We start from the raw sequence: 70,848 nt of genomic DNA, 5'->3' as shown, positions 1-70,848 counted from the left end.
GGGTCGTTTGAGAGAGACCATCTTCATCCTACACCTCTCATGGATTGATAAACCTTAGGTCATCCACTTGAGGGAAAATTGCTACTGTCCTACAGAACTCTGCGCTTGGAGGCCCAACACGTGTCTACAAGAATAAAGTTGTATAGTAGACATGAAGCTCTTTTCTGGCGCTGTTGCCGGGGAGGTGAGTGCTTGAAGGTATATCTTTAGATCTTGCAATTGAATCTTTTAGTTTCTTGTTTTATCACTAGTTTGGTTCATAAAAGAAAACTACAAAAAATGGAATTGAGGTTGCATCATATTATTGATCATTTTTATGATGTCTTTCTTGAAAATGATGGTTCGGAAAATTGTGCTCAATTGTTAGAAGAAGAACTCAATAAAATGTTTGGCACAAATTATTTGAATGATGAGCATGATTGCAATATTGTTAGTATGAATTCTTTGAATATCCAAAATGCTAATGATGTTTGCACTAGCCATGATAATGATGTCTCCTATAAGAATGTCAATTCTTGCGGAGTAAACTGGGAGTGCACACACACACCAAAAAGGGAAGATAGATTTTGTAAGAAGCATAAATATTTAGAAACAAAAAGGTTGCAAGAGAGGCTAGATGATTGTGCTGAAAGATTTAATATTTTTCGCCATCCTTGTGAACTTTGTAATGAACGTGGTCATTTAAATCTCCAATGCTATTTGTTTCATGATCAAATCATGTCCAAAAATTGTGATAACTTGATTAGCCTTGAGCATCATAAAGATCTTAGTCTTATTTTAGGGTATGAAGAAATGAAACGTATAACTAAGGGTATTCCAAAATTTAATCTCAATAGAATTCTTGATTTTGATCTAGAGGAAATTTATATGTTTTGTGCGGAAAATTGCATTGAGAATCCTTATATTGCCAACTATCTAAAGACAAGAAAACAAATAGAGTATGAAGAGAGTACTAATGAAAGGGAAAATATTTCCCAATACCCTCCTCGTGTTTATTATGATAAATCGGGTAATGAGGAGGAGCTTCCTATCCAATCAATCTCTTCAACAACAAGCTCGAAAAAATTGATTAAACCCACACGTGAGGTGGTCAAGAAGAAAAATAAAAGAAGAAAAGGTAGAGGTAAAAAGGTAACTCTCTCAAGTAATATTGCTCCTATCACCATTGTGCCTCATGAAAGTAAATCAAATATGTTGATGGAGGATGATGATATTGAGTATGATTTCGTGATGCCTACTACTTGTTGTGATGATTATGATTGGGAAGACAATGATGTCTCTTATGACCATGAAGATCTTTTTGGAACTTGCTTGGAAGAATATGATAATAATGTTTGTTATACCATTGGTGCCATTCATGTTATTTATAAGAATGACTATGATGATATGCAAAACCACAAGCTTGAGGATGCTATGTTTGATCAGTATGAAATGTTTGAAGATTTATTTGCTGAAAATAATGCTTGTCCCAAGCTTGGGGATGCTTTGCATAATGAATATGATACTTTGATTCCTTCTACTTTCGATAAGAAAATTTATTATGATGATAGCATGCCTCCTATTTATGATGATTACAATGATGATGTGGGTTTGGAAGAGTGTCAACTCTAGGTAGTAGTGATCCCACTATTTTGGAGGGTGTCGAATCTTATTACAATATTGATGAAAGTGGATTTGGAGAGGTCATGACTTTATTTAGTGATACATCCACTATTTTGGAAGAGGTTTCAAGACTATGATGAGAACAAAGTTGCTACTTATGATGACATGTATGCCATAAAGAGTGATAAATCTTCTATGCTTTTGGATCATGAAAAGAATGATTTATGTGATGGTTATATGGATGATATATTCATGATGCTACTGGAAATTATTATGAGAGAGGAACTTATGATTTATGATGCTCTTGTTATGTTTCAACTTTTATCTTTTACGCGAGCATCATTGAAATCATCATGCCTAGCTAAAAGGCATTAAAGAAAAGCGCTTGTTGGGAGACAACCCAACACTTTTACCTACTGTTTTTGTGTGTTCACATGATTAGGCTACTGTAGTAATCATGTTTTATTGTCTTTGTTTCAATAAAGTGCCAAGTAAATCCTTTGGGACCATGTTGGGTGATGGTTGATTTGATCTTGCTGAAAAACAGAAACTTTTGCGCTCATGAAAGTAACTCTCATTTTTAAAAGAAGAGTGTTTTTGAGTTGATTCTTTTTGAAGAAGATTAATATACAAATTGCTCACGTGGTCCAATTATTTTCATAATTTTGGGGGTTAGGGAAGTATGATGAATCTTGTATTCTTTACAGATTGTACTATTTTGGCAGATTGCTGTTATGGTTGCCTTGTTTGCATATGTTTGCTTGTTTGATGATTCTATTTGAGGATAGGACTATTAAATATGCAGAGGCATTTAGTATGCAATGTTGAATAATAATTTTAGTGATTTGCTACGGTAGAGAATGATAAGGTTATTGCATTGGTTTATACAAACTTACCTCACGAGTTCTTGTTGAGCTTTGTGTGGATGAAGTTTTGAGATTTAGGGAAACCGTGATATGAGAGGAATTAAGGAGACACAAAAGCTCAAGCTTGGGATGCCCAAGGCTTCCCAAGCTAATATTCCAATAAGTCTCAAGCATCTAATCTTGGGGATGCCCCGGTAGGCATCCCACCTTTCTTCTTCAACAATTATCGGTTAGTATCGGTTGAGCCTAAGTTCTTGCTTCTTCACATGAGTTGTGCTATTCTTGGAATGTCATTTTGTTTTGTTTTTCTTGCTATTTTAATAAAATACTTAGATATAAAAGTTTTAAATAAAAGAGAGTCCTCAAATAGCTACCCATTTACATAACTACTCACTTGATCTTCACTTATATCTTTTTGGAGTAGTTTGTCATTTACTCTCGTGCTTCACTTATATCCTATGAGTAAATTGTTGAATGAATTGAATATCTGATACGTCTCCAACGTATCTATAATTTTTGATTGTTCCATGCTATTATATTACCCATTTTGGATGTTTATGGGCTTTACTTTACATTTTTATATCATTTTTGGGACTAACCTACTAACCGGAGGCCCAGCCCGAATTGCTTTTTTTGCCTATTTCGGTGTTTCAAAGAAAAGGAATATCAAACGGAGTCCAAACGGAATGAAACCTTCAGGAGCGATCTTTTTGGAACAAACGCAACCCAGGAGACTTGGAGTGGACGTCAAGAAGCGAACGAGGCGGCCACGAGGGTGCCCGGCGCGCCCCAGGGGGGTGGGCGCGCGCCCCACCCTCGTGGGCCCCTCGTGGCTCCACCGACCTACTTCTTCCTCCTATATATATCCACGTATCCCGAGAACATCCAGGAGCACCACGAAAACCTAATTCCACCGCCGCAACCTTCTGTATCCGTGAGATCCCATCTTGGAGCCTTCGTCGGTGCTTCGCCGGAGGGGAATCGACCATGGAGGGCCTTTACATCATCTTCAAGGCCTCTCCGATGAGTTGTGAGTAGTTTACCACAGACCTTCGGGTCCATAGTTATTAGCTAGATGGCTTCTTCTCTCTCTTTGATTCTCAATACAAAGTTCTCCTCAATCTTCTTGGAGATCTATTCGATGTAACTCTTTTTGCGGTGTGTTTTTTGAGATCCGATGAATTATGGATTTATGATCAAGTTTATCTATGAGAAATATTTGAATCTTCTCTGAATTCTTTTATGTATGATTGGTTATCTTTGCAAGTCTCTTCGAATTATCAGTTTGGTTTGGCCTACTAGATTGATCTTTCTTGCAATGGGAGAAGTGGTTAGCTTTGGGTCCAATCGTGCGGTGTCCTTTCCCAGTGATAGCAGGGGCAGCAAGGCACATATTGTATTGTTACCATCGAGCATAAAAAGATGGGGTTTATATCATATTGCATGAGTTTATCCCTCTACATCATGTCATCTTTCTTAATGCGTTACTCTGTTCTTATGAATTTAATACTCTAGATGCAGGCAGGAGTCGGTCGATGTGTGGAGTAATAGTAGTAGATGCAGAATCATTTCGATCTACTTGTTATGGACGTGATGCCTATATACATGATCATGCCTAGATATTCTCATAACTATGCACTTTTCTATCAACTAGGTAATTGCCTGTGCGTTGCTACGGGTGTAAAAATATTTTGATTGTTACACACTAATTGTGCAAGCGTGTATCTTCAGAATCCGCACGCATAAATCATGCTTCGATTTTGCAGGAAAACATTGTAGACTTATTTTTTCCTCAAAAGTTCATGTTTTCCTCCATTCGTCTCCACAACCCAAACTTGCCACCGTTAAAAGCGCATCAGGCACCCCACGGGTACGGGTTTGGGCGAAAAATATTGAGATGGGTACGGGTTTGATCATGCATTACCCATACCCTGCAGGCGCCATGTTGGAGCAAAGTGTTTCCTGTTGGTGGGTCTGCTCGACTAAGGTGTACTATGTCAATTAAAAAATATTTAATTATCCATGGCAATCATCAACGGTAAACTGATTTACTAATATAAGTTAATCTAAATATTATGTCGCGTTCTCAACTTCTCCCTTGTGGCTTCTTTCTCTTTCTTCCCTTTGCTCCGTTGAGTACCTTCTGAAATTCACAATGAGTAGCAAGAAAAATATTAGTACATTGGAGAAGCTTATCTTAAGAGAAATTTTATACAAGTCAAAATTTAGTATCTTGAGAAAAACTTGCAATCGATATAAAAGACTGTGATTTCTGCATAAAAATAATACAAATTATATTTTTTCTTAAAAAGCTGACAAAAAACACCTTTATTGTATCTCAATGCCCGATGTAAGTCTAAACAAGTGGCAACGAATAGAAAAGAGGTTAATCACTTCATGAACTGAAAGCTCTTAAGGCAATATATCCTTTCTCAATATATCATAATAATTCCAGCGCTTATCTCCTAAATTCTCAAGCAAGCATTTTCTCCTAAAGAAAAATTGGTGAAGAATTTCATACTACAAGTAAATTAGAGAATAGATTAAAGTATCATACGAGAATTAAATGTGTGTTTTTAATCGACAAAACAAACTCTAGATGGTTTATGCCTACAGCTGCTCCTTCGATGCCAGCAGCAGGCTAAATCATTTACCTTCTTTTGGTTTCTATTATTCCTGTGATATATATATATATATATCTATATAGGACAAATGTTTCCTACAAGCAGTGGTAGTTACCACCACTTGCGTTTTGTATGTTGTATGTAGTATTTATCGAAATCAAGAGTATGTACGTGTAGTATGTAGTATATAACAATGATTAGGTAGTATATATACAAATTTTTAGGTAGTATGTACCTTTTTTGAGTATGCTCTTTTTTACGTACAAATATGTACGTATTTCACAAATATAACAAAAACTATGGGCTCATATGCAATTTTTTCATGTAACTTGCTTTGAAATATCTTAGATATATTATATGAACATATTTAAAATAATAAAATAGTATATATAGTACCACATGGTAGTATATGAGATATGTGGGGTAACTACCACCGGGTGGTAGGATGGATTTTCCCTATATATATATATATATATATATATATATATATATACGGTCTATTCTGCTAATATTAGCAGAATAACTATTATGCACACCACTTCAGCACTGCACGCTCAACAGAAGCGCACTGCATCATTTTGACGACGAGCACTGCAATAAAGACTAGTGAACTTCTCGTCGGAAAAAACTGCACGCGTTATTTTTTGGTACTGTTTTCGCTCTAATTTTTTAACTGTTTATCGGAATGAGGCGTGTAATATACCGTTGAAAAGTTATGGATTAGGCGCAATTTCGATATGTTGAACACTTTTCGAGATTCCACACGGTTTAAGAGCAGTTTTGAAAATGGTGCGTCGGATGACGAGTGGCAGCGAGCGTTTTTTTGTGTTTTTTTCTAAACCGCTTGTCGGAATGAAGCAAATGATACGCCGTTGGATAGATATCATCGAGGCGCATCTTTTACATATATAAATCTTTCTATAATTCGTTACGGTTTAAGAGCAGTTTTAAATTTACTAAATCACGGAACTCTGTTTTTCAAGTTTTTTAAAATTTTCGGTACTGTTTTTGCTCTAATTTTCTAACCGTTTGCCGAAACGAGACGCATGATATGCCGTTGGAAAGCTACGGACAAGGCGCAACTTTCATATGTTGAAATGGTTTTAAGATTCCTTACGATTTTTAGTTAATTTTGAAAATCGTGCGGCGGACGACGAGTGGCAGCGGACGTTTTTCGTAAAAATTTTGCAAACCGCTGGTCGGAATGATTCAAACGATACGCCGTTGGAAAGGTATCGACGAGGCGCAACTTTTTCATGTAGAACACTCTCTCTAATTCTTTACGGTTTAAGAGAAATTTTGAATTTACCGAAAAGCGGACACTCTGTTTTTCCGCGACCCAAAATCGTCGTATGTACTGCATCAGACAGAAAACCGCACTACTTTCCGACCAAAAACCGCACTTCATCAGACCGACAAGTGCACTGCATGATTTTCTTTTTTTGTGAGATGTAAATTTTTCCAAATGAGGTAGCAAATCGCACTTATTTAGTCTAAAACCCGCACTTCATCAGACGAACAAATGCACTGCATGATTTCTTTTTTTGTGGGACGTAAATTTCCCAAACGAGGTAGCAAACCACATTTCTTTGGACTAAAACCCGCACTTCATCAGAGGGACAAGTGCACTGCATCATTTCTTTTTTGTGGGACATAAAGTTTCCTAAATGAGGTAGCAAACCGCACTTCTTTAGACTAAAATCCGGTCAAATGCACTGCATGATTTCTTTTTTATGGGATGTAATTTTTCTCAAATGAGGTGGAATGCACTTCATGTCAAGCATTGGTGAACCGTAATCCTATGAAAAGTGAACCTCGAGCCTACCGTAAACGGGACGCAACACTACCGAAAGTGAGCTTCTTTGAGATGTTAACTGCACTGCATAATGCACTCATCAACTAGAAAAGTGACATTTGAGTACCCCACTAGTTAACTGCTCAGCATGATGCATAACCATTTTTCCAAAATGTAAATCAAAATGAATTGCACCAAAACAACACACCCATTTTTTATACTGTACAATACACACTTCACTGCAAAAATGAAGATTCTATGGTGCTAATGGTTCTAAACTTCTCATCTTTTTGCATTTGTTTTACTGCTAATAATGTCATCGATGCAGACCGTTGAGGGTAAACCCATCGCCCTCTCACGTGCCTCCATACTTCATCGACGACCCAACCGAGCTGCAACCGAGAGAACCTGCACTTGTGGCCATCAGGTGGAAACAAAACTCAACAAACAGTAGGTGGAGGTGCAAGGTGAGGCATCTCAAAACCGAGGTAGATGTAGCTAGGAGGAGAGGTGTCCTGAGGACTGCATGCAATCCTACTGCCCTGCAGACTCGGGGACCAACACACATAAGAAAACTGAAGGGAGACAGTGAAGGGGGATTCATGCAGTATAGCACCTGCACGAGGGAGGAGACGGCGGTGCTGTCCCCGTAGCACACCCCGGTGATGAGCAGCACACCCTCAACCGCATAACTGCACACAGACAAAATAAAAATCAATGTATGGCCGCAAGTGAACATACAACAATGCAGCAAGTGAACCTCTACAACACGTGTGCGACACTGCACAGAGGAACAGCGTGGCGTGCAGCCCTGAGCGACGCAGCCATCCCGGCTTTTTTCATTGTTGTCGCGCGTACCCCTGCTCAAATCCTCTACATGGTCAAACTTCAGAGAACTGCATGCCATTGGGGTACAGAGAGCGGGAGGGACAACCTATGGTGGAGCTGGCTATGATTAGGCAAACAAATACTCATACAAATACGGGATGATGGCCATGGCCGCACTAGCCTCGGGATCCCCTCGCATGTCCACGGCCATGGTGGTGGTGCTGCTCCACTGCGCCGGTGGAGATTGTGGGGCTGGCGATGGGGATGCAGCCGGATCCGTTGGTGCCTGGGCTGGGCGGCAGCGGCGGGATGGGGCGGGGCTCCAGAACTGCCAGCGCGAGGTGGAGGTTGTGGGGCGTCGGACCGACGCTGATCCAGTGGCGTTTGAGCTCGGGATGGGGATCAGAGGTAGGGGGAAGTGAGGCAGCGGGGTGGCACCATCGTCGGAGCGGCGGTGGAAGGCCAGGGCAGGCATGGGGTGGGTCGGCGGCTGCCAGTGAAGGGCGAGCCTACCGGCATGGAGGTGGGAGGCGGCGGGGCGGCGCAAGACCCGACCGGCGGCCCACGGGATGGCGCGCATCCAGATGATAGCTGCCCCCTGGAGGTCGCCGGGGGAAGCGCTGCGCGGATCAAGGCGGCGGTGGATCTCACGAGGTCGCTGGGGGCAGGGCGGCGTGGATCTCATGTGGTAGCCGAGGAGGAAGACGGCAGCTGTTAAGGAGGAAGGGGAAGCTAGAGGAATCGGTGGCGCGGTGCCGTCCGCGAGTCGCGGCGGCGCGGTGGAAGCTCGGGGTGGGAGGCGCCGATGGGGAATGTGGTGGGATCGGGGCAGTGGGGGTAGGTGGGCGCGGGAAGGGGGAGGTGGGGGCTAAGTAGTTTTTTCGTTCCTGGGCAGCCTAGTTTCGAGTCTTATCAGAATAAGAGGTGGGTGTGCAGAATAAGGGTCTTAAGGGGTGTTATCATAATAGACCCACCCTATAAAATTTGTACAGACATAAGCAAAAAAACACATGTCAGAGCAAAGAGAGGACAGAAAAATGATCAGTACAAAATTCGTGCATAGGCTTGGCATACAATAGGAAAATTGAATGCAAAGGACTGTTTGCAGGGGCATGAAAAGGCTAATAATTCTGCTGTGGCATATCTCAAATAGCTTTGTTGGTACATCCGTACAAGCCCTAAATAAAGCAGACCGCTTCCAATTTTGAGCATCCAACCAAATTACAATGATTCAGTATGATTATCAGAATATAGTTGTGGTTGATTCAATCAGCAATTCAGTATCTCTACTCCTAATGGAGCAGTTGGTAGTCTCGCTTCCAGGTTTTTTTTCTTCCCACCACTTTTAGTCCGGTTTTTTTCGTAGGTTAACCGTCGTAGATTTTTTTTCGATGCTGGTTTCTTATTCACCGGTTTATTTACCCCTCAGCTCTTTCCTTGCAAATCAGCACTTTCCAAACGTGCACGTAATCACGGATCTAAATTTACTAACTTATTCAAATCAACCGATACCTTCCATTATTGCAAATTTCTTTAGGAAACAAATAATAGATTTTAAGGAAACAAATAAAAGATTTTAAAGATGCATCATACTTTACTAACAATCACTAAAAATCAAATCTAAATTAATTAACCTTACCTTAAATCACTCAATCTCTACTCCTAATGGATCAGTTGGTAGTCTCGCTTCCAGTTTTTTTTCGTCCCACCTTTCATGGTTTTTTTTGGTACCTGCTCCCACCTCACACTGAGCCGCCACGAACCGAAAAAACCTCGTACCGAGGCCCCCACCCGCCCCCACGCACTCCAGGTCCTAACCTCGTACTGAGGCTCCCAGTTTCGTCGGTTTTTTCGTTTGGTTTATTTTCGTCTCATCTCTCACCACCCCTCCCACCTTAACTTTTTCTTATTCCCACTTAAAACCGAATCACGTCCGATTCTCCTTCCATTTATTCGTGCTTGTTTTGGCAGGTGTCGATTCAATTCAATCATGTAAATATTTTGGCAAGTTCTAATTCAGTAAATCGAGAGCAATCAGCGTAGCCGGATTCGATAATTGGTAATTGAAATCGTAGGCAAGAGATCTCCTCGTCCATCAGTGCGAACTTCCTTTTTTTACAATATGAGTCCCACCTTCCTAGCGCCAAAGTGTAATATATGGAAACAAACTCAATGAATTATAACAGTAATTAACCCGATTATTACATACCAACCATCAGGTACGTCATTAATTCGCTTCCTTTCCTTCCCTTCGTCCCTCAATCCCACGCTCATGGCGCTATAGTGGCGGAGTCACCGATGGCGACGAGGATAGCCCGTGGCAGCCCCCGAAGAACTAACACGACCCAAGATATGGGTGAGTTCTCGTGATCTCCATCCTACTCCCTCACTTCCTCCAAATTCCTCGATCCCGTTCATGCTCTGATCCGAAGGCCGATGCAGCTCTGTCCGATTGACAATGCAGGTTCCGGATCATTCCTTTCAGCGCCCACTCTTGGAAGAATCGGCAGCATGCCATGCAGATCGATCCCGACCGAGATCACGGGATGCTTGCACGGGGCTCGCCAAGATTGCTATTCTGAACTTTTTTGTGAACAAATGAAGAGTGGGACAGGATCCACACTTGTGCTAATATACTTGTGTAGTTGCGGGTTTTGTTTTAAAAATTCAATTGTTGTTTATCTTTTGTCGCTGAAAAATGATTACTAATTATGACATTGATTTTATTTCTTCTGGATGTTGTATATTCTTGGATTGAAGGGACTCCCTAACAAGGTGAAAGGTCAGGTTACATCTGCATGCCGTTCTATACTTGTTTACCTGATTACTTGATGCATAATTTCACATGGGTAAAGTAAAAATATTTAGCCTGGTTTAGATGATGCAATCAGACGAAGAATGACGAGGGGCTTGTACAAATTTCTTGGGAGAAGACAACCCAAATTTTGACATTGGTCGTAATCTGGTAGTTCTTTAGGTGAGTGACACATTCATTTGGAGAAGCACGAGCTGGAATCAGACACCTATTCTTTTAATGTTTGCTGCTTATTATAACTTTTTTCTAATTGAACAAGAGTTTTATGTAATAACCTTACAGAATAGAGAGCCATGCAAACATATATATGACCTTTTTAACTTGTCAAGGAGAATACGCAGATTAACTTTTCATGAGTAGTAGTCTTCTTTTGTTAACTAAAATTATTTAGTTCTCATGTACGTGGGTAATTTTAGAACTTGGAACTTGGAAGTTATCCAAACAAAGGAAACAATTAACCTCTACATCCCGTACCTAATAAGATGGATATGTATGAGAATATTAAATATACTATTAACATGATTAATATTGAACTCTTAAAGTTAATGTGGCCCCGTTGCAACGCATGGGCGTTCTTCTAGTCATTATGTATTATTGAAGGTGGTAGTACATACAAATTTCCATTGTAAAATTCTGAATATCCGCACTAATTCAGTAGCACTATTTGACATCCGTTGGTTCTGCAAACAGGGTAGTATTTCTTGCATGCAACAGCAGCTGATTCCCATGAACTCCTGGACTGTTCTAAAAGCCTCATTGTGCTTCGTCTGCAGAATTCAACGGGACAACAACAATTAAAATAAAAAGGCACAGAAAAAAAAGGAAAAGCATGTCTGCTGACCATGGAAGAAAGTGCACAGCGCTAGGAGAGCTCCGGCAGAAGATTAAGATTTTCGCTAACCCGTGGAGAAAAACGGAGATGTGATGGGGCTGCTGGCGGAGGTCGTTGTTGGAGTGATGGGGTTAGGTTTGAGGGAGGTGGCGTGGCCTGATGCAGTGCTCACACGCACGCTGCTTAAGGACTCGCAGGTTGCAGCGCACACTGGCTTGGACCCTGGCAGCCATGGTCTGGCCTCTGTCAAGAGGAAGTCACAAAGTTGCTGCTGGTTGTGGATCTCTTCAGATCGGGGTCTCCGTCGTCGATCTAGGAAGGATCGCAGGTTGGGGCTGGATGGGTGCGCCCCTTGCCGGCAGCTGGTAGTGGTGGTGTTTGGCGGAGGCCGCCACAGCGAGGCGATAGGAATGGCGTAGGGGCGAGGCCGCGGATGGGAACCCTACCCGGATAGGGAGGAGTCCGATCTACCCTGTACCTCATGAGATCGGAAGAGGAGGGGAAGGGTGATGCCAGATTCGGTGGCGGCGACCATGGGACGTAAGAGTGGAGAGGGAACCTTACGTTTCTTTTAGATAGTAGAGATTGCTCGACAGTAATTTGTTTACCCACCATAATACTTATGCTATCTCGAGAGAAGCCACTAGTGAAACCTATGGCTCCGGGTCTATCTTTTATCATATAAGTCACTTCTAGGAAAAGGGCTATAGATGGACTTGACACTAACGACGCACCAGACATGTGGTGCGTCATTACTATATACTAATGGCGCGCTATGTGTTGGTACGTCATTAGTGTCCAAATACTAATGGCGCACCACATCCACGGTGCGCCATTAGTAAAAATATTTTTTTAAAAATTTTGTTCAAAACTACTAATGGCGCACCGTGGGAGTGATGCGCCATTACTAGTTAGTAATGGCGCATCACTCCCACGGTGCGCCATTAGTAAAAAAAAATATAAAACTTTTTTTTGAATTTTTTTCAAAACTACTAATGGCGCACCGTGGGGGTGGTGCGCCATTACTAGTTGAACTAGTAATGGCGCACCATGCCACGGTGCGTCATTAGTAACTTGGCCACCACTTCCACCGAATGCACCCCACCCTGTGGATCGCCTTTTCAGTTTTAAAAAAAATAAAAGAAAATGATAAAAATGTCAAAAAAATAAAAGAAAATAAGTTTCCCATGTGATATGTGGCCTAGTTGTTGGGAAAATTTGCAAATATGAATTTTGACTTCATTTGCAAAATCTCGCGAGAATTTGTAAAAATGGGCATAACTTTTGCATACTAACTCGGATGAAAAAGATTTTTATATGAAAAATCATCTACTCGAAAAGTTACATCTAAATTTAACGAGGGGAACCCCGTTAAACATTTTCAAAATCCTCAAAAACCTAACAGAAAAAAGATATGGGGCTTTTAAGATCTGGAGAGGCAAAACAAATCAAAAAAATTCAAACTTACTAATGGCGCACCTACCCATGGTGCGCCATTACTATCTTCCCGCCTTCAAAATTAAAAATAAGTCAAAAAATAAAAAAAGTTACTAATGGCGCACCTGCCCATGGTGCGCCATTAGTATCTTCCCTCCTTCAAAATTCAAAATAAGTCAAAAAAATAAAAAAAAATACTAATGACGCACCTGCCCATGGTGCACCATTAGTATCTTCCCGCCTTCAAAATTCAAAATAAATCAAAAAAATAAAAAAATTACTAATGGCGCACCTGCCCGCGGTGCGCCATTAGTATGCCGTATATATGGCTGGTCGTGGTCCTCTCCTCCTTATCTCTTCATTCCACCTCTCCTACACTCCATCTCCTCCTCTCCTCCACTCCATCTTCCCTTCTCTCCTCCACCATACTTCTCCTCTCCGGTGACCTCCTCCTCTCTGGCGACCTCCTCCTCCCTCCTCCCCTCCCCTCCCCTCCCCTCATGGTTTCTTCTCCCTCCTCTCCGGTGAGCTCCTTCTCCCTCCTCTCCAGTGAGCTCCTCCTCCCTCCTCTCCGGTGAGCTCCTCCTCCCTCCTCTCCGGTGAGCTCCTCCTCCCTCCTCTCCTCCCATCCCCTCATGGTTTCTCCTTCCTCCTCTCTGATGCTCCGGTGAACTCCTCTCCAGCGACCTCCTCCTCCTCCTCTCCGGCGAACTCCTCTCCGGCAAAAGACCATGGCAAAAGAACGTACAAGATCCAAAAACAGGAACAAAATTTGAAATAATGTCGTGCCAAAAAAACAAGCAAAAAAACGAGCAAAAAATGGGCAAAAAATCACGATCCAGATCTAGATTCAAAATGGCGCATCACTAATGGCGCATCACTAAACAGTGCGCCATTAGTATGCCGAAGTTACTAATGGCGCATCCCGTTGTCGTGCGCCATTAGTATGCCAAAGCACCTGGGTATACATGGCCCCTGGGAGGCATACTAATGGCGCACCGTGGCCTATACTAATGGCGCACCAGTGGTGCGCCATTAGTATACCAGATACTAATGGCGCACCACTGGTGCGCCATTAGTAAAAATTACTAATGGCGTGCTAGTAATGGCGCACCAGTGATGCGCCATTAATGGCCAAATTAGGTGCGCCATTAGTAGCGGTTTTTCTAGTAGTGAGTTTTCCATCTACTTTTATTTGCATCTTTTACTTTCCAATCTATATCATAAAAATACCAAAAATATTTATCTTATCTTATTATCTCTATTATATCTCACTTTCGCAAGTTTTCGTGAAGGGATTGACAACCCCTTTATCGCGTTGCTTGCGAGGTTCTTGTTTGTTTGTGTAGGTGCGTGGGACTTTTGAGGAGCCTCCTACTGGATTGATACCTTGGTTCTCAAAAACTGAGGGAAATACTTACGCTACTTTGCTGCAACACCCTTTCCTCTTCAAGGGAAAACCAACACAGTGCTCAAGAGGTAGCAATATCATGAAGTTGAAATTATAAAATCATATCATGCATAGTGGTAGCTTCACATTGGGTTTAGAAAGTGAAATCTTTTGAGGTTTGACAATCACAATATTGGTCATACAAGCGATTCACGAATGATTAGTGGAAGGAAGAGAACTTTCGCATGCGAATATACTATCTTGGAAATCTTTTGTGATTGTGAGCCCCCATCAAAATATTATATGCCAAAATTGTTGACGTTGGACAAGGAAGACAGTGTAATGATTTATGTTTGTTCATATTCACATAGAAGTTATATTGTCATAGATCCTTCAACATGTGGTGCTTGCCCCCTATCTTTGCTAGCCAAAAATTCCGCACCAAGTAGAGATACTACTTGTGCATCCAAAAACCCTTAAACCCAAATCTTATCTTCAAGAGTCCACCATACCTACCTATGTATTGAGCAAGATCCCTCAAGTAAGTTGTCATCGGTGCAATAAGGCAATAAAAATTGCTTCTAAAAATGTTAGATCATTTAGTGTAAGAGAAAATTGAGCGTTGTACGAACTTGTGATGGCAAAGAATGAAAGCGACAGACTGCATAATAAAGGTTGTTATCATAAGGCGTAATATAACATGATGTTCTTTTGCACTAAGGGTTTGAGCATACAAACAAATAAGTGCATGGCAACCTCTGCTTCCCTCTGCGAAGGGCCTATCTTTTAATTTTCAGTATTTACTTTTATGCAAAGAGTCAAAGTTTTTCTCTCTATTCCTTTTTATTTTTCTCCTTTGGCAAGCATCATGTGGTGAGGAAAGATCTAGCCACATATATCCAGTTGAATATGGGTAGCATGAGTTATTATTGTTGACATCACCCAAAGGTGAATACGTTGGGAGGCGAAATTATAAGCCCCTATGTTTCTATGTGTCCAGTTGAAATGTTTTGCTCATGTGTATGCGGTGAGTGTTAGCAATCATAGAAGACTATATGATGGTTGAGTATGTGGAGCTCTTACTTAGACTCTGTTGAATAAGTTGAATTGCAATTGCTTGGTGACTTAGAACATAGGTTGTTGAGTTTCAAGAGAATCCATTGTTTGAACCTTAACATGTGAATTGGTTGCTACTTTAACATGAGAAAGAGTTGTTGTTATGATGCTAGGAAAGTGATTGAAATTATCATTGATCAACCTTATGCACTTTGCTAGCATTCACACTTCATAAATTATTTATTTTATCATTAAGCTTGGGGATGCTGATACGTCTCCAACGTATCTATAATTTATGAAGTATTCATGCTAATATATTATCATTCTTGGATGTTTTACAATCATTTTATAGCAAATTTATATCATTTTTTGGGACTAACCTATTGACCCAGTGCCCAGTGCCAGTTGCTGTTTTTTGCTTGTTTTTTACATCGCATGAAATCAATATCAAACGGAATCCAAACACTGCGTAACTTTTTGGAGATTTTTTTGGGCCAAAAGAAAGCCAGTGGGCCAAGGAAGCACCTGTGGGGGCTGCTCGAGGGGAGCAGCATCCACCAGTGCGCGCTAGGGGGCCCAGGCGCGCCCTGGTGGGTGTTGCCCACCTTGGATGCCCCCGGACCGCCTCTTTACCCTATAAAATCCCAAATATTCCAAAACCCTTGGGGTAGCCCTAGATGAGAAGTTCCGCTGCCGCAAGGCCTCTATATCCATGAGATCCAATCTAGACCCCGTTCCGGCACCCTGCCGGAGGGGGGAATCATTATCGGAGGCCATCTTCATCATCCCGGCGGCCACCACGATGAGGAGGGAGTAGTCCACCCTCAGGACTGTGGGTTTGTACCAGTAGCTATGTGTTTAATCTCGCTCTCTCTCGTGTTCTTGAGATGTCACGATCTTGATGTATCGCGGACTTTGTTAATATAGTCGGATCATATGGTGTTTTCCCTCTCTATCTTGTTGTGATGAATTGAGTTTTTCCCTTTGAGATTTTGTTGTTATCGGATTGAATACTTTCATGGAATTGAGAACACTTGATATATGTCTTGCAATTGAATACTCGTGGTGACAATGGGGTATCGTATTGATTCACTTGATATATGTTTTGGCACTCAACTCGCGGATTCCCGCGGTGACATTGGGGTAATCTATGCATAGGGGTTGATGCACGTTCTCGTCTTTTGTTTCTCTGGTAGAAATCTTGGGGCACTGTTTGAAGTTCTTTTTGTTGGATTGAGTATTATGAATATGAATTTGCTTTGGTGTTATTTTAGTACGAACTCTATGATAGGTCGAACGGAAAGAATAGCTTTGTGTTATTTTAGTATAAACTCTTGAATAGATCGAACGGAAAGAATAGATTCGAGGTGGTCTCGTACCCTACAAACAATTTATTCTTATGTTCTCCGCTAGATAGGAACTGTGGAGTGATTCTTCATCGCAGTATGAGGGATAATCATATGATCCAATGTTAGAATTGTTGAGAGATTGCACTAGTGAAAGTATGCACCCTAGGCCTCATTTTCCATCATTGCAATACCATTTTTGTGCTTGTTTACTACTCCCTCTGTCCCATAATGTAAGATGTTTTTTGATACTAGTGTAGTGTTAAAAAACGTCTTACATTATGGGACGGCGGGAGTATTTGCTACCTTGCTATTTTTATTTATTCAGATTATAAAAATATATTTGTACCATCCATATTACACTTTTATCACCATCTCTTAGCCGAACTAGTGCACCTATACAATTTTCCATTGTATTGGGTGTGTTGGGGACACAAGAGATTTCTTGTATTTGGTTGCAGGGTCGTTTGAGAGAGACCATCTTCATCATACACCTCTCACGGATTGATAAACCTTAGGTCATCCACTTGAGGGAAAATTGCTACTGTCCTACAAAACTCTGAGCTTAGAGGCCCAACACGTGTCCACTAGAATAAAGTTGAATAGTAGACATCATCAAGTGATTCCAAAAGTTCATCTGCATGGAGTTTATTCATGCGCTTTACACCAATATGACCTAAATGGCAGTGCCACATGTATGTTGCACTATCATTATTAACTTTGCATCTTTTGGCATCAATATTATGAATATGTGTATCACTACGATCGAGATTCAATAAACCATTTGCATTGAGTGCATGACCATAGAAGGTTTTATTCATTTAAACAGTACAACACTTATTCTCTGACTTAAATGAATAATCGTATTGCAATAAACATGATCTAATCATATTCATGCTCAACGCAAACACCAAATAACATTTATTTAGGTTCAACACTAATACCGAAGGTAGAGGGTGTGTGCTATGGTGGTCGTATCAACCTTGGAATCACTTCCAACACACATCGTCACGTCGCCCTTAACTAGTATTTGTTTATTCTGCAACTCATGTTTTGAGTTACTAATCTTAGCAACTAAACCGGTATCAAATACCCAGGGGTTACTATGAACACTAGTAAAGTACACATCAGTAACATGTATATCAAATATACCTTTGTTCACTTTGCCATCCTTCTTATCTGCCAAGTATTTGGGGTAGTTCCGCTTCTAGTGACCATTCCCTTTGTAGTAGAAGCACTCAGTTTTAGGCTTAGGTCCAACTGTGGGCTTCTTCACGGGAGTGGCAACTTGCTTGCCATTCTTCTTGAAGTTCCCTTTCTTTTCCTTTGCCCTTTTTATTGAAACTAGTGGTCTTGTTAACCATCAACACTTGATGCTCTTTCTTGATTTCTACCTTCGTTGATTTCAGCATCGTGAAGAGCTCGGGAATCTTTTTCGTTATCCCTTGCACATTATAGTTCATCACAAAGTTCTAGTAGCTTGGTAATAGTGACTAGAGAACTCTATCAATCACTATCTTATCTGGAAGATTAACTCCCACTTGATTCAAGCGATTGTAGTGCCCAAACATTCTAAGCACATGCTCACTAGCTGAGCTATTCTCCTCCATCTTGTAGGCAAAGTACTTGTCAGAGGTCTCATACCTCTCGACATGGGCATGAGTCTGAAATACCAATTTCGGCTCTTGGAACATCTCATAAGCTCTGTGGCGTTCAAAATATTTTTGAAGTCCCGGTTCTAAGCCGTAAAGCATGGTGCTAAACTATTAAGTAGTCATCATATCGAGCTTGCCAAACATTCATAACTCCCTGCAATAGGTCTGTCACCTAGCGGTGCATCAAGGACATAATTCTTCTATGCAGCAATGAGGATAATCCTCAGATCACGGACCCAGTCCGCATCATTGCTACTATCATCTTTCAACTTAGTTTTCTCTAGGAACATATCAAAAACATAGGGGAGCTACAACGTGAGCTATTGATCTACAACATAATATGCAAATACTATCAGTACTAAGTTCATGATAAATTAAAGTTCAATTAATCAAATACTAATGAACTCCCACTTAAATAAACATCCCTCAAGTTATCTAAGTGATACATGACCCAAATCAACTAACCCATGTCTGATCATCACGTGAGATGGGGTAGTCGTCAATGGTGAACATCTCTATGCTGATCATATCTACTATATGACTCACGTTCGACCTTTCGGTCTCCAGTGTTCCAAGACCTTGTCTGTACATGCTAGGCTCGTCAAGTTTAACCCAAGTATTCTGCATGTGCAAAACTATCTTACACCCGTTGTATGTGAATGTAGAGTATATCACACCCGATCATCACTTGGTGTCTCGAAACAACGAACTTTCGCAACGGTGCATACTCGGGAGGAACACTTATATCTTGAAATTTAGTGAAGGGATCATCTTATAATGGTACCGTCATTCTAAGCAAAATAATATGCATAAAAGATAAACATCACATGCAATCAAAATATGTGACATGATATGGCCATCGTCATCTTATGCTTTTGATCTCAATCTCCAAAGCATCGTCATGATCTCCATCGTCACCGGCTATACACCTTGATCTCCATCGTTGCGTCGTGGTCGTCTCGCCAACTATTGCTTCTACAACTATTGCTAACGCATAGCGATAAAGTAAAGCAATTACATGGTGTTTGCATTTCATACTCCCTCCGTTTTTATTTACTCCGCGTATTAGCTTTGGTCAAAGTCAAACTTTGTAAACTTTGACAAAGTTTGTAGACAAAAATACTAACATATACAATAACAAACCAACACCATTGGATTCATTATCAAATGTACTTCCACATCATATAGATTTGTTATGGTAAATATTTATACTATTTTCTATAAACTTGGTCAAACGTTAGGAAATTTGACTTCAGTCAACTCTAATATACGGAGTAAATAAAAACGGAGGGAGTACAATAAAGAGACAACCATAAGGCTCCTACCGGTTGCCAATAAATTACAAAACATGGTCATCTCATACAATAATGTATATCACATCATGTATTGACCATATCACATCACAACATACCCTACAAAAACAAGTTAGACGGCCTCTACTTTGTTGTTGCAAGTTTTACATGGCTGCTACGGGTTTCTATCAAGAACCGTTCTTACCTACGGCAAAAACCACAACGGTGATTTATCAAGTTTTCTGTTTTAACCTTCTTCAAGGACCACCCGCAGTCAAATTCAATTCAACTAAAGTAGGAGAAACAGACACCCGCCAGCCACCTTTATGCAAAACTAGTTGCATGTCAGTCGGTGGAACCGGTCTCATGCGCGTGGACATGTAAGGTTGGTCCGGGCCGCTTCATCCCACAATGCTGCCGAATCAAAATAAGAGGTTAGTGGTAAGCATTATGAACATCACCGCCCACAGCTTCTTTGTGTTCTACTTGTGCATATCATCTACGCATAGACCTGGCTCATGATGCCACTGTTGGGAATCGTTGCATGGAAAACAAAAAAATTCTACGCGCACGCAATGATCTATCCATGGAGATGCATAGCAACGAGGGGGAGAGTGTGTTTACGTACCCTCATAGACCGTAAGTGGAAGCATTTATTCAACGCAGTTGATGTAGTCGTACAGCTTCGCGATCTGCTCGATCAAGTACCGAACGCATGACACTTCCGCGTTTTGCACACGTTCAGCTCGGTGTCGTCCTCGCCATCTTGATCCAGCAAGCGGGGCGAGGTAGTAGACAGTTCCATCGGCATAATGGCGTGGTGACGGTGGTGGTGAAGCAATTCCGCAAAGCTTCGCCTAAGCACTCCCATGATCTAGAGCGGAGGAGTAAACTAGAGGCGGAGGGGTGCCGACACACGGCGTGGGATAAGTTGTGTATTGTGTGGCTCCCCTCCCCACATATGTATAGGTGTGGGAGGGGAGGAGGCAGCCCCTAGGGCGCCCCAATAGGGCCGGTGGCCACCCTAGGGTTTTCCTAGTGGTACCCCCCTTCCATATAATGCACTTGGGAGAAGGAAAGGGGGAGGCACCCCCACTCCTTCCTTTCTCCCTTCCGGAGATATGGTAGGAGGAGGTGCCGCCTCCCCTTTCCATCTAATTGGGTGTGGCTGCCCTAAGGGGGCACACCAGCCTATGTGGGCTGGTGTGTTCCCCATCTACTTGGCCCACTAAGGCCCAATACTCCCCCGGTGCCTCCGGAACCCCTTCCAGCATTCTGATAACTTTCCGGTGCATTCCAAAACTATTCCGAAGACCAAATAGCATCATCCTATATATCGATCTTTACCTCCGGACCATTCCAGAGCTCCTCGCCATGTCTGTGATCATATCTGGGACTCCGAACAACATTAGATCACCAAACCACATAACTCATATAATACCAAATCGAGACATCGAACGTTAAGCATGCGGACCCTACGGTTTCGAGAACTATGTAGACATGACCGAGACACCTCTCCGGTTAATAACCAATAGCGGAACCTGGATGCCCATTTTGGCTCCTACATATTCTGCAAAGATCTTTATCGGTCGAACATTAATGACAACATACGTAATTTCCTTTGTCTATCGGTATGTTACTTGCCCGAGATTCGATCGTCGGTATCTTCATACCTAGTTCAATCTCGTTACTGGCAAGTCTCTTTACTCGTTCCTTAATACATCACCTCGGTACTAACTCCTTAGTCATTTGCTTGGAAGCTTATGATGTGTATTACCGAGAGGTCCTAGAGATACCTCTCCGATACTCGCAGTGACAAATCCTAATCTTGATCTATGCCAACTCAACAAACACCTTCAGAGATACCTATAGAGCATCTTTATGATCACCCAGTTACGTTGTGATGTTTGATAGCACACAAGGTATTCCTTCGGTATCTGGGAGTTGCATAATCTCATAGTCTAAGGAGTAAGTATTTGACATGAAGAAAGCAATAGCAATAAACTGAACAATCATTATGCTAAGCTAATGGGTGGGTCTTGTCCATCACATCATTCTCCTAATGATGTGGTCCCGTTATCAAATGACAACATATGTCCATGGTTAGGAAACTTTAACCATCTTTGATCAACGAGCTAGTCTAGTAGAGGCTTACTAGGGACACAGTATTTGTTTATGTATTCACACATGTATTTAAGTTTCCGATCAATACAGTTCTAGCATGAATAATAAACCTTTATCATGAATAAGGAAATATAAAATAACAACTTTATTATTGCCTCTAGGACATATTTCCTTCAAGCACTTCATGGCAAAGTATATTTTTTATTTACCATGCATTTATAGAGATGCCAAAATGTGTAGAAAATAGCCATTCCACCATTTCAGGTACAATTTTTTGTGAATGTACATACATATGAAAGATAATGCATACAATTAGCCATTTTCACAATAAAATTTGCCATGGCAGCAACCATTTCCACATCAGGGCAGGAAACTAAAACATTCAATAGGAAAATGGTAAACAAACTGGAAATCAAAAAGGCATGGGGGGGGAGGATCTGTATTTTGGAAGTGACAAGTGAACAAGCAGGTTGCGGCCAGGTAGATAGCCAACCATCTCCATGTCGGCACCAACCATGACAACAACATTACAGCGGTGACACCCAAGAGAAGAGGATGGCGCTAGGAGGAGGAGGCTTCATGCACGATGGGCATCTGTGCATGGGAATGAAACCTGCACTGACGAGCCCATCGCACGAGGTGGTGCTGATGGGCGCGCGGGGTTGTCAGATGAAGCCCCTCATTGTCGGCGTGACGGGAACCATGGCAGGGTGAAAATTTGCCGGAGAATGGACTTGCTCGAGCCACCGCCGTGCTTGCGCTTCTCCTCATGCTCGAGGCCGCCGTGCTACTTGTAAACTGTGTTGGGATTTCCCCAAAAAGGAAAGGTGAAGCAGTACAATAGAGATAAGTATTTCCCTTAGTGAGAACCAGTGTTATCGAACCAATAGGAGAATCAAGCAAATTCCCTTTGACAACACCTACACACACAAAAGCAAATACTTGCACCCAACGCGTGCAAGAGGATTGTCAATCCCCTTGAACTCGTTACTTGCAAGTATTAATTTTGATAGTGATAGATAGATAAAAAGGAAAGTAAATAAATTGCAAAAAAGTTTTTGTCTTTTAGCAATATGATAAAAGTAGACCCGGGGGCCATAGTTTTCACTAGAGGCTTCTCTCTCGAACACATAGCATACGATCGGTAAACAAATTACTGTTGGACAATTGATAGAAAAATGCATAGTTATGACGTATTCATGGCAATGATCATGTATATAGGAATCACGTCCGTGACAAGTAGACCAACTCACGCCTGCATCTACTACTATTACTCCACCAATCGACCACTATCCAGCATGCATCTATGGTATTAGGTTCATGACAAACATAGTAACGCCTTAAGCAAGATGGCGTGATCTAGACAAAGTAAACACAATCAATAAATAAACCCTGCCGTTTTACCCTTAATGGCAACAACACTATATGTGCCTCGCTACCCTTTCTGTTACTGGGCAAGGACACCGCAAGATTGAACCCATTACAAAGCACCTCTCCCACTGAAGATAAATCAATCTACTTGGCTAAACCAAACAGATAGGTCGGAGAGAAATACAAAGCTATAACAATCATGCATAATAAAGTTCAAAAAGACTCAGTTACTTTCAATGAATAATTTGATCATAAATCCATAATTCGTCGGATCCCAACAAACACACCACAAAAGAATATTACATCAGATAAAACTTCAAGGAGATCGAGGAGGGCATTCTATTGAAGATCATAGGGAGAGAAGAAGCCATCTAGCTACTAGCTATGGACCCGTAGTTCTGTAATGAACTACTCACGCATCATCATAAGGCAACAAGGATTATGTAGAAGCCATCCGTGATTGATTCCCCCTCTAGCAGAGTACCGGAAAAGGCCTCCAGATGGAATCACGGAAGAACAGAAGTTTGCGGCGGTGGAAAAAATATTTCAGGTGGCTCTCTGTTGGTTTGGGAATATTTGTGAATTTATAGAGGTGAAGCTAGGTCAAAAGGAGTTGTGTGGGGCCCCGAGCTCAAGGGACGCGCCTACCCCTTGGGGTGCACCCTGTGAACTCGTGGCTCTCTGGCAGCTCTTCTAGCCTCCTCCCGAACCTTCTTGGGTCCCTTCTGGTCCAGAAAAAATCACCGTAAAGTTTCATCGTGTTTGGACTCCATTTTCTATTGATTTTCTAAAAAGGCAAAATAAGCAGAAAACAACAACTAACACTAGGTTAATAGGTTAGTCCTAAAATTTGATATAAAATAGCATAAAAGGCATATAAAGCATCCAAGATTGATAATATAACATCATGAAATTGCAAAAAAGAGTGACACTTGTCACCCCGGTGACTTGCCCATTATGTGGGACAACCGACAAGGATGCCTACACCCATACCCCAAACAAATAAATCGCCTACATTGGGAATGCATGGTTATTCCATCTACTCACGAATCATTCCAGTGAGGTGTCTGGTATCATCATCTTGCTCATTTCGAGAGATTTGGATTATGGGCAACAACTTGGTTGACGGAAAGAGTATACCCCCAATAGAATCATCAAATGATTTCGCGTGTAGCTATTTGAGCTCCTTATGTAACATTCACCAACGTACTGTGGAGCTTATTACAAAGGTAAGGTTCATATTGAAGGACATTGTCCATTAGCGACTTGACAAGCCGTGCACCAAAACCGTCATGGTAGTCATCGCCAATGGACTGGCTGGCGCTCTCGATCGATGGATCTTCTCGCCAATGGGTGACCTGGCTGGTGCAAGTATGGTACTCAGAAGTAGCGCATGCGAGGTCATCTTTGCCCCTCTCTATTGTTGTTCTATTGTAATGATGCACCCGATTTAGAGATATATGCGATAATGGGAGATATGACTTTGGCTCTTCAAAATGGTCCAACCTTCCAGTCTGGTGCAATCGGATTTTGTTGGAGCTCTAGCTGCTCTATGTGATGCTTCTCTCATCAGATCACCGCATGATCACCTCATCTATACCAATATAAAAAGACTCAAAGGGGCATATCCAATTAATCTCGGCCATCAAATCATGTCAATCCAACGACCTACACTGCTTCAATGTCAAGCGCTCAACACGTTTAGCGTGCAGTTAATTTCATGCCAAATATAATGCTAATCACATAATAACATGCAAATAATATCCTACTTAATATCGGCATGCACTTAATATACTTTCAAATAAATGTGCAATGCACGTACACATTGACTAGTCAATGAAATCAAAGATGTTTGTGGGTGAACAAGAGTTTGTTTCGGTCAAAATATCTTTATAGAATATATAGATGTTCACATTGGCTTGCTCATACAGCCCGCGGTACCCCATGACTTGTTTGTAAAATATCTTTATAAAATGAGAAACTCTTCCCCTCAGTCGGCTGATCCGTGGTGGACATTCGCCGGATGCATTGCCGTTGGATTGGATTCAATCTCATGGCTGTCTGGCGCTCTCTCTTGGTCCCATGCCCTCTCTCTCCGGAAACATCAGCAAGTAACAGTGCATCCTTATCCTCGCAAGCGCCGACTGCTCATCCTTTCTCCTAGTACGTGCTATCCATCTCAAGCTCCCAGCCATGGCAATATGACTGCTCCTCCAGCCAGAAACCACATGTTGCCTCAAGATTGAAACCACTTTGCTAAGCAAGCCACAGCTGCCAGCTCCTGCTACCATCCACTACTCCCGTTGCTACAAACCAAAGCCTGTTGTTGCAGGGCCAGCACTGCTCGTCGCCTACTGCACGGGGCTCGAGATGGGAGCTCAGGGGGTTGGATGGCGGTGGTAAAAAAACGGCGGTGCTGCAACAGCGGTGGCCGCCACCCACCACCGATGCTACGAGCTCTGCTGTTGCAAAAGAGCCTATCGATGAAGTCTCGTATCGCAATGTCGCCCATGTTTCCGAAACATGGGGGATGTTACAGCGAAAACATGACAATGCAGCAATGCGAGCGCGGTGATTTTTCTGTAACCTGGACACTGTTATAAAAGTTTCTGAAATACAACTTCTGTTGCAAAGGTTTTCTGAAACATAACTCTTGGTATAAAGTTTTCGTAACATGATCTTTGTCGCAAAAGTTTCTGCAACTTAAACTTTGTTGCAAAGGTGGAGAGCGCCGCTCGGCCACTTGATGATGCAGATCCACGGACGCGTAGCACTGCCCCCAAAAAAATCTGCAACATTAGCTCTGTTACAAAAATAAATCTACAACAAAACCTCTGTTGCAAAAGTTCGGGAACTCGAACTCTGTTGTGAACATCCAAAGCGCAACATCATCATTGTTGCAAAGATAGGAGCTGGATCTGAAGGCTATCCCGCGTTGAATCCAGTGGTTCGCAAGGCGGCGGATCTTTGCCGACCCGTAGCGCTGAAATGGTCTAACCCTCAAACTATGGGGAAAAACTCCTTTATTCCCGAATAAAACACGGTTTGCTTCATAAGGTATAGGAGTGAATGGTCTGTTGGTATTGTAAATCAGTTTCCTTAAAACATGGAATAAAATCAGAACCGAAGCGTGCTTATCATCGAGCAGTTATAAGTTCATTCAGAAAAAGAAAAACAAGAGAGCTACTAGAAAATATTGGTAGTCAGAGAGATGGGCCGTGGCCCTCACGCGTGCGGTTCGGAAACTCCAAAATACTCTGCAGCCTCGCGTGTGCGGCTTGGTTTCTTCTTTCTTCATCTCTAAGAAAAAAAAGGAGATTTGGAAACTCCAAAATAAAAAGAAGCCCCGCAGCCTCCTCCTATCTCCTCCTCGCGCACACGCCAAGCGACCGAATCGCCGCCGCAGCCGCCTAGGGCTTCACCGCCGTCGCAGATCCCTACTTCCGGCTGCTTCTGCGGCCGTCTGCTGCGGGTCCTCCGTGCTCGTGACTGCTGTGTCGGCGCCGACAGAAGTTTCCCTGCCGTCAGGTATCGCTCCCAGGTCCCAGCACAGTCGTCTTTCGTTTTGGGGGTCGATCGAGTTTTCCCTTGTTGGCCGCCGATTTCGTCCGGATGCCGTCACGTACCATGATGGTGCTACTTTCGTGCTGGCTGTGCTAGTCGTAGTGCTAATTTCAGCACGGATCCTAGTTTTTTGCTCATCAAGAATCGATGAGCCTAATTGAAATAGTAGATGGGTTGGAGCAAGCTACATCCGTTTGGTTCCCACGAGGATTTAATCAGCTGGTGACGCAGCGTTTAGCATCGGCCTACGGTGCAAAATTTGTTAGATTCGTTTCCTGTGTGATTTTTATTTGCCCAGTAAAAATCTGGTTAGTGTTGGCACCGAGAGGAAAATAGGGGACCGGCAATGATTAATGACATGGCCGTGGTGTTACCCAGTTTGGTGCGTGCCAAGGAAGGAAGTCCTGTTTTTAGACCTGATCTTGTAGTTACTTTGGTGCCTGCCCAGAATAGCAGTGTGCACATGTGGTAGGTACAGTAGCCAACTCTAGTAGCTCGCTTGGTACCTGAAAAGGAATAATCAGGTTGTGATATTCCTGTCAGCTCTTTGTGTGTGGATCAAATTGGCGATATGTGCTAGCTGGGTAGTAATAAAGATTCAGCTAAACAAATTTGGACCTTACTATATTACACCGATGCACGTAGACATATTTCTCTGGAGCCGTAAGAAACATGGATACTACCAACGAATCCGAATCGGATACGGTATACACTGGAGCCCTAAGAGACACGGATACTACCAACGAATCCGAATCGGATACGGTATACATAGAAATATTTCTCTGGAGCCCTAAGAAACACGGATACTACCAACGAATCTGAATTGGATACGGTATACATAGAATTATTTCTCTGGAGCGCTAAGAAACACTCATACTACCAAAGAAGCCGTTTCTGATACGGTATACATTGAAATATTTCTCTGGACCGCAAGTTCTAATAATTGGGACCCAATTGTGTCTATTCCAGAGAGCCCCAATTGTGACAATTCGGTCCGAGGTTTTGTTTTTCTGTTCAGAGTTTACCATCCAAATTTATGTTCATGCATTTTAGTATTTACAGAAGTTAGACAGTGTTGGAATGAATTTTATGTTGGTTTGTCTGTGTTTTGGGGCAGGGTAATTTGTTCAAATGCTAATTTTGTTTAAAAGGTCGCATATAGCAATTTAGGAAGATAATTGATATGATACATAATTGCTGATTCCTGATGTTTTGAACAGATTTTGTGAGTGTTCGTTACCAACTTCTGCAATGGGTGGAAGCAACTATGATGACGACTGGGTGTTGCCCAGTGCTGACATCACTCTTGTCCTTGTTGGAAAACTTGGCTATGGCAAGAGTGCAACTGGCAATAGTATCCTTGGGCGGGAAGCATTTGTATCAGAATACTCTCATGCTAGTGTGACAAATACTTGTCAGATGGGAAGCACCATGTTGACGGATGGCCGCACCATCAATGTTATTGATACACCAGGTAAAGAGTGTTTTGGATCTTTTGAATTTGCTTATTTTATTTTGTTTCTCCAGTGAGGCTTTTTTGAATCTAGGATATCTGGTTAGTATGTTCTATGTTGCATCTTTTGTATGAGACGATCTCACTTTCTTTTCTGGTTACGCTAGTTGTTTGATGTGGTATCTTTGAATGTTTGGACTTCCATCCACTCATCCTTCATTGGATAACATCTAATAGAGATGCCATCTGCTGCGCTCATTCTTAACAAACTAAAAATACTGTAGCACCTTAGTGTACGGTGATGGTCTCTTTGCCATCCCACGTCCTCCCATCCACAATTTCCTGAGTAATGATCCATGATTTGCTATTTATAGGTTGTGTTGTTTATTCTAATCCCATGTCAATTTTTGTGGCCATGGATTTTTAAGAGACTGACTGGCCACATGATTAGATTATCTTCTTAGTTCCATAGCAATGCACAGGAATTCAGCTAGTTGACCTTAAACTGGAAGGTTTACATGTTTAATCAGATTAATCATTTTATGAATTAAAAAGTTACCGCTACTTGTTTTGGCTTTTAAGTCATCGCAATTGGAGCGCTGGATGTTGAATTGGGAACATCACTGAAACGTAGGAGAGCAAGATATTTGAATTGAACATGCATGTTTATATTTTGCAGCTGTAACATCACATGTCTTACATATTCATCCATCTTCCTTCATTTCTTTCATGCATGGAGGTGAAAGCAGCTTCATAAAGAAAACAATATTTTTCCTAAATAAAGATAAAGAAATGCTAATTTATTTTTAGGGAAAATTTTCATGTATTTTTGTATATCACCAGTGTGGAAACTAGGGAACCGGTAAATTTATCGTCCTGGCTGCAAAACTGATCCTGTTATTTATTTTTCTTAGGTCGTCATGTTTATTATATTTTGCTAATCATCCATTTCATTGACTTGGATAGGATTATTCGACATGACCGTGACCCCTGAGGATGCTGGCAAAGAAATTGTTAAGTGCATGAACATGGCTAAAGATGGGATACATGCTGTGTTGATGGTTTTTTCTGCTACATCTCGATTTTCTCGAGAAGATTCTAGTACAATTGAGACTATTAAAGTGTTTTTTGGAGAGAAAATCGTTGATCACCTGGTCTTAGTTTTCACTTACGGAGATTTAGTTGGTGAAAATTTGTTGAAGAACATGTTAAGCAATGCCCCAGAGTATCTGCAGGTATAATACTTTTTTACCTTCTGTTGCCAAACTTGAGATGTGCATGGCTCTTGAATCATATGAGCTTGGGTGCAAATAGTTACATTTGTATGTTCTGTCTACAGAAAGTTGTTCAGCTATGCAAAAATAGAGTGGTTCTTTTTGATAACAAGACCAAGGACCCTAGGATTCGGACTAAGCAGCTCGAAACGTTGCTTGATGTGGTTGATTCTGTTAGTGCAAATAATGGAGGAAACCCATTTACAGATCAAATGCTCACTCGCCTTAAGGTAATGTTGTTGAAATATAGTTTGTGATTCTCATCTCTATTTTTTATTTTGTAATTCTAATGCTGATCTCATCTTGTAGGAGGTGCATGATAGAGAGAAGGAGGTTCATGATGCTCAGGGATATTCAGAGGACCAAATATCTGAATTGAAGAAGGAGATCCACAGAACTCGGGATGAACAGCTTGCAAACATTACTGCCATGGTAACAGATACTATTTTATCTCTAAAAATAATCTCACATTTAGTTATGTTACTTTTAGTTAAAATCTTGTTCCAGAAACTTATCCCCTTCTTTATAAGGCATAGCTGCATATGTTCCATTACATGTAATTTCTAATGATGCTATATTAGTCGACAGTACTTCTAATGAAGTTATATTTATATTACTATATTTATGCGACTTCCCTTTTTACGAGTTATATATTGTTAGAGAAGGGTATTGAAAAGCCCATCCTCTGCATCATCGTGATGCACACAGCCATACTTCCCTTTCTACATAAGTTGATATTTTACGAAACAATCATGTGTTTTTGTTGTTTGGACATTTTGGAGATTGTTTCAACTTTCCCAAAGTTATCTAAATAGCTGCCTATTTACATGCATGTGTTTCCAACTGCATTGACTGTGTGACATAACCGTAGGTGGAGGAAAAGCTGAATATCACGGTGGAGAAGCTGCAAGTTCAACTCATGGAAGAACAGAATGCAAGGCTGGAAGCAGAGAGGGTGGCGGCGGAGGCGAGGCTGAAATCCGACGAGGAGATCCGCAAGCTCAAGGAGAGGCTAGAGAAGGCTCAGGAGGAAAACGAGGAGTTCCGGAGGCTGGCGGCGACGAACAAGTGCGCCATTTTGTAAACAGTTGTCTCTTGGGAAGAGTCTTGTTAATAGGAGGTTCGGGGGTGAAGTTAAGTCTGTCTAGTAGCAACAGATATACTGTACTTGGTTGCATCGTCTCGTAGTATATTGGTAGAAGTTGAATGCCTGGGGAGTCGGATAACTATATGTTAGTGACAGTTATACTTGTCGTCTCATATATTAGTAGTTTTTGGTTTTGTTTCTGGGCGCTGCATCTCTATCTAGAATGCTCCGTGACAAGGTTTTTCTAGCCAATGGGTTTATGCTTGGATGTTTAGTTTATCTGATCGTTTTTAATTAGGTTAAGCGCTTCCGATAAATTGTGTTATCTTCAAGGAGATTAAATAGTTTACTTGGCTAAATTTTAATTTTTTCCGTATTACTTATAAAGTTGCAGACGCTCAGGGCTATCATTCCCAGCTTTATGGCCAAATGGTGCCCCTGTTTTTGTGCAAAACTTGGTAGCCAGCGATGCTGCTGTGCTCTTTGGTTAATGGAATAAATATGATTCCAGTTCAAAAAAAACTCTCCCTTGAAACCCTCGTACTGGTGCCAGATTCTTTTCAACTGCATGGGGAGCGAAGTCTGCTTACCTCGGCCCGCTTCGAGTGAGGCGGAGACGGCGGAGGGGATTTTTCGAGTTTCGGCTTGCCTGCTCCCATCTCTTACTTCATCCTACGGAGGTTAAGTGAGCACAACAGAGTTGCCCAACTAATGAAGAAGACACGTTCCATACATTCTGTTCATGCACGAACGCAAGAGCTCTATGGAGGGCCATGGCTGCTGAATGGTTCTTGCCGGATGTATCTTCGATCAAGTCAATTGGGCCTGATTGGTTTATTCAGTATATCTGCGAGGTTGATGAGTCTACACGAGTTCAACTGGTGATGCTCTTCTGGCGAATTTGGTATGTTAGAAACGAGCTCGTGCATTTTAAACCCGCCCCTCCTTTGGATGTCTCTGTCAGATTTTTATCAAGCTACCTATCATCGCTACAATCCATTGCAACACGTTCTGGTGATGTTCATGTGAAAGGGAAAGCCCCACTTCAATACTGTTTCCCTCTTACAGCTCACGCATGCAATAATGCTTCCACTAATCTTGTTTCTTGGATACCCCCGGCCACTGGGCATGTAAAGCTAAATACAGATGGATCTGTTTTGAATGGAGTTGGAGGAACTGGTATGCGGCTCCGTGACCACACCGGCGCCATCATCTTCAGCTCTTGTAGACACCTTTTTTCTTGTGATGATATTTTAGAGGCTGAGATCTTAGCAATCCGGGGGACTCATGCTCGCTCTACAGTGGAGCAGTCTACCAATTTATATTGAAAGCGGCAATTTGAAAGCAGTGAACATGGTGAAAAGTGGAGATACAAATAGATCAAAATATGCCTTTCTTATTAGAGAGATTAAAGATAGTATGTCCGAACGTAGTTCTTGTATTACTCATATCTATCGTAGTTGTAATAATTCTAGTCATGTTTTGGCCAACTTTGGGAGGACTCAAGGCCGAATCGCTGTATGGCTTGGGTCAGGACCAGATGCCGTTTTGGACGCTGTTAAGCGTGACTGTAACCGTGTTTTGATTGAGTAATACAAGAATTATTCCGCAAAAAAAAAATCAGCAAAAAACAAGGCAAAAACCTTACAACCTTGGCCACAACAAGCCAGACTCAGCACAGACCCGAACAAGCCAAACTCAACACAAAGTGCAAGCTCCAACCATCAATCTTGCTCATCAATGTCATCGCCATCATCAGCGTCATCAACTGAAGTGCCCTCGACTTGTCGACTCTGGCTCCACATCTTAGCACCATCGGCATGTAAACAGAGGGAGTATATACTACTGTTTCTTGAATAAACGGGATACTTGAATTTTAAAAAGTTACTCCAAAAACTGTAGCAACTTTCCCTTTTGTTAGAGTTTTCCTTCTCTCGCTGACTTCACTGTCATTGAGCGCTGACCCCTCACTTTATCGCCTCTCCCACTGCGATTCTTACTCGGGCTAACACCACATAAACGCACCATTTGGAACATAGGAATCAAAACGCCGGAATAGAAAAACTGCAAGAAATGAGATATCATGTAACCTAAATTCTTACAGCAATCCAAAACACAAGAATACACCAGACTTGCTATTTGGACACCACATAAGAAAAACGCAGTAATCCTAGATACATGAGAGAAAACATGAGGTCTTTCCCTCCAAAATTCCTTTGCATTGCCATGTTCCATAGGAACCTTGGTGAGCCATTCCTTTGTTTCAAACGGCACAGTCAGAAAAAAAAATATGTAGGAATTCGATTCTCCAAAATTCCTTTGATATTCCGCCGTTTCAACTTTCAAACGGGGCCTGAGAACGGAAACAAGTCATGACTGCAGCACATTACAACGCTACAACGAGTGAGAGATAGGGCTTCTGAACCACTTGGAACAAAGAGATTTTTTATTTTATTTTTTTAGAAGAACTTGGAACAAAGAGGTATTCAGGGCGTTCATAAAAAAGCCAATTCCAATATCTAGGCCCTGGACAGGGCCCCACCTAGTCCTGATCAGCAACTGATTTGCGGTTTATCTTGACTCAGGGCCATTTGGACCTCGAGTGAACAATAATACAGTAACAAGTTTAGTGATGGGTTTGCTCAATTTGGACCTCTATTACAGTTTCCTGTCTGAATTGGAATTGAAACCAATACAATATATAGGCCTCCAATACAGACATCCAAACACAGCGTTAAGGATTATTCTCTTTATTAGATTGGATCTCACGAGTACTGTGTGAATAAACAACACTCACCTCGATTCATATACCACCTGCAATGGGTAGTGCTTTGGTAATTGACCACATATGAGCTCTATGGGCTCGGTTTCAATACACAAACGTGTCTTCCTCAAAATCAAGATTAAATACTCCATACATACAAAGTACAGTACCAGACAAAATCCATATTCACCAAAATTTTATCCTAACACCAGAAAACTGAGCAAGACCAGCAAGCATGCACAAAGTAAAGGTGTATGCTACCAAAATCATGAAGGCAGCGAGGGGAGAGGCCGAAAGCGTGTCAACTGAGAGATTTACTAGACCAGTTAGGATATTTGCCTGCAAGAGAATGTAAATGTCAGTTTCTTTACACTGGCCGCTTAAAGAGGTACATATATCTGCTAAAATTTGACGATTCGGTCCTATTAGTCATAAGTTCCCATTTTGGCATCAGCAATAAGAATAACAAGTCATGATCTTACCACAATGAATACCCCAAGCATATTTTGATTGAATGCTTCCTCAAGAACCAAATTCTTGTCATGTGAAATGGACCCCGCTAGTGTGAGAATAGATATAACCTGTCATTATAACAGTACCCATCATGAATAGTGGAGCCTGAACATTTTTTTAGCAATTTCGTACCTAGTAACAATACAATTGGTAAGTATTAGCAGGCTCAAATGTTGTTAGACCCTTCAGGCAACACCACAACAGGTATATTTAGTTGCGGCTGGAGCTAAAGGGCTTGGTGGCACCCTCTAGTTAGGTAATTTGCTGCTTTTCCTTTAGTGTTTGCCCCTTTTAGTAACCTGGATGGTTGTGCCCCGCATAATGCATTTGCTTAGTAAAACTCTTCTTTAAAATATATTTACATGGTACTTCTTCATGATCCCAGAAAGAGAATGTAACTAAGTAGCATGCATTCGAAGATGAGAAGTGTGTGCATCTTTCCAGTTTCCAGGCTCTAATATCAGATTCAGACAATCATTAAAATATTAAAACCAGTTGGTGAACTATAAGTACAAAGGGTAAAGCTAAACTTTCAAACCTCATTTTTCAGCTAGTGCACATTATTTTCAGCTATGTTGCAGCTGGTGCACATTATTTTCAGTTGAAATTTGAATGTTATCCTCATTAGAGAAGATGAAACTATGCAATAAACACTATCCTTACGCTTTTAGAGCCCACAATTGGGTAACAAAGGTACTATCAATTAAAGTACTACATATTATTCTTGTCTTCTGGATGTCCTAATCTGACAATGAACGCATGCTATATAAGTTTATAAAAGCGAGAAAGGAAATAAATACCTGAAAATTCTGGCCAAACACAAGCATAACATAGGCGAAGTTACACTGCAAAATGAAATGCTTGAATCATTTTGCTCCAGAAAGTAAAAGAGGAAAGATAAGTTGCTGGAGTTACTTTGTCCCAATTTCGAGTGTAAAACTAGTTTGTAGTAACTGTAGCATTTCCTTTCACTAAAAAAATAATGATTTGGGAAGCTAGTTTCTCCACATATCCATTCATGTTGGAAGAATCACATTGCATGAGTGGAAGATTTACATTTCAACAAATGCAACAAATGTTCTTACTTCAGATTTACTTAGGCCAAACCTAAATACTATGAAAAATATATGTCATACTCCTACATTTAATCATGTTTAAACATAACATGTCCATTGAGATACTAAGAGCACAGTACTGTGTTCTATATACCATAGGTTGCTGCTACATTGCATGGCTATCACAAAAATTCTTCAAAGATGAGTTTGCACTTTTAGTGTCAGTGTAAACAAAACCAAGCATGTAGGTAGTTAGTACCCTACCATTCGTCGAGAAACTCTTTCAACATAGCTGTCAAGAATGATCGCCAAAATCCTATGAACATGCACCATCGGAGAAAATGTTAACAACCAAGAAACATTAGAACTCTTATTCATAGGTGTTCATGTTATCATTGCTTCCTACCAAAATGATGCCGCGAGAACCCAGACTTTTACCACTTGAGTGCTCCTGATCTTTCCTTTTGAACTAAGGTTATGAAACAAAAAGTAACCCAGAGATACACCAATCAGGTACATACCCCAGTATCCTGTGGAAAGAGGGAGTTCATTAGATCGCATAATGTGGTGCATGGAAATCTATGATGCTGAATATTCAGATATAAAGTGACCTTGATAAGTAACAACAGATAATCACCATATTAAAGTTCAGCAAAACAAAAAAGAATGATGGAAAGAGAGCGAGCTCTTCCTGGGATGAAGGAGTTGTGGGTACATGACTCCACCCAACAGGGTTCAAATTTTAGTGCTCACATTTAGACATATGTGTGCTCAGTTTCGAGCATGCACGTCTTTGTTGCAATCATGGCACACCTGGGTGTTCATTAGGCTTAACATGGACCCAGGTTCTTCTTTTCCATCACATTTGGGCCCAGTACTCTGCATCTACAACCTTAACCATGGCTTCCGCTGCCACCTCCTGTTGTGCCTCATTACATCATCAAACGTAACGACGCACTGCCGTTGCAACCCTGTTGAACCTAACACTCTCCTCCTCATACCGCCTAGCCAGACCTACCGGTGCCCAGAACTCTTATTGCAACCAGGAGTGACGGGGGGTGTGAAGCCATCCCTAACCAAGGAAACGCAAGCGCTGTTGTTGCCAAAAGCGAGCTTTGGCAGAAGAGAACTCATGACAGAGGAGAGCTTCAGCTAGACAAGAGAGACGAGGAGGCGGTGGCGATAGAGAGAAGATAGCACCAGTGATGGCAATGAGCATAGCCCTGTTAACCCAGACTTTTACCACTTGAGTGCTCCTGATCTTTCCTTTTGAACTAAGGTTATGAAACATTAGAGAGACGCATATGCAAAATATCAACCTATAAAGCGCGTGTGCTAACAATCTTGGGAGGGAATGAAGCAAATTCCAAGCCGTTTTGACTTCTGGGGATTTATTTTGTCAAGATGATCAGCATGATTGGCAAAGTAAAACAAAATCAAATTGATAGTGTTTTCTGGTATTTGTTGGACTTTGTTGCTTGTCGGTAATGATTATGTTTCAAACAAAAAGCTATGCTACTCTCTATATCCTTCGTTAGCATTGGAAGCAATTGACGATGTGGGGCGACAGAAGAAAACTGAAGTGCTGTGAGCTTACACTCTGCATTTTGCAACATCTTCAAGCACAATATCAGGATTAGTGAGAAAGGACAGGTGTGGGCTCAATGTGGTGATTCATTTGGTTTTAATCATGAGCTGGTAAACCCAGTATAACACATATTTGTTCACTGAGCTTTCTGTACAAATCTGGACCAGCAATGTTATTTTGTCAAACAAACAAAAACCAAGCTTGGACGGCTCTACGCCTCTATGTTCCTCAGCATCTTATGCAAAAAAATGACAAAAAATTCATGTACACATAGATATTTTTACCAAATATGCTATACACGCCTTCCTTATTCTGGCCAATGATATCAGCACTTCTCTCATCAGATGTGAGATACTCATTCAACCCAAAATTTAGCCATACCTGGTATCCTGTAAAAATAAATAAGAGCAATTTATCTACTGAAAAGGAGAATTGTAGCACCTCTAAACCCTTCTAACCAAACTGTAAAACTAGAACCATTAGTACCTGCAAGAACAAGCATACCAACTATCCCGCAATATTTAGGATGAATCCTGATAATGGATGTAAGGATAGAAACTGCTGCAAGGGTGAAAAAGAAGTTCCAATGGACACCATATTCTCCTACATGCACCTACAAGGTAACAAACAGAACATACCTCTTCAGAAAAGACAGCATTCTAATATAGAAAAAATGGAGTAAATAACCTTAGATTATGCATTGCAAACTGAAATCCAATCAACCCCACTTTCATTACTACACAGGACTGCACATGCTATAGTAACTATTATATCTAATTCTGCTTAATACAGGTTTCAGTATCTAGAAATGAAGGAAGTGAGAATATGAAAATAGACAGGGACAGGAAAACACAAGAAAAGGTTAGCAAGTCTGCACGGATGGCATTATATGATAAATTCTGACGGATGCGTAATATAAGTAATTGGCACAAGAAAAGTACCTGATAATCAACACCTGATGTAGAGATAAGACGAGCAAAGCCAAGAAATACTAGAGGACTTATGGACCTCAGTGCTGCCTTCCATCTCCTAAAAAACAGAAGGTGCACTATGAGATAGAATACTTATGCTATTGAATAGTGCCTATTGGCAGATCTATCGGTCAGAAACTACAGTTATCTTCCCAAGAAAATTAAAAATTCAAAGAATGATTCTGCCAAAGTAACTGCATTTTTGCAATGATACTGGACAAACACGGGATCATTTGTCAGTATGAGGAATATATTAAGTCAGAAAGCTACTTGGAGAACAACCTAACAAGAAGCGATTAACACAGGAATGCCACCTACATGCAAATAGAAAAGATGCAAAAGTTGCAGGACAGATCTTATTTGAAAGAAGAGATGAACCACTCATTTTATCCTGAATACTACTAATGATTATAATTTTCTTCATTTATCAATGAACTGACAAAGCTAATATTTGCATGCAGAATTGTAATACTCTGTATCTCAATTTAAAAAGGGCAAAAAAAAAAAACTCAGCACACCATAATGTACGTGGTGAAGTTGAAACTTCTAGGTTCCTACAAGCTCCTATGCCCAGTAAAAACAGTCAACATAAATAAACATTAGTTCTTTAGAGTATCTACAAAAAACAACTTATGTTGTGAGAACATTTTGACATAAAGCCCAAAGGACGACAGTATCTAACACTATGACTATTGACTAATAATTATTATGATAGAAAAAGTAGGATTCACTTTTGCAGAATACAGAATATACTTGTTCACAGAGTTTGCCTTTTAGTTTCAGTATTCATGTGAGTTACTTCCGACTTAACTAGATGAGAACCCTTAGCATCATGTTGAATCCAAATATATATATTTATTAAGCCCTAAAATATTTTCTTTAAGACAAATGAGATCATTTAAGCACTTACATTGAGGTTATGTTTCGTGCTTGTCTAGACACCAGTGCGTTAGCCACTACAAAAGACCCTACTCCGAGATCCATCTGTTATGTCGGAAGAGAGATCAGATTTCTGATCTTTCAAAAATAAAGGCAAACATGATTCAAATTACACGAAGGGAAGCACGGGTCGAGAACCTTACATTAATAACCACTCCCTCCGTCTCAAAATTCTTGTCTTAGATTTGTCTAGATACGGATGTACCTAATACTAAAACGTGACTTGATACATCCGTATTTAGACAAATCTAAGACAAGAATTTTGGGACGGAGGGAGTAATAAATAATAGATTGATGACGAAAAATGGAAGCAAGGCATATTTGTAAACAAGAAACTTGTGTCAATTCCAGAAGAACAAATAATAAGCAACGATGAACAGTAGTTGATGACCTAATCATACAGGCGAAAGGCATGAAAATTGGACAACCACAAAGATGACTATTAAGTGATGTGGACATCGTAAATCGCATTCGACCGGCAGGTCAGCAACCTAGACCAGGGTAGTCATACTGCCGCAGGGCTTGCAGCAACAGGTAAAAAAGGTTTGAATTTTCCAGCAAAGTTAAGGATTGTGGCCTTCATCAAGTATGGTTAGACATGATAAAGCACCAGATTTCGGGAGTTACAAAGTTGCAAGTCAATCTACGACAGCTGTTGTCAATCGGTATTGAGTTGATATATTATCCAGCGCCACATCAGATAGAGTCAGTGCTGAACATATGCAACCATGGCAATGACACCGGAGCAAGAAGCAGTTGTAGAGGTGTCGCAAGAAGCCGACACAGTCAAGCACAGCGGAGGAGGCAAGCACAAGAGGAGGAACGGCAGTGCATACAGGGATAACATCATCAAAGGTGCAACTAGAAGCAGCGGTAGCAGAGCAGATAGATGAGATGATGCTAGGAGAAGCAGAAGGCATACAAATGGCGGCAGAGTCCTCTGTAGTGACGTTGTTGAGCCCAGCTGGAAGAATCCAGGCCATGCATGTGTGGAGATTGACTCAAACAATCTGGTTCTATGTGTGCGCACAAACACGAAACAAGAGTTTGGTGTGTGCAATATTTGCAAGATACAGTTCTGATTGCAAAACAGACTCCAAGAATATGCACCAGGGATGAAGTCAGTGGTGGCGGCGGTGGCACTGCTGAGCGCAGCCGGTGGAGTTTCCTAGCACGAGATTGCATTGTGCTGATCCAATGTATGAGATTATGAGTATAGACCAGCCAAGCAAAGATATATGTGAGCAACGATTTGCATGGAAGCCAGGAGATCAATTAGGGCATGAAGAGTTCGGGCCAGGAGATGAATAAGGAATGTTTACACTGCAACAAAACCGTGAGGATCACAGGGCCAGCTTTGTATTGATTACTAGCTCAACGTGCCATGAGTTTACTTCCATGTGCACAGCAGGATGGGCAGCGATACTCTGCGCTGAAGGAGGAGCGGTGGCTGTGAAGCAGCAGGAGGCATTACCGGTAACACAACCCACTCCAGCCCCTAATGTGCAGATACATCTCTACTTCATGCACCAGAGGAGTCCACGACTGACAAATGGATTTCATTTAACCAATCTAATGAAGCCGTTGATCCTTTGCAATCCAAATAATATGCACATTTGCAGCTGCTGTCACTTTTTGCACAACTAGTTCATGATTTTGTGCAATTCTTAATGATGATGATTATAAAACTAGGCCATCATGGGGGCTACACACCATGTAAACAACCTTTGGCTATTTAATTGGCCTTCATGACGAAAGTAAGATGCGGAACATGTAAAAACAAAAGATAAACTAAAGAAAATGCCTGGACGAATTAACTTACAATGCCACTACCATATGTTTCAGCCTTTGCATACCGTCTAGGAAAGATTTTGAAATCCACTGCCAATATGGACAAGCATGTCACTAAAACCTACAAAGAGCACAATCACCATTAATACTGCAGTAGTACTGCTCCATCTCTAGTACTGGTGAAGGAGCGATAATGTGTTACTTATATAATCAATAAACTTGTGCATACCACTGACACTCGGTAAGAAGATATGTCTGCCCTAAGAGAAGGCAGATGTTGTTGAGCCTTGAGATGAGACTGAGACCTGAAAGTGCAGTGTCATATAACTCCAGATCCCCAAGGGTAGTGTGTCACGAAAAGAAATCAGAAGGGAATTAGAGCAGCAAAAACAAGGTAACAAAAATTGGAGTAATAACTAAATACCAAATACCTTTTAAGCAAGATGTAGATAGATATCACAACTACAAGAGAAATTGCACAAATATAAGCCCATTCAGCTAAGATCTGCAACAAACCAAAGGAATAACCACAGATTCACTTCATCATGAGTTAAAAAATGTTAAAGCTCAGCCAAAGATTGGTAGATGACAACTGAATAGTTCAGTACTTCAGTATAGGCTTGTGCTTTGCACGTTCCCTGATTTATGCCGTTTAACAATTCCATCATGTATGCATATTAAAATGCAATGAAGAGGGTACTTGCCGTGAAAATCAGAAGTATAGGCAATACAACAGTGAGACAATCTATAACCAACGCTGAAAAGTAATACACTTCATCTTTATGATCAGCAAGAGCATCATCATTTTTCTTCACTGAATCCCTCCTAATATTATCTATAATAAGATAAAAACAAGGAAGTAGAAATCTCTGTCAGATCTACTCCATGCATGAAAATAAAGAAGTTTCTATTATTGATAACAATGACTACATCAGGGTAAAAAACATGGAAAAACTGAGAAGGATGCCATGATATAGCTAGCATCAGATTGGTCAGCACAGTTTAAAGTATTGGACATGCTAGCTGGATCGTTGAATATCAGAACATACACATTTATGATCAAAACGCTAAATGTGCAAAACTGCAGCATACTGGCAACTGAGATTCCACTTTCCAGTCATAATACCTACACAGTGATGAGCTGTATCTCACTTGCACATTTGTTGCACAAAAACATTATACATTTACATGAAAAGATAGAAATGGTTATGAAAAATTACAGTATATCTAACCAACTGACCTCTGCTGCTCCATTTCCTTAAAACCACCACTGCCTGCAAACCAAAAAAGCAAATCAAACCACAACCCTGACGTGCATATATAGATACAGAAATATTGGGAATCTAAGGGAGAGAGACTGATCAGTCACCGGCACGATAGTGGAGAGCACCGCGATCTCCAGAAGGGACGACCCCGTCAGGTTGCTCACGAATCTGCGTCATGAAGGGGGAGAATACCTACAAGTTAGCAGAGCAGTACGGGCGAGAATAAAGTGGTGCGAACGCAGGTAGGGTTTGAACTTTGCACTCACTGCTCCTTAAGAAGCTTGTTCGGGTTCAGGGGCCTGTCGAGGAGACCCTCCATTGTTGGACTGCGAGAGGTGGTTCAGTTGCTGTGGGACCCCCTGCGTGCAGGAGAGAGGTTGGTGGCCGCAGGTGGTGGCAGCGGCTAGAAGGCCGCAGGAGGACGGTTGGAAGCCAAGACTCTGCCTCTGACGGTGGTGGCAGCAGCGGCTGGCTGGTGGATCAAAGATTTTGAAACAGGGTGGTCCACCTTAAAAAAATTACGATAAATATGATATGCCAATAGCACAATAGAAGTTGATCAATATGATCTTAGAAAAAAAATCTCAAATAAATCTTGATTTTGCATAAGAAAAAACCTACATGCCTTGAAAAGTTCAAAGAAGACCATGTGCATGTGTTCATTCTTCCACATTTTATACATATATGTAATCGTGTGGTCCTAGTTGACATTATGTTCTTCAATATGACAACGAAATTTACTGATTCAGAAAATGAGAACAACGTATCAATTGTTTGACCCAAACTGAAACAATTCAGTAGTTAGTAACATTTCTGAAAATTACAGCTCCAGATGCCCACATGGATTCAGAAAAATGGATCCAAACTGAAACAATTCAGTAGTAAGTAGTAACATTCCTAGACAGGACTCATCACTAGTAACACAGTACATTACAATTTACAGAGGAGCCCAGCAAGCCTTAATACGTAACGAGAAGTACTGGCAGGTGGCAGCACGACGAGCAATGAGTGTAATCAGTAAACAGAAATTGCGGAAGAGGCAGAAATCTTATCAAACGTACCTCAAATCGGGCTGGGCGGCTGGCTGCGTGCCTTGTGCAGCTGCACAACGCCGCGCGCCGGGCGTCGGCTGCCGAGTGCGGTCTGGGCGGCTGCCGGCTGGTCGCGGTGGGGCAGGGGCGGGGCGGGGCGGGTAGAGTCGACGGCGAGGCACGGGACCGGGTGGCGAGATCGGCGGGAGCGCAGAGCAGTCGCGAGGGGAATCGGGGACGCAGCGGCTGTCCTGGCCGGAGCGTTTTGCTCTTCCTTCGCGCTGGGCCTGGCCCATATATGCACATCACTGGAGTATATCAGTATATCACCTCCCCCGCAGATCCGAAAAAAAAAAAGACCTCCCCGCACACACAGGACGAACAAGAGCCCTAATCCCCAAATCCTCCAGCCCACTCTCAGATCTTGGGACCCGATCCCTAAATCGGACCATGGATCGACTATGCGGCATCATGGCCTGAGATCCTGTCGATCCCGGATGTGGCGGGCAGCGGCGGATGACTGGAAGCTCGCCGGCCGGACAGGACAAGCGGAGGCTGAGCAGCGGCGTCTGACTTACTAGGTACGACATCAAAACTATTTAGGTTAACTGCTATGGGTGGTCTCATTTCTTCGTAACCAATAGCTTTGCTCTAGCCTTAGGATCTGTGTGGAAGTTACAGATGTATAGTCACTGTCACAGAAATGCAAGTCAAGTGAATCAATTCTAAAAGGATTCTCATCAAAAACAAGAAAAGGGTGTAGAAGGAGCCTGTAAAATTCTAGCACCGTACACCTGTCCAAAAGAAATTTCAGTGCTCCCTCCGATCCATATTAATAGTTATTAGTTGGCTGGACTTCGTTTCTGAACTTGTGCTTAATGGAGCGGTTGTAGTACAAAGATGTCACAATGTTAATGCATGTTGGGCTAGTTTGGTTGCTGCGCTGGAGCGATTTGCTTGAGCCTCAACGATTCGTGTTTGGTTGCCACACTGAGATGGCGCTAATTTGGAAATAGACCATTTATTCGTAATTGCATTCCCGGAATCCTCCTTGAACAAATGTCTCATTTTTGGATACATTCATACATTGGGAGCAAAATTGGAAACCCTAGCTGGTATTTTATTTTGGAAAGGATAACTGATCAAAGAGACGTAGTTTCACTCAGGCACGTCCATCAGGCTCAGGCGTCCGACTTGCAGTCCACTGTGTCTGGCGCTCCATCCTCCAGACAGTCGTTGGTGAGAACGAAGGAACCGGTGACAACAAACTTTACATTTTAGCTTTCACAAAGTGTGTTTAAGTCTTGACGTTTTGTACTCAGGCATTGTTTGCAACTGTTAGGAGCTAGGGTTCTGCCCGGTCTTGGCCGTAGGCGGTAGGGGAAGGAGGGGGCTGGGCGTGGCGATGAGAGGCCGCGCCGGCGGCTGGGCGCCGTCACGGGAGAGGAAGATGGTGGCGGCGGCGCAAGAGGCAGGGGGCGGCTAGGGTTCCGGCTCCTCTGGGAGCCGGGCAATAGAGATAATTTTCTTATTGCTTAATTCCAAAAAGAGTCTTACAGTCTATAAGAATTAACCTAAGATAACTTGCATAAGAATTAACCTAAGATAACTTGCATAAGAATTAACCTAAGATAACTTGTGGGCTAAGATTGCCCGGTGGGCCTCTACGGCCGTAACACTTCTCCCCGCCTGCACAAACAGCTTGTCCTCGAGCTGTAAGGTGGGGAAGTGCTTGCGGAACTCCTTGAGGCGATCAACCAGCGTCAAACACATTCTCGACAGCTGGGGCGGCAAGGTCGGCGGCGACGGCGTCCTCCGGAATGTAGTCTGCAACCTCCAGGTAGAAGATTCGCGGGCAGGCATGGCCGGACGTGTAGGGCTCGTCGCAGTTGAAGCACAACCCTTGGCGGCGACGCTCGAGTAGCTCGGCTGAGGTGAGCCGGCGGAACGGGCGTCCCGCAGTCGCGGCGAGGGGTGCCGCAGAAGCCTGCGCAGGCCGACCCTGCGCGGAATCCGGCCCGGGTAGCGACCCAGTGGTCCGGGACGGTGATTCCTGCTGGATGGCCACCGCGCGGCGCTCGAACGCGCGGGCGTAGTACATGGCCGACTGGAGATCCTGGGGTTCGCGAAGCTCCACGTCGACGTGAATGTGATCCAGAAGGCTGCCGACAAAGAGCTCAGCCCGCTGCAGGGCCGTCACACCTGGCGCGTGACACGCCAGGGCCTGGAAGCGGTCGGCGAAATCCTGCACCGTGGAGGTGAAAAGCAGGCGGCCCAACTCGGCCAATCGGCTCCCGCGTAATGGCGGTCCGAAGCGAAGAAGGCACAGCTTGCGGAAGCGCTCCCACGGGTGCATGCCGCCCTCGTCCTGCTCGAGGGCGTAGTACCATGTCTGGGCGCCCCCGCGGAGATGGTAGGAAGCCAGCCAAGTGCGCTCCGACGCGGGTGTCTGCTGCCCGTGGAAGAACTGGTCACACTGGTTGAGCCAGTTAAGAGGGTCGTCCGAGCCGTCATAAGTGGCGAAGTCGATCTTGGCGAACCGGGGAGGCTACTGGTTGGGCGCGCCATGGCCCACTGCCTCGGCGGTGCTGAGAGCTGACGACGGTGCTCGGTCCATGGTGGGAAGGCCGGCGTAGGCTCCCGTGGCGCCCGATGCCCCGGGTTGCAACTGGGGACCCGACGGCTCCCGAGCCTCCGTGTAAACCGGCGGAGGCGATGTCTCGTGGAGCCAGCCCGGAAGCGGAGATGGTGACGATGGGAACCGGACGTCCTGGATCGGAAGACCGCCCGGCGCGGACCGGCCCAGGCTAGGGCTGGGCGGTGGCGGCGGCGGAACCTGCACTGTGGCCGCTGGGAGGGACGGCCAGGCGGGGGGTGGCGCGGGCCAGGCCGGCCACTGCGGGCCCTGGGCTGCTACTGGCGGCGCGGTTGGCGCCACGAGCGCTGGCGTCGGCCACTGGGGCCAGGGCGGCGTGGAAGCGGCCGGCGATGGTAGCGCCGGGTAGCCCTCGGCGATGGCCGCGGGGACCGAGTACCACGGCAGTACCAGCTGTCCCGAGGGTACGGCCGGCGGTGGCGGCCCGTACGGGCTAGCCAAATAGAGACGGATGCCCTGGACGGCGATCACCAGGTCATATAGCACGCCGGCCATGGCGGCGAATTTTGTACGGGTGGCAGTGGCTGGCCTTGGCTCGGCGTTGTGCCGGGGGCGGGGGCGATCGGCGCCGACGGGAGGGTGAGCGAGGCCGTGGCGCTTGGTGATAAGGCGGCGGCGGTGGTGGAGTTGGTGGCAGCGGCGGTGGGGGTGCTGGTGGGCAGCGGCGGCGGTGGTGGCGATGACATGGTCGAAACCCAGGTAGCTGATACCAAGGTGTTAGGAGTTAGGGTTCTACCCGGTCTTGGCCGTAGGCAGTAGGGGAAGGAGGGGGCTGGGCGTGGCGATGAGCGGCCGCGCCGGTGGCTGGGCGCCGTCGCGGGAGAGGAAGATGGCGGCGGCAGCGCAAGAGGCAGGGGGCGGCTAGGGTTCCGGCTCCTCTGGGAGCCGGGCAATAGAGATAATCTTCTTATTGCTTAATTCCAAAAGAGTCTTACAGCCTATATTTATAACCTAGATAACTTGCATAAGAATTAACCTAAGATAACTTGCATAAGAATTAACCTAAGATAACTTGCATAAGAATTAACCTAAGATAACTTGTGGGCTAAGATTGCCCGGTGGGCCTCTACGGCCGTAACAGCAACCAATAAGTTTCAAATAGTATTAGCGAACTTGTTACACGCCACTATCAATAGCTTGTACTATTTTGATTTATTCGTTGTTGTTTGGCATTTTATTCAACTATCTGAGCCACTGTAACTATTGTTCCCAGCCGTCAGCTGCAGAACCGCTGTTGATAGCCACTTCCATCGTTGCCGCTCCCTGCTTCAGTAGACTGGTATGCCTATTCTGCCTCCCTGCTCTTCCTTTCATTCTGTCATGCACTGATATTTGATCTGACTATTTTAGTGTTCCGTCTCTACTTGTCAGAATGGCTTGCACACAGATGAACTGCTCCAAGAACGGGACAACCTCCGCTGCTGACCTGACAGATGACCTTATCATCGAGATTCTGTCCCTGCTGCCCGTCAAGTCAGTGTGCCGATTCAAGTGTGTCTCCCGGCTCTGGTACCTCCTCATCTCCCAACACCGCAAAAGGCTGCCCCAGACCATCTCCGGCTTCTTCTACCCCAAGCACATATACAACAATGAGGATGGTTTGATAGGATTTCCCACTTTTAATGGTATTTCGAGGGACCAAGAGCAGCTATTCCCTGATTCCTCGTTGCCCTTCTTGACGGGATACAGGCAGATTTTGCCAAAGGACTGCTGCAATGGCCTTATTTTCTGCTTCTGCTGGAAAGACTCCCCAATACACGAAGCTGATTATGTGGTATGTAATCCTGCCACTGAGGAATGGGTAGTCCTGCCTGATGCTGGCCATAAAAGCGATGCATTGGCGTACCGTTTGGGTTTCGATGGAGCCGTGTCACCCCACTTCCATGTGTTCCAGATCCTAGAGGGTGATGAGGACTATGGATATATCTCAGGTGTTAATATCTACTCATCAGAGACAGGAGCCTGGAGTTACAAGGAAAATGGTTGGGGCAACAATGAGATTCAGATAGTTGAGATGAGAGGTGTCTTTTTCAATGGAATGATGCACTTGCTCACATGTGAGTTTAAGATACTAGCAGTTGACACGGAGGGTAAGACGTGGAGGACCATTTCTTTGCTGGAAACTATGTGTGTTGAAAACATAAATTTAGGCCCTCTTGCTTTTATTGGTCAATCTCAAGGGCGATTGTATTTTATAAATATGAGAGACAATGATAGCTCCAAATTATCAGTCTGGATTCTCGAGGACTATAACAGTAATGAATGGATCTTTAAGTACAACATCAGCACTTCACAACTTTTTGGGGAGCTTTCTGGGGAGAAGGATCACATGTTACAACGGGACTATGCTGATCTCATGTTCCAAAGGGACTATGCTTTGATCGCAATCCATCCTGAATGCAATTTGATATTCTTTGTTTGGAGGTGCAAGGATGTGCTACTGTCATATGACATGCACCGTGGTAAAGTTTGTGTTATCTGCAGTCTAAAATATCACTTGTATGACACATTTCCTCCATACCTTCCCTATGTTCCATTTTTCTCACGCATTGGCAGACCAAGAGTGGAAGCATGACTCCAGGGTGGAGGCTGACAGTTGTTACCGACAATTATATGGAGTCTTTTACAAGTGTTGGACCTCCGGTTATCAGAACCAAACCATAGGATTACAGCTTTGGTATAGCTCTCTAATAACTTTTCTTGTTCCCTCTGCAGTTTTTGCTTTTGCTATTATTTAGTCCTGATATATCTATGGAATGCTTTCAGTCATTAAGACTCTGTAATATAAACTTGATTGAGATTGTTTACCAAGTTTGCTTGTTTTGGACTGACCTGATTATGTGCTAGTCATTGGTTTCTTGCCTGCTCATTTCTCCTTCTCCAGCTTATCTTATCCATTGAAAAACCTTGAGTTAGATGTAATCCTTAAGGAATAATGGAAAAATATACAAGAATGAATCGTTGCTTTCTCATGCTAATAAAGATAAGGCACAGTATCCATCGAGTTAAAGTATATGCATTAATAGATCTCTCTATTCCATTTCTAAAAAATAGATCTCTCTACAATTTATCCGCAACCCACGGAGGCAAGAGTGGGAGACAGTGTGATGCCTTTATGAAATGTGCTTCTTATACGTGAATCCTGGACGCAATTGCCATGTCCATATTTTCCATATACATTGACCGCTACTTATACCGATCTTGGCAGAACCTTTGCGAGTTTTTGCCTGACCTTAATGGTGTCCTTGTAAGGCCAGGAGCGTGTGCCCCCATTTTTAAAAATTGCATGAACTCTGTAGAAATTTTGTGGGATTAGTAGATACTGAGGTTTTTATGTTTGACATGTACGCCTGCATGTTTGGCGTGCTAATGCATGTTAACCCATGCATAGCAACATTTTTTGGATGCATAGCTGAAACAAGTTTAAACAAGACAAACATCTGACGAGAAAGGTACGCAGCTATTAACACTGAGAAACGATGCCATAGCTGTTGTTTTAGTGTTGTATACGAATACCAATATATGCATCCATTTAAACTCCACGCGGGTCCGAAAAGGAAGTTCTTTCGAAATGCTGTATGGCCTTTCCCACTGTGAAACTGTTTTTCTTTTCTTTTCAGAAAGGTGCTGCACACGCACACCTATTGTGTTGCGACCCATGATGTTGTGTTGCCGAAGGACATGAGGACGATGCGCGCAGGTATAGAGTCCATTTGTACGCAATGTACTCCCAACGTCTTACATTTTGAGACGGAGGAAGTATCATGGAACAGCTGACGAGCTCGAGCACTTGGCACGGACAATGCATGCTGCTGCTTGTAACCGTCGTTTCTGCGACCGTGTTATTACTGACCGCTGCTGCAATAATCGGAAGCGGTGTTACTGGAAAAAAAAGCGGGGGCATGTGAGCTCGGGATCAAGAGAGCACTTGCGCGCTATACGAGACTATGTAATCTTCTTCGCTGTACAACTTAAAAGTAAAGCGTGTGTGTGCTGACCGGCAATTATCTTACTGCGCTTGTGGCAAATCACAGGCTTCGGGAGCAGAATCTGAAAAACTAACGGTCACGGTCAGCACGCACTGGTTGGCCGAGCGGCTGGGCTGTTGCTGTGCTATAGCCCCTGGTCGTTATCCAGCAGCCGCAGGACGGAAGTTGCAAAGCTGGAGCCAAAACCAACAGCTAGCCAAACGAAAACCGGGGCACCCTGCCGGTGCCGCCCCCTCCGGTTTTGGCCGCTCTCTCGCTCTCTGCCGGCATGCCAATATATACGCCCCTCGATCGCGCTGCTCATCGGCTCATACTACATAGCAGACCTGCCGACCAAGACCCTCTTACATCAGCTTTGTTCCTTGCACTGTCTGCTGGCAATGGCGGAGGCCAAGGCTGCACCTGCAACGGCGGAGGGCAGCGGTGGGAGGAAGACGGTGGTGCTGGTGGCCGTGGACGACAGCGACCACAGCAACCGCGCGCTCGAGTGGGCCGTGCGGCACGTGGCGACGGCCGGCGTGGCGGCGGCCGAGCTCGTCGTCGTCCACGCCAAGCCGCCCGCGTCCTCCGTCGTCACCTTCGGCAGCCCCGGTGCCGGCCGCAAACCCCGTTAATTTCCAGCTTTGGTTCTGTTCGGAACTCTCGTGGTGAACTGGAGCTTACTCTGCTTCGGAATATTCAGCCGCCGCCGGGGACGTGGTGAGGGTGGTGGACGCGGACCTGCGCAAGAGGGCCGAGGACGTCGTCGACAGGGCGCGCCGCCTCTGCGTCGCCAACTCGGTAACAGCCACGACTCCCCATTGGCCGCATTGCTCGATCAGAGACATTTGCTGTGACGACGTGTACTGCTCATGTCAAAACGCAGGTGCATGGTCTGATAGAGGTGATGGAAGGAGAGGCGAGGTACGTGCTCTGCGACGCCGTAGACAAGCACCACGCCGACCTGCTCGTCGTCGGCAGCCATGGCTACGGTGCCATCAAGAGGTAATCGATGATATGCCTGCATGCTGCTGCCGAATAGCCATGGGTTTTATTTTACCTGAACATGGACGCTTGTTGCAGGGCATTTCTCGGGAGCGTGAGCGACTACTGCGCCCACCACGCGCACTGCTCCGTCATGATTGTCAAGCAGTCCAAGTCCAAGAAATGATAGCGTCATTGTGGTGCCGAGCTTGTTGTATCTCTTAGTAAAATCCAGAGTTCTGTGTGCGTGAAAAGTGATGTCAAAAAGATATGTGTAAACAGTGTCGCAAAACTGAACCAATACCTCAAATCCAGGTTATATTTTCAGCATTACAAACGGCAATGTTACTGTATTCAAATATCTTCGAGCCAACGACCATAGATAATAATCCAAGTAAAAATGCTGACAATGAAGAGAGTACATAAATCTCAAGAATCCATCCAAACAAGTTTTTACAGAAACAAAGGAACCTAGAATAACCGAACACAGAGATAGTACTATAACAGCGGATGCAGAAGTTGGCGAAGACAAAATTTGAAGAATTTGAAGACCATGGCTCCGCCTCTCACCGCTCCTAGCCTCGCATCCGTTTTACTCTGATTTGGCCTGAAAATGCAATTGGATACTTAGCATAAGAGCAATGAACACTTCCCAATCGACAATAAGTAAACACAAGCACAAGAGTTATATTACATCAGGAGACCGGGAACGTGATGGGCTCTTGCTTGGGTCCCTCTTGGGGCTTGCTGCTTCACCATTGACGACGGGCTGAGCAAAAACAACCAAAGTAAGTTTCATACACAGATATTGCAAAAGTATGACTGCGAATACTTACGGACGCAGCGACAGGGGATCGGGATTTTGCTGGTGATCTGCAAAAAGTTCCAGAAAACAAGAGAAATCAATATCCAGAATGGGGCTTTAATAGCTTGCTTCCAAGAACCTCCATCCTCCCCAGCATTCCAATCGCCAAATGCAAGTAAAATGGGCTCACAGAAATGAAAAGCAATCAGTTGTGTCAAAAAACATGCAGTACTGAAAGTGTTTTGTGTCAATGTTACGGCATATACGCTAGAACAGCCCTCCAATTTGAAGCCTGTGAAGGAGCCAGTCCTCGCATACTCAAATCTGAGCAAATACCATTGTGCCGTCCAAACCGTCAATCCTTAATGCTCTACTTCCAGAGTTCCAAACCTCTATGCCCAAGCTCTGATGTAATCAGTTACAGTCCATTAGGTAAAGAAAAATAATAGATGATTTTTAGCTTCCAGTTCAATTCCCAGTTTATTACCATACCTCGGTCAACCAATGGGAGCTGGTGCAAACTGACCAAATCCCCATCCTCAATTTCCTAATACGCAATCCCTAGATCGCCGCACAATCCCTCATCTAAGGAAGAAATGATTCGAGGCTTTAAGAAACACCGGACACTAGCCAGTTCAGTTAGACAAGAAACATGTGACACCAGAGTGTGATAAAACTTGTGACAGTTTCCAAGCAACCAGATAGATAATAATTATGCCACTAGTTTTCCATTTAACACTAGGAAAAATCAGCAGGTTTAACTAGAATATCATACATAAACCCGATATGCCAATGCAAGAGGGTTATGGTGTATTGCCACCTGGCAACATGGACATTTAGGATGTCAGATGGATTGATGCATCTTTTGTTGATAAAGATTGCATCAATGAGAAACAATATTTAAGATTTTCCAGACTATTAGTTTTCAAGTTTCAACCAGAACATACTTCTTTTGTAATAGATGTGCCAACATATCAAGCAACATTTGATTATAAAATAATTGCAGTGATGTCTACTTGTTCCATCTTTCTTTTTCTTTTTCTTGGGGTAGGAGGAGGTACGCAGGCCATAGGAGCTCAGTTACCTTGATGGAGAGCGTCCCTTTGACGGTGACCTTGAATGGGAAGAAACTGATCTCGACCGAGATCTTGACGCTGAACGGCGTGATGGTTTTTTCTTTGGACTGAAAGCATATCCAAATTAGGTCAGTGGTCAGTTACATTATACAGGACCAACAGAATTGATCGAAGCCTGACCTCGGACTCCTGCTGTAGCTGCCACTTCGGCTTCTGCTACGGCTGCGTGAATAGGAGCGGCTGCTTTTGCCAGCATACTCCTTCACCTTCAGGAAACAATAAGATGGTGTGTTAATTAATTTCAGAACAAGTCAATGCCCAGAACTGAACTACAAATAGACATCTAAGTGTACCCTTATAGGCGCTCGAGAGAATGCATTTTTAAATTCAGTATCATCAAGCTTCCTTATCTGCAAAAAGGATAATTCGAGCAAATTATTTCTCCACCTTCACAAAAATAAGTAAATGCAGCTAGAAAACCCCATACAAGATTATACAGGTGTAACAAAATTCAGCATTCCGTGTACTGAAAATTAGCAAGACACCAGAAGTGACACCAAAAAGGAGAAGCGGAACTTACAGCATACTTCATGTCATCATAGTTTGTATAATCAACAATTCCAATAGTACCTACAGCAAACAATGATGTAGGTCAAAAAAGGTGGCAGCAACATAGCACAGATGACTTCACAGAAAGAACAATTGTTACAACAGCTTCTTCATTAAACCGGAAAGTGTTGAAAAATTGGCAATTTAAATGTGCTAACAGTGAGTTCTCTTTTGTACTAAGCTCATCAATGAACATGTTGGGCATATTAAAGGCATAGTGCTATCATGGGCCTCAACAAGAGTAACCAGTGTAATGTGGTCGGAAGGCATAAGTATTATCACCATTTACTAAAAATAAGTAATAGCAGAACTTCAATAAAATATAAATCAGGCGATAAAGCAAGTGAAGAGATTTATCTAATAATAATGCAACTTCAGACAATCGCTGGTGAATATAATGGAAACAGTGAGAATAGAACTGCAGCAGGGACCCAAACTAACTCACCACCACCCTCACGATACACCTCAGAGAAACAAACATCACCAGCCTTTCTCATATGATCCTGATAAAAAAAATTATGAAGCTTCAGAGAGGGAAGGGTGAAAACATGATAAGGGAGAAAAGAGCAGAAAAGTTGACAGAAATATCATTCAGCAGACCTTTAGATCTTGCCATGATGCAGAAGAAGGTAGTCCAGTAACCAGAACTGTCAAAAGGCAGGCACAAGTTCAGTTTATAGACGGAGAAATTGAGCAATCCATATTCTGTTTAGATATATATTTTGCGTACCACGATACTCTGTATGCCTAGAGACACCACCACGGCGTCCTCCGCCACCATAGCTGTTCGGAAGGGATGAAGAGTTGGCCCTCCCGCCATGTGCAAGTTCAACCTGTCCATGGTAGGGATTAGAAATGTGAACTGAGAAGAGCAAGCTACAAGAAACCCATTGCACGTACCCGCAGACGATTCCCATCAAAGTTGTAACCATCTCGACCATGAATCGCATCTTCAGCATCACGGGGATCTTCAAACTACACACATGAAGTAGTTCTTGGTGACCTCGAACAAACCGATCGAGAGCAAAGGCAAATAGAAAACATACTCAACAAGTTACCTCAACAAAAGCAAAGCCAGGTGGCCTTGGGGGGACCTTCAAGTCAATTTCAACTATCCGTCCATACTGCAAGAAATATTTTTAACATCAGATATTCCGACAGAATCCGAGCATAAAAATCCAAAATACAGAGCAAAGTAGGAACTGCATGTTATTTTGGCACAACCATAATGTCATCTTGTGTACCACTTAAAAGATTGACATTGAATGACATATTATCACAACAAAACTAAACCATATTCATATGTTCCAGGATACGTTAAACACACCAGAGTCACAAGTATTTGACAGTCTAGCATGTCACTATTCATTACCTTAATGTAAACAGAAGCATATATAATGGAACTGAGAATGCCAACCTTGTAGAACAGATCCTCCACCTCCCGCTCCCTGATATCCCCTGGGAGGTTCCCAACGTAAATGGTCCGGCTCCAGCGCCTACTCATCCTTCCTTGCTTACTGCAACCTATACCCAGAAGAGCACGGTAATTAGTTATTATACTTACTAGAAAAATAAAGACTGGCAGGATTATCTGAATTCAGATACAGCAAACAAAACAGCCAACACAACCACGAACAAATTTACACGACGAACAAACACACTGCAAAATCACTGGCCTACTTCAGGCCGCTAAAGGCACGGACAAAACTTCAGGTTGAGATTTCCCGAGAAAAACAGCCTACGATTTCAATCCCCAAGGGGGCGTTCAAGGCGCGAGAGATCCCCGCCGTCCTGCCACACCCGCGCCCACAAACCCTAGAACGCCGAGATTTTCCAGATGAAATCAAAACCGCGAGAGGGCGGAGGCGCGGCTGCAGATCCGCGCGCCCACACCAAACCCTAGACGAACAGAGCACGCCCCCGAGTAAAAACCGCCGACGAATTCAGCAGAGGAAAACGGCAATCGGCGTGGGGAGATGGCGGAGGGGGCGGGGAGATGGCGGGGCGTACCGGAGGAGGGGCTGGGTTCGCTGCGCGCGCGGCGTCGTCGCCGGCCGGGGACGAAGGGGAACAGGAGAAGATAGGGTTTACGGGAGGGCGGGCGGCTTGACCTCCCGAGCGGCCAAGCTATAGAACAAGCAGCGTGCGGGTTTGGTCGGTCCGCGTCTCTATGCATGTGGGCCCCGCTGATGTGAGTCCGGCATAAGGCGTGACGGGCGCGGGCCGGTGTCTAGTCGAGCTCGGAGTTGTCTCACGATTGGGCCTAACGGGCTACTAAACAACGAGAATCTCACGTTCTCTTCCAAGCTTCCAAAGGGCTTTTGTTAAAAACAATATATAGGGGTTGTTTGGACGAAAGTATCCTTCTAATAGCCCTAAAAAAAAGTATCCTTCTAATAGCCCTAAAAAAAAGTATCCTTCTAATCTTGAGCTCAAATGCTCCTGCCATGAACAGCAAAATCAAAAAAATGAAACAAAATTCAAAAAAACAAACTTTAAGAAATGTTTGAAGTGCATGCCAATTTTCATCACGAAATCACATTGGAGCAAGTCATGGCAAAAAAAAAATAGAGCTCCAACATGCATTTGAAAGTAACATTTTCAAAGTATCGATTTTTTACCATGCCTTGCACCAATGTGATTTTTTTGCATGCACTCCAAACATTCTTTAAAGTTTGCCAAAAAACAGATTTTTTATATATTTTTTTCCTATTTTTTGAATTTATTGTTCATTGATATGTCTCCAACGTATCTATAATTTTTGATGTATTCATGCCATGTTTATAATTTTTTTACATGATTTTGGTATGATTTGATTAGAATTAACCCGGACTGACGCTGTTTTCACCAGAACTACCCTGGTGTTGTTTTTATGCAGAAATAAAAGTTCTCAGAATGCGCTGAAAATCAACGGAGAATATTTTTGGAAAATATAAAAAATACTCAAACGAAAAGCTACCGGAGGGGAGTCCCGAGGCCACCGCGAGGGTGGAGGGCGCCCCCCTGCCTCGTGCACTCCCTGTGGGGCCCCCTAACGTGAAACCGACGCCAACCCCTCTTATAAATCCAGAAAACCCCAGAACAGAACCAAGATCGGGAGTTCCGCCGCAGCAAGTCTTTGTAGCCACCAAAAACCAATCGGGACCCTGTTCTGGCACCCTGCCGGAGGGGGGATCCATCACTGGTGGCCATCTTTATCATCCCGGCGCTCTCCATGACGAGGAGGGAGTAGTTCACCCTCGGGGCTGAGGGTATGTACCAGTAGTTATGTGTTTGATCTCTCTCTCTCTCTCTCTCTCTCTCTCTCTCTCTCTCGTGTTCTTGATATGGCACTATCTTGATGTACCGCGAGCTTTGCTACTATAGTTGGATCTTATGATGTTCCTTCCCCTCTATCTTCTTATAATGGATTAAGTTTTCCCTTTGAAGTTATCTTATTGGATTGAGTCTTTAAGGGTTTGAGAACACTTGATATATGTCTTGCATGTGCTTATCTGTGGTGACAATGGGATATTCACTTGATTCACTTGATGTATGTTTTGGTGATCAACTTGTGGGTTCTGTGACCTTGTGAATTTATGCATAGGGGTTGGCGCACGTTTTCATCTTGACTCTCCGGTAGAAACTTTGGGGCACTCTATGAAGTTCTTTGTGTTGGTTTGAATAGATGAATCTGAGATTGTGTGATGCATATCGTATAATCATACCCGTGGATACTTGTGGTGACATTGGAGTATCTAGATGACATTCTGGTTTTTGTAGATTTGTGTCTTAAGGTGTTATTTTACTACAAACTCTAGTATTTGTGACACTTATAGGAATAGCCCAATGGATTGATCGGAAAGAATAACTTTGAGGTGGTCTCGTACCCTACAATAATCTCTTTGTTTGTTCTCCTCTATTAGTGACTTTGGAGTGACTCTTTGTTGCATGTTGAGGGATTGTTATATGATCTAATTATGTTACCATTGTTGAGAGAATTTGCACTAGTGAAAGTATGAACCCTAGGCCTTGTTTCGAAGCACTGCAATACCGTTTTCGCTCACTTTTGTTACTTGCTACCTTGCTGTTTTTATTTAAGATTACAAAAACCTATACCTACCATCCATATTGCACCTGTATCATCATCTCTTCGCCGAACTAGTGCACCTATACAATTTACCATTGTATTGGGTGTGTCGGGGACACAAGAGACTCTTTGCTATTTGGTTGCAGGGTTGTTTGAGAGAGACCATCTTCATCCTACGCCTCACACGGATTGATAAACCTTAGGTCATCCACTTGAGGGAAATTTGTCACTGTCCTACAAACCTCTGCACTTGGAGGCCCAACAACGTCTACAAGAAGGTTGTGTAGTAGACATCAAGCTCTTTTCTGGCGTCGTTGCCAGGGAGGTTAGTGCTTGAAGGTATATCTTTAGATCCCGTAGTCGAATATTTTAGTTTCTTGTTTTATCACTAGTTTAGTCTATAAAAGAAAACTGCAAAAAAAGGAATTGAGGGTGCCTCATATGCTTCATCTTTTTAATGTCTTTCGTGAAAATAAGGATTCCGATAATTGTGCCAAAGTGTTAGAAGAAGAAGGCAATAAAATGTTTGGCATACAATCTTTGAATGATGAGCATGATTGCAATGTTGCTAGTATGAATTCCTTGAATATCCATGATGCTAATGATATGCAAAGCCACAAGCTTGGGGATGTTATGTTTGATGAATATGATATGTTTAATCCCCCAAGTTTTGATGAGCAAATTTATTTTAATGATAGCATGCCTCCTATTTATGATGATTATATTGATGAAAGTGGATTTGGAGAGGTCGTGGCTATATTTAGTGATGAATCCACTATTTCGGAAGAGGCTCCAATTGATTATGAGAGCAAAGTTGCTATCTATGATGATTATTGTGATGACATGTATGCTATAAAGAATAATGATAACCATGAAACTTGTCATCTTGATTTAAATTTTCAACTGGATTATGCTCACATGATAGTTTTTTTGTTGAGTTTTCTCCCACAGCTATTCATGAGAAGAAAATTGCTTATGTTGAGAGTAATAAAAATTCTATGCTTATGCATCATGAAAAGAGTGCTTTATGTGTTACTTATATTGTTGAATTCATTCATGATGCTATTGAAAATTATTACGAGGGAGGAATATATGCTTGTAGGAATTGCAATACTTGTTGGGGAACGTAGTAATTTAAAAAATCGTACGATCACGCAATATCTATCTAGGAGATGCATAGCAACGAGACGGGAGAGTGTGTCCACGTACCCTCGAAGACCGAAAGCGGAAGTGTTTAGTAACGCGGTTGATGTATTTGAACATCTTCACGATCCATCCGATCCAAGTACCGAACGTACGGCACCTCCGTGTCCAGCACACGTTTAGCACGATGACGTCCCTCTTGCTCTTGATCCAGTTGAGGACGAGGGAGAGTTCCGTCAGCACGACAGCGTGGCGATGGTGATGATGAAGTTACCTGCGCAGGGCTTCGCTTAAGCACTACGACGATATGACTGAGGTGTTAAACTGTGGAGGGGGCACCACACGGCTAAGAGATTGTCTATTGTGTTTTTGAGTACCCCTGCTCCCGTATATAATGGAGGGAGGAGGAGGCCGACCTAGAGGGGCGCGCTAAATGGGGAGTCCAATTAGGATTCCCAATCCTAGTTGGAGTCCCCTTCCTTTTTCCAAGAGGGGGAGAGAGGGAAGGAGGAGGAGAGGAAGAAGGAAAGAGGGGGGCACCGCCCCCTCCCAAGTCCAATTCGGACTTCCCAGGGGGGGCACCCTTGCGGCCCTCCTCTCTCCTTTCCACTAAGGCTCACGAAGGCCCACTACTTCCCGGGGGTTCCGGTGTCCGAATATAACCTTCCAATATATCAATCTTTATGTCTCGACCATTTTGAGACTCCTCGTCATGTCCGTGATCTCATCCGGGACTCCGAACAAACTTCGTCATCAAATCACATAACTCATAATATAAATCGTCATCTAATGTTAAGCGTGCGAACCCTACGGGTATGAGAACTATGTAGACATGATCGAGACACATCTCCGATCAATAACCAATAGCGGAACCTTGATGCTCATATCGGGTCCTACATATTCTACGAAGATCTTTATCGGTCAAACCGCATAACAATATACGTTGTTCTCTTTGTCATCGGTATGTTACTTGCCCGAGATTCGATCATCGGTATCATCATACCTAGTTCAATCTTGTTACCGGCATTGAGTCTGACTCAACTTCACACCTTGTAACACAGGCAAGAACCCTTTCTTTGACTGATCCATTTTGAACTTATTCAAAACTTTATCAAGGTATGTGCTTTGTGAAAGTCCAATTAAGCGTCTTGATCTATCTCTATAGATCTTGATGCCCAATATGTAAGCAGCTTCACCGAGGTCTTTCATTGAAAAATTCTTATTCAAGAATCCTTTTATGCTATCAAAAAATTATGTATTATTTCCAATCAATAATATGTCATCCACATATAATATTAGAAATGCTACAAAGCTCCCACTCACTTTCTTGTAAATACAGGCTTCTCCAAACATCTGTATAAAACCATATGCTTTGATCGCACTATCAAAGCGTATATTCCAACTCCGAGAGGCTTGCACCAGTCCATAAAATGGATCGCTAGAGCTTGCATACTGTGTTAGCACCTTTTGGATCGACAAAACCTTCTAGTTGCATCATATACAACTTTTTTTTACAAAATCCATCAAGGAATGCAGGTTTGACATCAATTTGCCAAATTTCATAATCATAAAAGGTGGCAATTGCTAACATGATTCCGACAGACATAAGCATCGCTACGGGTGAGAAGGTCTCATCGTAGTCAACTCCTTAAACTTGTCGAAAACCTTTTGCAAGAAGTCGAGCTTTGTAGATAGTAACATTACCGTCAGCGCCGGTCTTCTTCTTGAAGATCCATTTATTTCCTATGGCTTGCCGATCATCGGGCAAGTCCACCAAAGTCCACACTTTGTTCTCATACATGGATCCCATCTCAGATTTCATGGCCTTAAGCCATTGCGTGGAATCTGGGCTCATCATCGCTTCCTCATAGTTCGTAGGTTCATCATGGTCTAGTAACACGACTTCCAGAACAGGATTACACTACCACTCTGGTGTGGATCATGCTCTGGATGACCTACGAGGTTCGGTAGTAACTTGATCTGAAGTTTCATGGTCATCATCATTAGCTTCCTCACTAATTGGTGTAGGAATCACTTGAACTAATTCCTGTGATGAACTACTTTCCAATTCGGGAGAAGGTACTATTACCTCATCAAGTTCTACTTTCCTCCCACTCACTTCTTTCGAGAGAAACTCCTTCTCTAGAAAGGATCCATTCTTAGCAATGGATATCTTGCCTTGAGTTGCAAAGAGCTTGTGAATATCCATGCTTATGTGGTGTTCCAGGTGGCGTGAGTTGTGAAACTATTCCACATTGTTTCAAATAAATACCAAACTCGTAACTCAAATATTCTCCTCCATGATCAGATAGTAGAAACTTTATTTTCTTGTTACGATGATTTTTTACTCCATTCTGAAATTCTTTGAACTTTTCAAATGTTTTAGACTTATGTTTCATTAAGTAGATATACCCATATCTGCTCAAATCATCTGTGAAGGTCAGAAAATAATGATACCCGCCATGAGCCTCAACACTCATTGGTCTGCATACACCTGTATGTATTATTTCCAATAAGTCAGTAGCTCGTTCCATTGTTCCGGAGAACGAAGTTTTAGTCATCTTGCCCATGAGGCATGGTTCGCAAGCACCAAGTGATTCATAATCAAGTGATTCCAAAAGCCCATCAGCATGGAGTTTCTTCATGCGCTTTACACCAATATGACCTAAACGGTAGTGCCACAAATAAGTTGTACTATCATTATCAATTTTGCATCTTTTGGCTTCAATATTATGAACATGTGTATCACCACGATCGAGATTCGACAAAAATAGACCACTCAACAAGGGTGCATGACCATAAAATATATTACTCATATAAAGAAAACAACCATTCTTCTCTGATTTAAATGAATAACCGTCTCACATCAAACAAGATCCAGATATAATGTTCATGCTCAACGCTGGCACCAAATAACAATTATTCAGATCTAAAACTAACCCCGAAGGTAGGTGTAGAGGTAGCGTGCCGACGGCGATCACATCGACCTTGGAACCATTTCTGATGCGCATCATCACCTCGTCCTAGCCAATCTTCAGTTAATTCGTAGCCCATGTTTTGAGTTGCAAATATGAGCAACATAACTACTATCAAATACCCAGGTGCTACTACGAGCATTAGTAAGGTACACATCAATAACATGTATATCAAATATACCTTTCACTTTGCCATCCTTCTTATCCGCCAAATACTTGGGGCAGTTCCGTTTCAAGTGACCAGTCCCTTTGCAGTAGAAGCACTTAGTTTCAGGCTTAGGTCCAGACTTGGGCTTCTTCCTGAGAGTAGCAACTTGCTTTCTATTCTTCTTGAAGTTCCACTTCTTCCCTTTGCCCTTTTTCTTGAAACTAGTGGTCTTGTTAACCATCAACACTTGATGCTCCTTCTTGATTTCTACCTCCGCAGCCTTTAGCATTGCAAAGAGCTTGGGAATCGTTTTCGTCATCCCTTGCATATTATAGTTCATCACGAAGCCTTTATAGCTTGGTGGCAGTGATTGAAGAACTTTGTCAATGACACTATCATCAGGAAGATTAACTCCCAGCTGAGTCAAGTGGTTATGGTACCCAGACATTCTGAGTATGTGTTCACTGACAGAACTATTCTCCTCCATCTTGCAGCTATAGAACTTGTTGGAGACTTCATATCTCTCAACTCAGGCATTTGCTTGAAATATTAACTTTAACTCTTGGAACATCCCATATGCTCCATGACATTCAAAACGTCTTTGAAGTCCCAATTCTAAGCCGTAAAGCATGGCACACTGAACTGTCGAATAGTCATCAGCTTTGCTCTGCCAGACGTTCATAACATCCGCAATTGCTCCTGCAGCAGGCCTTGCACCTAGCGGTGCTTCTAGTACGTAATTCTTCTATGCAGCAATCAGGATAATCCTCAAGTTACGGACCCAGTCCGTGTAATTGCTACCATCATCTTTCAACTTAGCTTTCTCTAGGAACGCATTAAAATTCAAGGGGACGGTAGCACGGGCCATTAATGTACAACAACATAGACATGCAAAAAGTATCAGGACTAAGTTCATGATAAATGCAAGTAAAAAAAGTTCATGATAAATTAAAGTTCAATTAATCATATTACTTAAGAACTCCCACTAAGATAGACATCCCTCTAGTTATCTAAATGATCACGTGACACAAATCAACTAAACCATGTCCGATCATCATGTGAGATGGACTAGTTTTCAATGGTGAACATCACTATGTTGATCATGTCTACTATATGATTCACATTCGACCTTTCGGTCTCAGTGTTCCGAGGCCATATCTGCATATGCTAGGCTCGTCAAGTTTAACCCGAGTATTCTACACGTGCAAAACTGGCTTGCACCCGTTGTATGTGAATGTAGAGCTTATCACACCCGATCATCACATGGTGTCTCGGCACGACGAACTGTAGCAATGGTGCATACTCAGGGAGAACACTTATACCTTGAAATCTAGTAAGGCATCATCTTGTAATGCTACCGCCATACTAAGCAAAATAAGATGCATAAAAGATAAACATCACATGCAATCAAAATATGTGTCATGATATGGTCATCATCATCTTGTTCTCATGATCTCCATCACCTAAGCATCGTCATGATCTCCATCGTCAATGGTTTAACACCTTGATCTCCATCGTAGCATCATTGTCGTCTCGCCAAATATTGCTACTACGACTATCGCTACCGCTTAGTGACAAAGTAAAGCAATTACATGGTGATAGCATTTCATACAATAAAGCGACAACCATATGGCTCCTGCCAGTTGCTGATAACTCTGTTACAAAACATGATCATCTCATGCAACAATTTATATCACATCATGTCTTGACCATATCATATCACAGCAAGCCCTGCAAAAACAAGTTAGACGTCATCTACTTTGTTGTTGCAAATTTTACGTGGCTGCTACGGGCTTCTAGCAAGAACCGTTCTTACCTACGCATCAAAACCACACCTATTTTTCGTCAAGTGTGTTGTTTTAACCTTCGACAAGGAATGGCCGTAGTCAAACTCAATTCAACTGAAGTTGGAGAAACAGACACCCGCTAGCCACCTGTGTGCAAAGCACGTCGATAGAACCAGTCTCATGAACGCGGTCATGTAGTGTCGGTCTGGGCCGCTTCATCCAACAATACGGTCGACTCAAAGTATGACTATTATCGCCCACAACTCTTTGTGTTCTACTCGTGCATATATCATCTACGCATAGACCTGGCTCGGATGCCACTATTGGGGAACGTAGTAATTCAAAAAAAATCCTACGATCACACAAGTTCTATCTAGGAGATGCATAGCAACGAGACGGGAGAGTGTGTCCACGTACCCTTGTAGCCGAAAGTGGAAGCATTTAGTAACGCGGTTGATGTAGTCGAACATCTTTATGATCCAATAGATCCAAGTATCGAACGTACGGCACCTTCGTGTTCAGCACATGTTCAACACGATGATGTCCCTCGTGCTCTTGATCCAGTTGAGGACGAGGGAGAGTTCCGTCAGCATGACGGTGTGGCGACGGTGATGATGAAGTTACCGACGCAGGGCTTCACCTAAGCACTACGATGATATGACCTAGGTGTTAAACTGTGGAGGGGGAACCACACACGGCTAAGAGATTGTCTATTGTGCTTTGGGGTGCCCCCACCCCCGTATATAAAGGAGGAAGGGAGGAGGCGGCTGGCCTAGAGGGGCACGCCAAATGGGGAGTCCAACTAGGATTCCCAATCCTAGTTGGAGTCCCCCCTTTTTCCAAGAGGGGGAGAGAGGGAAGGAGGGGGAGAGGGAGAAGGAAAGAGGAGGGCACCACCCCCTCCCTAGTCCAATTCGGACTTGCCGGGGGGGGGGGGGGGCGACTGAGGGAGTCCTGGATTAAGGGGTCCTCGGACAGCCGGACTATACTCTTTGGCCGGACTATTGGACAATGAAGATACAAGATTGAAGACTTCGTTCCGTGTCCTTATGTGACTCTCCTTTGCGTGGAAGGCAAGCTTAGCAATTCGGATATGTAGATTTCCTTCTCCGTAACCGACTCTATGTAACCCTAGCCTCCTCCGGTGTCTATATAAACCAGAGGGTTTAGTCCGTAGGACAACAACAATCATAATCATAGGCTAGCTTCTAGGGTTTATCCTCTATGATCTCGTGGTAGATCAACTCTTGTAATACTCATATCATCAAGATCAATCAAGCAGGAAGTAGGGTATTACCTCCATCAAGAGGGCCCGAACCTGGGTAAAACATCGTGTCCCCTACCTCTTGTTACCATTAGCCTTAGACGCACAGTTCGGGACCCCCTACCCAAGATCCGCCAGTTTTGACACCGACATTGGTGCTTTCATTGAGAGTTCCACTGTGCCGTCGCGATAAGGCTTGATGGCTCCTTCAATCATCTTTAGCGACGCGGTCTAGGGGGAGGTTTTCCTCCCTAGACAGTTCTTCGTATTCGGCGGCTTCATACCGCGGGCCAACTCGCTTGGCCATCTGGAGCAGATCGATAGTTACGCCCCCGGCCATCAGGTCAGGTTTGGAAGCTTAAACTATACTGCTGACATCCACGGAGACTTGATCTTCGACGGATTCGAGCCCATGCCAGGTGCGCCGAACGGTCACGACAGGTATGACTTTGATCTGCCGTCGGACAATATTCAGGTGAGCGCGCGTGTGATGGCGCCGGGAATCAATCCGGAGTAGGTCGTGCCTTCCGAGGGCGGGTGGATGGACCCCTCCACGGAGGCCGCACACTCATCGGCGCCGGAGCCGAACACTGATCCCACATCCTATGAGAGTGGTGTCATCGGACCCTCGGACTCGTCTCCGGCTATAGGATCTGAACCGCATGCGTCCATGCCTATCGAATCTGATTGGGCACCGGTCATGGAGTTCACCGCCGCGGATATTTTTCAGCACTCGCCCTTGGGTGATGTGCTAAACTCATTAAGGTCTCTTTCCTTATCGGGAGATTCTTGGCCGAACTATGTCCGGCTCGAGTGGGAAGCGGACAACGAAGAAATTCGTTCCCCACCCACCACCCACTTTATAGCCACTATCGATGACTTAACCGACGTGCCTGACTTCGACTCCAAAGACATCGACGGTATGGATGACGATGCAGGAGAAGAACAGGAACCACCGCCTATAGGGTGCTGGACAACCACCTCATCATCTGATATTTATATGGTGGACACCCCTAAAGAAAGCAATGGCGATGAGGCAACGGAAGATAACCCCTTGGAGAAGCAATCTAGACACCGGCATCATCGGCGCCGCTCCAAGCCCCGCCATAGCAAAAATAGTGATACCGTCACAAGAGATAACAATCCGGATGGTGCCGAAGACGAAGACAATCCTGCCCAGCAAGGCTCCGAGCAGGCCAAGCAAGAGGATGGGCAAGCTAGCCCTAAAGAACAGACAACTGATGGAGAATCAGAGGACGATAATTACATGCCTCTCTCCGAAGATTAAGTAAGCCTTGGCGACGAAGAATTCATCGTGCCTGAGGATCCTGTCGAGTAGGAGCGCTTCAAACGCCGGCTTATAGCCACTGCAAAAAGCCTGAAGAAAAAGCAGCAACAGCTTCAAGCTGATCAAGATCTACTAACTGATAGATGGACCGAGGTCCTGGCTGCCGAGGAATACTGACTCGAGCGCCCTAGCAAAAGCTACCCAAAGCACAGGCTGCTACCTCAACTCGAGGAGGAGGCTTTAAAGCCCACGCTACCAGTGCATGATGCGGCTGATCGTCCACCCCGTGGCCGCGACAAAGCGGCGTACCAGCCCGAAGTCCAGACCGCACCCCGACGCCAAACAAGCAAAAACACGAAGGCCCGGGGCTCCACGCATGACCTGTGAGACAAATTGAAAAGCAAAGCAGGACAATCAAGATCGATCTACGGATCACGGGGCACGCCCCAACATGTGACAATGACCATCACGATAGATATACTAACAAATCCGACCGGACCAAATACAATGTAACTCGGCACAGAGGCACCGCACACCCCCAATGCTTCACTGATGAAGTAATGGATCATGAATTTCCAGAAGGGTTTAAACTGGTGAACATTGAATCATATGATGGTACTAGAGACCCCACGGTATGGATAGAGGATTTCTTCCTCCACATTCACATGGCCCGCGGAGATGATCTACACGCCATCAAGTACCTCCCACTAAAACTCAAAGGGCCCGCTCGGCATTGGCTGAATAGCTTGCCGGCAAACCCCATAGGGAACTTATGTGCGACCACCGGATGCTGATGATCTAAGTCACATAACCCAATATCCCGGAGAGTCGGCCAGAAAATTTTGGACTTGGTTCCTAACTAAAAAGAACTAGATTGTCGACTGTCTGGAGGCCGAAGCCTTAGCGGCCTTTAAGCATAACATCCGTGACGAGTGGCTTGCCCGACATCTTGGCCAAGAAAAGCCAAAGTCCATGGAAGCCCTGACGGCACTTATGACCCGCTTTTGTGCGGGCGAGGATAGCTGGTTGGATCATAGCAACAACACAACAAGTAATCCTGGCACATCAAAAGCCAGGGATAGCAATGAGAAGCCACGACGCAACAAAAACAAGCATCACAAAAACGGTGATAGCACCGAAGACACGGCAGTCAATGCCGGATTCAGTGGCTCCAAATCAGGTCAGCGGAAAAAGCAATTAAACAAAAACAATTCGGGCCCGTCCGGTTTGGACCGCATACTCGACCGACCATGCCAAATCCATGGCACCCCAGGAACACCAGCCAATCATACCAATAGAGAATGTTGGGTCTTCAGACAAGCCGGCAGGCCGGGTACCGAAAACAAGGGGAAGGGTCTCAAAGCGACAATGATGACAAGGAGCCCCGATCACCGAATACAGGAGGATAGAAGAAATTCCCTCCCCAAGTGAAAACGGTGAATATGATATGCGCAAGCCACATCCCCAAGCGGAAACATGCACTAAGGGAAGTCTATACAATCGACCCAAAGTTTAACCCATGGTCCTCTTACCCGATCACTTTTGATTGCAGGGACCATCCTACCAGTATCCGTCATGGCGGTTCGGCCGCACTGGTCCTCGACCCCATCATCGACGGATGCCACCTCACACGAGTCCTTATGGACGGAGGTAGCAGCCTGAACCTGTTATACCAGGATACAGTGCGCAAAATGGGCATCAACCCCTCAAGGATCAAGCCCACAAAAACCACCTTCAAAGGTGTCATACCAGGTGTAGAGGCCTGTTGCACGGGCTCAACCACACTGGAAGTGGTCTTCGGATCACCAAATAATTACCGTACCGAAGAGTTAGTCTTCGACATCGTCCCCTTTCGCAGTGATCATCAGGCACTGCTCGGACGAACCACGTTCACGCGATTCAATGTGGTGCCACATTATGCCTACCGTAAACTCAAGATGCCCGGTCTGCGTGGTGTCATCACGGTTGATGGCAGGGCCGAGCTTCTCCTCACTGCTGAAGAGTCTACCGCCGCTTTAACAACAGAAGCAAATAATGGCACCTTCCAATCAAACCTCGAGTCGACGGCCAAGCTCCCGGACACCGCCAAAGGAGTCCGAACTATTGCGCGGCAGGATAGCCCAGCTCGCCCGGAGCTTAATTAAAAACACTCCGGAAAAAGATAATACAAGCCACATACTCCGGCTCAACCGCTCTGTGGCACAAAACCATTTATTGTGTTATCTTTACAGGTTCACCTTTACATAGGCTATGATGGTTGGCATGTGAACAGTTCGAGCGCGTCAGAGAATCTTTAGATATTCCCTTATAATCATCCGACTACACCCCGGATCCTAACACAACTTCCTCACGCCCGGTATCAGCAGGTTTCGCAATCATATTTCTTTTTATCACATCATCTGTACTCATACGCACTGACGTATCGTTCAAATACAACATGTGGATTTATGTGATGCTTGTATACTGCTATTTCTTATCTGAAAATATTTTTGTTAAAAGACGGCTGCTTATCGCGATATGCCTTAATATGCCAGGGCTTCATCATGCCCATACTACGGCAAAAAAACCTGAACACCTTCATGGCAGTTCGGCACCTCGAACTTATAACATTATATGCATCGGCTCCGAATCATGTCTTGGGTCAATAGTTGGGTTTGCCCAGCTCCTATGTTTTGGTACCTTACGTTCTGCTATATCAGCTAAGGTAGCACTGGGAGAACTACTGTGATTGTGTCCCGGTTCTTCCGGACGAGCACCTCAGTAGAGAAAGCCGAAAACTGATTGTCATGATGTAGCGAGAGCTGGTCAACTATTCGAGAGGTTCTCAAATCTTTAAGGATTTCTTCCACATAATGCCATAACCAATGCAGCATGCGAATGATCGGCTTTTTCTGATCAGGCGCTTATAGAGCCCCTCGTGCGGTCTTTCGAACACCAGGGGCTGCGCCTACCTTCCTCGTAATAACTCCTATGGCTAAGTGAGAGCGATAAAGCCCTATAGTCCGATTGCCTGGTTCGCTGTGCTGAACACCTCCTTTAGGGACCCAAAACTAGGGTAAAGAGTGCTCAGGTTTATCCCGAACACCCCCGTACTCACTACGTGGGGGCGGAAGCCGACGACTAGCCGACTCTCAGGATTAATATATAAAACGACCGCACAGGAGGAAAACCTTTCAAACAACAAGCAATAGATGATAATAATGCTCTTGTTCAAATATTACAAAGGACGAACATGACCTTATTCATGGAAATATAACGTCCTTGGTGCATTGCTCCGCCGCAAGGCGGGCTCCTTTCAAGACACCTTCATAATACAGTTCGGGCTTGCGGTGCTCCTTCCCCTCCGGCGGTCCCTCAGTCATCAACTTTTCTACATCCATCTTCCCCCAATGCACCTTGGCGTGGGCAAAAGCCATTCGCGCACCTTCTATGCAGACCTACTGCTTGATGACTTCGAGTCGAGGGCAGGCACTCACAAGCTGCTTCACGAGCCTGAAGTAACTGCTTGGAATCGGCTCAGTAGGCCACAACCGGATAATTAAATCCTTCATGGTTAACTCGGCCGCCTTATGCAGTTCGACCAGCTGCTTCAGCTGATCGGAGAAAGGCACCGGATAATTCGGTGCGAGATACTGCATCCAGAAGAGCTTATCCGCAGTATTCCCCCCTTCGGCTCGGTAGAATTGGGCGGCATCAGATATGCTGCACGGCAGCTCCACAAATACCCCTGTATACATCAAAACTCAAGTTATCAAACTTGATTTTCTCATCTCAAATACTCGCTTTGTATAGAAAAAGCCTTACCGGCCGCAATCTTCCTCGCTTCCTGAATTTCTTTCAGGGCACCCTGGGCTTCCCCCTGGGCATCACTGGCGGCTTGGCAAGACTGGGAGAGTTTGGATTCTTTCCCTGATAAACTCTGCTCCAAGGACTCACATTTTTTCATGGCCTCCCAAAGCTCTTGCTCAGCTTCAATAACTTTGTCCTCATGTTTCTCACGAAGAGCCTGCTCTGCGGCTGCCTTCTTCTCGGCTTCGTCCACAACCTTCTTCAGGGCCTCAATTTCGGCCGCCGCCCCTAGAGCACATTATCAAAATATTTTCATCATGCACACTCATTCTTTCATGCTAAATAAACAAGGTTTCTGAATACCTTGGATATCCTCTAGCTGTTTCTTCACTTGGCCAAGTTCTCCTTCGGCCCGCTCCAGAGTATGCCTCAGTCTGGATACTTCCGCAGGATGAGAGGCGGCAACCGCTATACACACATGCTTATAAAAAAAGTGATAGATGTCATTAAGCGAGTCTCCCACGAACATATATTTGATCCTCTGTCCAGTGCATTCTTTCACCAAACAGTGTATCAGGGGCTGCTATCTATACCATGACACTCTTCCAAACTTCATAAAACATACCTCAAAGTCTCTTATGAGACTGATGCAGGATTCATTCAGTCCACCAAGCTCAAAGTCTCTTATGAGACTGATGCAGGATTCATTCAGTCCACTCTTGGTGGACTGAATCTTCTCAATCACCGCACCCATAAGGGCACGGTGTTCATCAACGATGGAGGCACCCTTCAGCACCGCCAATAAAGTATCCGGCACCCCTGGTTGGACAGATGTGGCCGGTGGAGCAGACATACCTTCTCCAGCTGGCGGAGGCCGCCTGTCTGACTCAGGGACCTTATGGGAGTCTAGAATCGTGTCCGGCTTGGGGCCGGATTCAATACGACCCCCGCCGTCGACGTCCACAAGAGCTTTCTCTCCCGCGTGTCCGGCCCCTGAAGTCTGGCCTCCCGGCGCCATCTTAGCAATCTTTTCCCCCCTCCCATGGCCTGGGTCCTTCTGGGATGAAGCCTCGGTTTCATTCTTATGTTTGGGGATGGGGGCTTTCGGGGGTGTCCCGCTCTCCATTGCATCCGAACCTAGCAAATCCTCTGACGAGGATTGTTCGGCACGGGCCCTCGCCGGACTGAAAAAGTACGGCTCAGATTAAAATAATCACGCCGTGGCAATTCTCGTCACATGAGTGTGTTCGGATTTTATACTCACGAGTTCACCAGGGGCTCGGCCCTGGGATCCCACTCCGGGCTGCTATCGGTGGCGGTGGTGGACTCCTCTTGAAAAGGAGTTTTCCCCCTCTTAGGCGAATCGGCCTCCAAGGAGGTGGAGGCCGTCCTTTTCTTCTTTCCCCCTGCGGGGGATTCATCTTCCTCCTCCTCCCCGTCCTCTTCGGAGGAAGAATGGGCATTGGAGTCTTCAGATTTGGTGTCCGAGGCTCCACGCCGACGGAGGCCGCCCCTGGTCTTCTTGGCCTCCTTTTCGGCCTTCTTCTTTGGCGCCTTATATGGCGCCGGGACCAACATCTTCATCAGAAGTGGGCCGGCCGGTTCTTCTGGCAGAGGGGCCGGACAGTAGATCCGCCCCGCCTTCTTCACCCAGCCCTAGGAAAATGATGGGAAATACGTTAAGTATTTTTCTGAGGATGTACGCATAAAACACATAAATTGTTAAACATTCAGTTGCTTACCGAACTTGCAGGGCGGGACAGTTGGTACCCACGGTCCTCGGTGGAGTCCGGCCATGGTTTGCCGGACTTGAAAAGCGCCTTCTAGATGTCCTGGTGCGTAGAGCCAAAGAGCTCTAGCAGGGTCTGGTGCTTGGCCGGGTCGAACTCCCATAGATTGCAAGCTCGGTGTTGACATGGTAGAATCCGGTGAACCAGCATCACCTGGACTACATTGACG

The 70,848-nt window shown here is 43.9% G+C and overlaps 5 protein-coding genes across 9 annotated transcripts; 3 read left to right on the top strand and 2 right to left on the bottom strand.

The window, feature by feature from the left end:
- Positions 1-26,265: 26,265 nt before the first annotated feature.
- Positions 26,266-30,611, top strand: LOC123043738 (immune-associated nucleotide-binding protein 9). Its single transcript, XM_044466282.1, has 6 exons — positions 26,266-26,561; positions 27,818-28,071; positions 29,017-29,285; positions 29,390-29,554; positions 29,634-29,756; positions 30,196-30,611. The coding sequence occupies exons 2-6, from the start codon at positions 27,849-27,851 to the stop codon at positions 30,406-30,408; spliced, it is 993 nt and encodes a 330-aa protein (XP_044322217.1). The 5' UTR covers positions 26,266-26,561; positions 27,818-27,848; the 3' UTR covers positions 30,409-30,611.
- Positions 30,612-33,145: 2,534 nt separating this feature from the next.
- LOC123043733 (uncharacterized protein At4g17910) lies at positions 33,146-42,560 on the bottom strand. 3 transcript variants are annotated; one of them, XM_044466274.1, is made up of 17 exons: positions 42,359-42,560; positions 41,564-41,805; positions 41,402-41,465; positions 41,273-41,306; positions 40,737-40,867; positions 40,464-40,537; positions 40,262-40,337; positions 40,064-40,153; positions 38,213-38,286; positions 37,273-37,360; positions 36,818-36,944; positions 36,616-36,720; positions 35,150-35,273; positions 35,008-35,059; positions 34,489-34,533; positions 33,658-33,756; positions 33,146-33,514 (listed from the first exon to the last, which is right to left on the bottom strand). In XM_044466274.1, the coding sequence occupies exons 2-17, from the start codon at positions 41,614-41,616 to the stop codon at positions 33,362-33,364; spliced, it is 1,389 nt and encodes a 462-aa protein (XP_044322209.1). In that variant the 5' UTR covers positions 41,617-41,805; positions 42,359-42,560; the 3' UTR covers positions 33,146-33,361. The 3 variants fall into 3 exon arrangements, with proteins under 3 accessions (XP_044322209.1, XP_044322210.1, XP_044322211.1); XM_044466275.1 differs by having other exon boundaries at positions 41,564-41,769; positions 42,359-42,497; XM_044466276.1 differs by lacking the exons at positions 41,564-41,805; positions 42,359-42,560 and adding an exon at positions 41,082-41,158 and having other exon boundaries at positions 41,402-41,446.
- Positions 42,561-42,640: 80 nt separating this feature from the next.
- LOC123043735 (F-box protein At5g07610) lies at positions 42,641-47,807 on the top strand. The gene is made up of 3 exons (XM_044466277.1): positions 42,641-42,909; positions 46,198-46,263; positions 46,356-47,807. The coding sequence occupies exon 3, from the start codon at positions 46,357-46,359 to the stop codon at positions 47,557-47,559; it is 1,203 nt and encodes a 400-aa protein (XP_044322212.1). The 5' UTR covers positions 42,641-42,909; positions 46,198-46,263; position 46,356; the 3' UTR covers positions 47,560-47,807.
- An 867-nt stretch (positions 47,808-48,674) lies between these two features.
- On the top strand, positions 48,675-50,266 carry LOC123043737 (universal stress protein PHOS34). The gene is made up of 5 exons (XM_044466281.1): positions 48,675-48,933; positions 49,019-49,564; positions 49,656-49,753; positions 49,839-49,957; positions 50,036-50,266. Exons 2-5 carry the CDS (start codon positions 49,354-49,356, stop codon positions 50,121-50,123), a joined length of 516 nt encoding a protein of 171 aa, XP_044322216.1. The 5' UTR covers positions 48,675-48,933; positions 49,019-49,353; the 3' UTR covers positions 50,124-50,266.
- Positions 50,230-54,618, bottom strand: LOC123043736 (serine/arginine-rich splicing factor SR30). Of its 3 annotated transcripts, XR_006419499.1 has the most exons (15): positions 54,437-54,618; positions 53,844-53,950; positions 53,485-53,550; positions 53,327-53,401; positions 53,157-53,259; positions 53,027-53,073; positions 52,872-52,929; positions 52,398-52,447; positions 52,171-52,227; positions 51,998-52,083; positions 51,826-51,924; positions 51,234-51,326; positions 50,773-51,146; positions 50,631-50,705; positions 50,230-50,543 (listed from the first exon to the last, which is right to left on the bottom strand). XR_006419499.1 is itself a non-coding variant. In XM_044466278.1 (14 exons), exons 1-14 carry the CDS (start codon positions 54,600-54,602, stop codon positions 50,529-50,531), a joined length of 1,041 nt encoding a protein of 346 aa, XP_044322213.1. In that variant the 5' UTR covers positions 54,603-54,617; the 3' UTR covers positions 50,230-50,528. The 3 variants fall into 3 exon arrangements, 2 of the variants coding, with proteins under 2 accessions (XP_044322213.1, XP_044322215.1); XM_044466278.1 differs by lacking the exon at positions 51,234-51,326 and having other exon boundaries at positions 50,773-50,809; positions 54,437-54,617; XM_044466280.1 differs by lacking the exons at positions 50,230-50,543; positions 50,631-50,705 and having other exon boundaries at positions 50,852-51,326.
- Positions 54,619-70,848: the final 16,230 nt, after the last annotated feature.

The sequence above is a fragment of the Triticum aestivum genome, chromosome 2B (genome assembly GCF_018294505.1).
Source record: "Triticum aestivum cultivar Chinese Spring chromosome 2B, IWGSC CS RefSeq v2.1, whole genome shotgun sequence".
NCBI lineage: Eukaryota > Viridiplantae > Streptophyta > Magnoliopsida > Poales > Poaceae > Triticum > Triticum aestivum.
The sequence above is the reverse complement of the archived record's forward strand: the minus strand, read 5'-3'. Positions and strand labels throughout refer to the sequence as shown.

Bases quoted from the DNA above. Each gene is read 5' to 3' on its own strand.
- LOC123043733 (XM_044466274.1), bottom strand. From the start codon at position 41,616: ATGGAGGGTCTCCTCGACAGGCCCCTGAACCCGAACAAGCTTCTTAAG. The intron at 41,466-41,563 runs GTGAGTGCAAAG...TTCATGACGCAG, and splicing joins AACAAGCTTCTTAAGGAGCA to ATTCGTGAGCAACCTGACGG. The intron at 37,361-38,212 runs GTAAGTGCTTAA...TCTGTTTTTTAG, and splicing joins GCACGAAACATAACCTCAAT to GAGATGGAAGGCAGCACTGA.
- LOC123043735 (XM_044466277.1), top strand. From the start codon at position 46,357: ATGGCTTGCACACAGATGAACTGCTCCAAGAACGGGACAACCTCCGCT.
- LOC123043737 (XM_044466281.1), top strand. From the start codon at position 49,354: ATGGCGGAGGCCAAGGCTGCACCTGCAACGGCGGAGGGCAGCGGTGGG. The intron at 49,565-49,655 runs GTGCCGGCCGCA...CGGAATATTCAG, and splicing joins CGTCACCTTCGGCAGCCCCG to CCGCCGCCGGGGACGTGGTG. The intron at 49,958-50,035 runs GTAATCGATGAT...CGCTTGTTGCAG, and splicing joins GGCTACGGTGCCATCAAGAG to GGCATTTCTCGGGAGCGTGA.
- LOC123043736 (XM_044466278.1), bottom strand. From the start codon at position 54,602: ATGCATAGAGACGCGGACCGACCAAACCCGCACGCTGCTTGTTCTATA. The intron at 53,951-54,436 runs GTACGCCCCGCC...TTCTGGGTATAG, and splicing joins CGAACCCAGCCCCTCCTCCG to GTTGCAGTAAGCAAGGAAGG. The intron at 53,402-53,484 runs GTAACTTGTTGA...TCATGTGTGTAG, and splicing joins CTGGCTTTGCTTTTGTTGAG to TTTGAAGATCCCCGTGATGC.
- LOC123043738 (XM_044466282.1), top strand. From the start codon at position 27,849: ATGGGTGGAAGCAACTATGATGACGACTGGGTGTTGCCCAGTGCTGAC. The intron at 29,555-29,633 runs GTAATGTTGTTG...CTCATCTTGTAG, and splicing joins AAATGCTCACTCGCCTTAAG to GAGGTGCATGATAGAGAGAA. The intron at 29,757-30,195 runs GTAACAGATACT...ACATAACCGTAG, and splicing joins TTGCAAACATTACTGCCATG to GTGGAGGAAAAGCTGAATAT.